Raw genomic sequence first — 72089 nt, 5'->3', positions numbered from 1 at the left:
CACTAGGGATCAAACCTTAGAAATTCCTACCTTCCCTTAACACCAACTCATGTCACCTCAACATCAGACCCACAACATTCTTACCTGAACTGTCCAAAACCCCCAAAGCCTCTAAGGTCAACACCAAACCGGATACAGTAGCAACCCTAACTCCAGCACAATGAATTAATCTATATGCCAGGAAATGCACTCCTAACCAACCTTGTTCTACTATGGTCAGAAATGACAGGCTCTGCTAGACTTAGCAATAACATTGCCCAACAGTCTAACCTGCAAGACAAACCTTACACTCCTAACTTGATACATTTCACAACCTCAAAGACACCCAAGAAAAATAGAGAGTCTCTAGAAAAAATTTAAAACAACCCCCCCGCCCATGACTATCCCCCAGCTAAAAGGAGGTCTAATCAATACCATGCCACAGGCATAGTCTATTTAATCACCACAGGTGACCTAGACTTCCTAGCTGTATCCAAGTCCTGGCTACTTGAAACAGCAGGCCCCTCCCTCGTGTTGGCCGTACCAGTCAACTTCACCATTGTGAGAGTCTCGTTGCAAAGGGGGTGGCATCGCCTTTATCACCAAATCTAGCCTACGGCTCAGAGCAACCCCCTCGCCCACTCTTAAGTCCTCTGAACTACTTACAGTTAAACTTCCCACGTCCAAGACTAGCACCCTTACGATTCACCTAATATACAGACCCACTGGCCCTATTGGTACTTTCGAAAAAGACGTCATGACATTACTTTCAGACAACATCAAGCCCTCATCCCGAATCTTGCTGCTAGGTGATTTCAATTTGGGTTCTTCATGACCCTAACCATACATGAACCAAGGCACTACACAACGTCTTAACTGAACTGGGCCTTACTCAAAGAGTCAATCAACCTACTCACGAGAAAGATAGAACTCTTGACTGGGTAGCGGACATCAATACATAGACCCCCATATCATCTATCCTACCCTTAACTTGGACAGATCACCTTCTCATCTCCTTCACCACTCAGACCAAACTAATAGTGCCTCCCCTCCCTACAAGGAGCAAACAAAATATAACTACCGACAGGCTCTTGCCTCTCCTACTACCAACCTTGAACACCGCTTCAGAATCAGCAGACCCAGCCGAACTAGTTGAAATGTACAACGCCACCATGACCTCTGCGCTAGACGCCATCGCGCCTCTCAAACTGCGTAAAGGCAAACCCAAAGCCCCTCTCAACACCTGGTTCACCCCACAGTTACAAATCATGCACGCAGAAAAAAGAAAACTCGAAGTTTATGGAGAAACCTCCCATGAAAAGAAAATAAACTCCATTTAACCGAATCAGCAAGTAAATACAAAGCTGAAATCCTTTCAGCTAAAAGAGAAACTTACAACAACCGGATCAGCAAAGCCAGTTCCAACGCCAAGGAAATCTTAACGATCCTAAGGGAACTGGAATCCCTCATAACCCCTGAAGATCCCTGTATCAAGGATAAAATATGGCGCAGAGACATACAAAATGCTCTGTAAAAAAAGACACCCTCCAAAAAAAGATTGTAGCCAAAAGTCTCAATTTTGCCAAACCTGACTCAGACCCAGAACCGGCAAAACCCCAAGTGAAATGCACTCCTGAATTCAAATTCTCACAAGTTACAATCATAGAGGTAGAAAAAACCATCACATCTCTCAAGCCTTCCAGATGCCAAGGTGACTTCTGCCCCCCCTCAAATAATTAAAGAAGCTGCCAGAGACCTTGCCCCATTTATCACAAAATCAATAGATGCTTCATTTCGTACCTGCAAATTCCCAACCAACCTGAAGGACGTCTGGGTCATACCCTTGCTAAAGAAAGCCTCCCTACATCCAACCATCCCCACAAATTACAAGCCAATTACCACGGTCCCATTCCTCATTAAAATTTTAGATAAGGCGGCCTACCTTCAGATCCAGCACTTTCTGAAAACAAATAACCTCCTAGGACTCAGACAATCAGGCTTCAGACCACTTCATGGTACTGAAACCGCCCTGATCAACCTAAAAATGCAAATTGACTTACTCAAGGACAAAAGGCAATATGCCCTGCTCCTCCTACTTGATGGCCGCCTTCGACTTGGTGGACCACACTATTGTCTGCAAGCACCTTTCCACTGTGGCTAACGTCTCGCACAAAGCCACTGATTGGATCCAACCCTTCCTTAACAGGTCGATGAGGATCTTCTCTCAGGCAGCTGCCGCTGACACCTCCCCGATCACATGCAGTGTGCCTCAGAGATCTTGTGTGTCCCCCATGTATAATATATTCACTAAACCGCTATTCGACAAACTGGACCGTCTACGGATCATCTACACCAACAATGCAGATGATACCCAGATACTACTCCCCCTATCAGGCGACTACGACCGAGATCTAGCCTTCCTAAACAACACCTACCAAGTCATGGATGGCGGTCCATGGATTATGCCTGAATGATGAAAAGACAGAAATCCTAATCCTAGGTGCTCCAGCCCAACTCAATAAACTCGATGCACAATACTCTGCATTTATTATTGATGGCATCACCATCAAAGTGGCTAAAGAGACTAAAACCCTAGGCTTCTACTTAGACTCCACACTGAACATGGGAAAACAAGTCAACGCCACTTCATCCACCACAGCGTACACTTGAAAGCCTATACATGCCTGCAAACCTTACTTATCCACTAAGAGCAGCAGCACCCTAGCGATAGCCCTAATTATGTCAAAACTCGACTACTGCAATGCCCTCAATGCCCGATATTCCTCTTCACATCTCGGGTCGGTTTCTCACCTGAGAAGGGTCTCAGGCAGATATAGGGTCCATGTTCTGCTGGTCTCATGATACCCTCATTCAACATATGCTTGAAAGCATTTGCCATGGAGGAAGAGTTCAGTATGGTGCCTCTATGCTCTGGTGTAGAACTGGTGCATGCTACACCCAGGTGAACTAGGGTTGCTTGTTGGTGCAGCTATGATGGCACCTACAGTGGTCACTGCAGGGTGAATGCATGCAGTGTTGGTCAAGGAAGGGCAGGGCAGGGCTTGAGCTAGGCATAGGTGGTGTGGATGGTAGGCTAGCCTTTAACACTGGCCAGATGTTTAATGCCCAAAGAGGACAGGACAATATTGAGTCACACCTGTGGATGGTAAGGGGCAATGTCTCAGCATCGACTTTCTTAGGGCCATGGCAGACCAGGATACTGGTCCTTGCTGGGCCAAGGTCTTTACCCAGGCACTTGACCTAGCCTCTGAGGGACTCTAGGGACACCGGCATTTTGAGCACCTGTTGTAGGGGTGTGCTCCATGCAACATCACCTATAATTTATTAATGGTCAGTCTTAAACCTCTCACGCTCAGCCCAGCTAGCTACTGGAACCCGATTTATGAAGATGGTGCCTGTCTATCTGCTGTGGTGGCAAATCACAATTATTACAAGAATATAATCAAATCCTTTTCCACAAATGTGCACACCTGGTGCCTTCCTGGTTGCCGCTCTTTTTCACCACTTAGCAAGCCCCGCCCACCTGGTGCCTTCCTGCTTGCCGCTCCCTTCCCTACTAAAGGAGCCCTCCAGCCTCTGTTCCTTTGCAGCTGGGGAGCAGGTGCAAGTGGATCTAGGTCACATGCCCTAAGCCCCGCCCACCTGGTGCCTTCCTGGTTGCCGCTCTTTTTCACCACTTAGCAAGCCCTGCCCACCTGGTGCCTTCCTGCTTGCCGCTCTTTTCCCTACTAAAGGAGCCCTCCAGCCTCTTTTCCTTTGCAGCTGGGGAGCAGGTGTAAGTGGATCTAGGTCACCTGCCCTAAGCCCCGCCCACTTGGTGCCTTCCTGGTTGCCGCTCTTTTTCACAACATAGCAAGCCCCGCCCACCTGGTGCCTTCCTGCTTGCTGCTCTTTTCCCTACTTAAGGAGCCCTCCAGCCTCTTTTCCTTTGCAGCTGGGGAGCAGGTGTAAGTGGATCTAGGTCACCTGGCCTAAGTCCCGCCCACCTGGTGTTCCTGGTTGCCACTCGTTTTCACCACTTAGCAAGCCCCGCCCACCTGGTGCCTTCCCGCTAGCCACTCTTTCACCACTTAGCAAGCCCCGCCCACCTGGTGCCTTCCTGCTTGCTGCTTTTTTCCCTACTTAAGGAGCCCTCCAGCCTCTTTTCCTTTGTAGCTGGGGAGCAGGTGTAAGTGAACCTAGGTCATCTGCCCTAAGCCCCGCCCACCTGGTGCCTTCCTGCTTGCTGCTTTTTTCCCTACTTAAGGAGCCCTCCAGCCTCTTTTCCTTTGCAGCTGGGGAGCAGGTGTAAGTGGATCTAGGTCACCTGGCCTAAGTCCCGCCCACCTGGTGCCTTCCTGGTTGCCGCTCTTTTTCACCACTTATCAAGCCCCGCCCACCTGGTGCCTTCCTGCTTGCCACTCTTTTCCCTACTTAAGGAGCCCTCCAGCCTCTTTTCCTTTGCAGCTGGGGAGCAGGTGTAAGTGGATGTAGGTCACCTGCCCTAAGCCCCGCCCACCTGGTGCCTTCCTGGTTGCCGCTCTTTTTCACCACTTAGCAAGCCCTGCCCACCTGGTGCCTTCCTGCTTGCCGCTCTTTTCCCTACTTAAGGAGCCCTCCAACCTCTTTTCCTTTGTAGCTGGGGAGCAGGTGTAAGTGAACCTAGGTCACCTGCCCTAAGCCCCGCCCACCTGGTGCCTTCCTGCTTGCTGCTTTTTTCCCTACTTAAGGAGCCCTCCAGCCTCTTTTCCTTTGCAGCTGGGGAGCAGGTGTAAGTGGATCTAGGTCACCTGGCCTAAGTCCCGCCCACCTGGTGCCTTTCTGGTTGCCACTCTTTTTCACCACTTATCAAGCCCCGCCCACCTGGTGCCTTCCTGCTTGCCACTCTTTTCCCTACTTAAGGAGCCCTCCAGCCTCTTTTCCTTTGCAGCTGGGGAGCAGGTGTAAGTGGATCTAGGTCACCTGCCCTAAGCCCCGCCCACCTGGTGCCTTACTGGTTGCCGCTCTTTTTCACCACTTAGCAAGCCTTGCCCACCTGGTGCCTTCCTGCTTGCCGCTCTTTTCCCTACTTAAGGAGCCCACCAGCCTCTTTTCCTTTGCAGTTGGGGAGCAGGTGTAAGTGGATCTAGGTCACCGGGCCTAAGACCCGCCCACCTGGTGCCTTCCTGGTTGCCGCTCTTTTTCACAATTTAGCAAGCCCCGCCCACCTGGTGCCTTCCTGCTTGCCGCTCTTTTCCCTACTTAAGGAGCCCTCCAGCCTCTTTGCCTTTGCAGCTGGGGAGCAGGTGTAAGTGGATCTAGGTCACCTGGCCTAAGCACCACCCAACTTTTAAGCCCTGCCTCTTCTTTCCTGCTCTTAACTCTTGGATCAAGGGCATCTCTCGCCCTGGCGTCCAAAGTGAAGGGCAGTCAAAGAAAAGGTCAGTTCCTGTTTGGACCTGTTCGGTCAAGGGGGATCCAGGGTCCGACCCCCTGCTAAGACAGCAGGTAAGCATGCACCAACATGTGTTTACACCCTCTGTCCCCATTTGCCATCCCCACCCTCTCTGGTCCCCCCGTGTTGTTCCCTTGTGCCCCCCCTTCCTGCACACAGAAGTCTGTCCTGATACATTCTAGTTTCACCATCACCGTCTTGTGGCCAATGCTGGATTTGACTTTTATGGCCTTCATTGATTCATGGTGTGTCACCCTTTCTCAGCTCTCATGCTGGACTTACTTTGCATCTTGTACTCATGGTGCCCCTGAATCATGCTGTTCCGTTCTTCATCTTGTATCCTGGCTTGCAACATTATGTGTTACTACTGACTTCTGCAATTGTATTCGCTCTCCCCTCTTGCTTCTCCACTCTTTTTGACTGCTTACTCTCTGTTCTCTCCTCCCCTCCCCTCTCCCTTTTCCTATCTCCTCCCCTCGTCCCCTTACTTTCTTCTATGCACTTACTCTATCAGAATTGTCCCTGGACCTAGTATGATAGCAAACTCGCCTATCGCTCTCCCATCCCCTTACTGTCCCACCCCCTCCAGCACTATCTGAAACGTTGTTAGGCCTAGTATGATAGTCGCTTGTTTTGTTCCTCCCCTCCCTTCTGCACCCCTCTCCCTCACCTTTTGTTTTCCTCCGACTCTACCAGAAATGCTGTCAGGCCTAGTACGGTAGTCGCCTGTCTGTTTCCCTTTCCTTCCCACTCCCCCCTCCCTTCCTTATTTATGTCTTAGCACTATCTGAAATGTTGTCAGGCCGAGTACGATAGTTAATTTCACATCCTTACTTTTCATGGCCTGCAAGAATGTCGTCGTATTTTCCCTTGTTCACTCCCTTGCCTTGAAGCGCTTTGAAACACATTGTGTATAGGCACTATATAAATAAACTATCATATCATATCAAAAGAAAAATTTAAACTTACACTAGAAATATGTACACTAACCCAGAGAAGAGAAAGAGTAGGTATGCCTAGGTTGGTAGGTAGGGTAGGATAGGTATAGGCACACGAGAGGTGAGCTCTGCAGTGCCTCCAAGAAATGTAAGGGGGGTGATCTTGCCGTGATCCACCCATGCATCCGCATAAGATTTGGTGGTGAAGGTCATGATGGCTAGCTTCCAAACCACATTTTCCCCCTTTTGTCTCCTGACAGGGGGAGCAAGGGACTGGATGATTAGGAGCACAAGATATTAACTACGGGCATCCTTGCCCTGAACGCACTAAATGCACCCTGCACCTTGGCCAAGTTATCTTTTGAATTTTGGGCCGTGGTCTCTGAAGCAACAACAAATCTCCTAAATGGAGTTGAGGGGCAGCTTCAACATGCCGGTAAATAAGGACAGTCGTGAATTTCATGTTAAATAAATGGGCACAGTGAAGTAGGTGAAATGTGGCAGACGTTTGGCAGAAATGTAAAGGATTCACCTCCAGCTATGAACTGGAGCTAAATCTGCTGACTTTCTACCCATTTTCAGTGAAATTACTGAGGCAGAATTACTGCTGCCAAAAATGCCCCATAGAGTCCAATGTGAAAAAATGGGAACATACTCCACCACCACCACGTGTAATCCAGCGGTAAATCTTCCAGACCAAGTGAAAGTAACCGAAAGTCCAGTGGATTTACAGACAGAATACCGCCCAACTCGTAATGACCCCCATTGTCAGGTGAGATTTTATTCGATTTCTGATTTGGTCATGTACTAAGCAGAGTTTGATGTAACGTTACCATTACATGAGTTCAAATTAACATAAAACATACTCAGGCCTATGAATACTTTCTTAAATTATAACAACATCTTCACAAAACCTCTCTTTTACTTCCTTGAAGCATTATATATCTGTAAGGCATGTAATGTCAAAGAGCCCACATGAAAACTTTAATATCATTATACATCTTCATTAAGGAGACTTCAACATCATCACAAACTATCCATGTGAGGACTTCAATATCATCACATATCAACCCTGTGGGGACCTCACCATCAGCACACACCATCCATGTGAGGACTTCAATATCATCACATATCATCCCTGTGGGGACCTCACCATCAGCACACACCATCCATGTGAGGACTTAAATATCATCACATATCAACCCTGTGGGGACGTCAACATCAGCACACGCCATCCAGTTGAGGACTTCAATATCATCACATATCAACCCTGTGGGGACCTCAACATCAGCACACACCATCCACGTGAGGACTTCAATATCATCACATATCATCCCTGTGGGGACCTCACCATCAGCACACACCATCCACGTGAGGACTTAAATATCATCACATATAAACCCTGTCGGGACCTCAACAACACACACCATCCATGTGAGGACTTAAATATCATCACAGATCATCCTTGTGGGGACCTCACCATCAGCACACACCATCCATGTGAGGACTTAAATATCATCACATATCAACCCTGTGGGGACCTCAACATTAGCACACACCATCCATTTGAGGACTTAAATATGATCACATATCAACACTGTGGGGACCTCAACATCAGCACACACCATCCAGTTGGAGGATTCAATATCATTGCATTCCATCTCTATGGGACCTTGAGCATATTTACACACTATTCTTATGGGGCCTAATATGCCATGACACACCATCCCTGTGAGGACCTCTTTGTCATCAAACAACATCCCAGTGGGGACCTGAACATGACCACGCACCATCCTTTTGGTGGACACAGTACCATCATATCAGCTCTATGGGGAGTTCAGCATCATTACATACTATTCGTATTCACATACCTTTGTATGGCCAATTGGGTGCATCTGTGGCTTCATTTGCATCACCTGAATGAATTTTCCTTCGCCTTTTGCGTATTTTTGGTTAAATCGGCCACTATTTTTGGCAGTGTTTCGTTCAGTATTTTAACCTGAAGATAGGATGGAATTAGCATTTTTATTTCCAGCTCTAATTTCACTGGAGGATTTAGCCCCGGGGGAATTATCACTGCTTTTCATTGCTTATTCCTCCAGTGCTAATTTCTTCAGGGTTAATTGCACCAGAGGAATTAGTGTCCATTTTCAATAACCCGTATATCAGCAGATTGATCAAAGTGGCGGCAATTCCACTACTGCCACTTTGACTCTTAGAGATGAACTTGTAATGAAACCAAATTAGTATCAATTAAACATTAACCCTGTGAATTGTTTGTATAATCAGATAAATTGTGATGCCAATATTCAATTAATTCACATATCAGACTATAGACAAGATGACATCAGTGCACATAATGCCTTGTCTTCACAGTGTGGAATTCAATATCATCACACACCACCCCTATGGGGACTTCAACAAAATCACAGAAAAATAAGGAAGTAAAGTAAGTCACATTGTGATTGGTTTGTTACAAAGTAGCCAATGCTTAAAATTAATCTGGAAGTGTGTTGTGCAATGAGGGAAGACTTATGTTGCGTATCAATTATATTCAATTCTGTAAACATACAAAATACACAAAAAATAGCTTAATTTCGTTATTTTACATTTAAACGCAGAGTTCAGGCCATTTGAAACATAATTGTATTTGTGTATAAATGGTTCCCATGAATCTGCTGTCTGCTGCCTAAGCATGTAGGGCATCTGATTTATCAAGTGTGTTTAAATTCCTGTCCGTATGTTGATGACTGCAATACCACACCCAGCCTGCGGGGGCAGAGCTGAGTAAAAAATCAACACACCAAAATAAACACAGGTCCCCACAAAGCCATTTTTTGAAAAGTTCTAAAAATTGGCACAGATGTCTTTTAAGTTGTTTTAAGTCATTTGGAAGGCATTACCATGTGGGGACTTGGGTTTAGGTCCCCACAGTGAAATCAAGTCCCCACAGCGTGTGCATGTTTACACACCCAAGTCCCCACAAGGATAGTAACACAAACTCACACACACACACACACACACACACACACACACACACACACACACACTCATATTCAAACCCATTCTCCCACCAGTCACTCAACCATACACCTTCACTCACATTCACTCACACTGCATTCTCCACATGTGAACCTACCCAACCTACCCATAACAATCACACATAATCACATGGATTCCCATTTCCCCAGTAGTCACTCACTCACTCACTCACTCACTCACTCACTCACTCACTCACTCACTCACTCACTCACTCACTCACTCACACACACACCTTCTCTCACATTCACTCACACTCACAGAGAGAACATTCACACTACATTCTCCACATGGGCACCCACCCAGAACATTCACAAACACAAACAAACACACAGACAAGACACACACACACATACACACACATTTGCACGTGCATCAACAGACTGTAGTAAATCAGACTCAGGAGGCGGACAAGAGGTATTTGTTAAACTCTATGGTTTTATTGAACTTAAGAAGAAGGTCTCTTTTTACCCCATTTCTAATGTGGACAAGGCACTATCTAAAAAGAAAGAACAATAAGTGGTGCTTGTCCATAAGTCCTACAAACATAATACAATCATCTGCCCCAAAAGCATAATCTATTCTAAGTGCTGACTCTACCACTGATACAAGAAGGATAACATAAGGCTGACCAGAATAGCTTTCTAATAGAGTTGTTTCCTCAATGCCTGATGTGGTAGTTGCTTTCTGACACCCACCTAATTGTCCCTCTATAGTCTCTATAGTCTTGCGCTTGGCTGGATACTTCATAGATTGGACAATAATGTATTTTGCGACTTTCTGTTTTTTGTGGATAAAGTCGGGCCTCGTCATGAGTTGGGCAGTTTCCCAGTTTGCATTGCGGTCGCTCTGTTAGTCCCCATTTGTTATGAGTCTGTAGGACTCTATGGGGTTTTTCAGTGCTATTAACGCCGGCGAAATGGGCGGAAAGCTGGGGATTTAGATTTACCTCCAGTGCAGAGCTGGAGGTAAATCTCCAGCTTTCTGCCCAAACTCGGAACTGAGCGGAGCGGTAATGCGGTGGAAATAGCACTAATGCCACTTTTCTGCCACTCCGCAGAACCCCTGATGGTGAGGACCTGACTCTATAGGATGGATTATTTCATTCAGGCTTGGATTCATGTTTCTATTACCCTGCCTTGGAGCCCATTGGCTTTCAATCTGCCTTGGCTTTTTGTCTTTCACCCCTTCTTGGGGTTGTCTAACATTTGCCCTTCCAAGGATTCTCACGTTTCTCACAATGCTGTGGGGCTTTGTGTCTCTTATCTCTTCTCGGGGTTGTCTGGCATTTGCCCTGCCAAGGCTTCTCAGGTTTCCACCCTTCAGTGGGGCTTTGTGTCTTTCACCCCTGCTTGGGGTCATCTGTCATTTACCCTGCCAACAGCTCTCAGGTTTTTCGGCCACCAAGGGGTATTGTGTTGCCCACCCCTTCTTCTTCTTGGAGTCAACTGGCATTTACTCTGCCAAGGGCTATCAGGTTTCTCACCCCACCACAGGGTATTGTGTCTCTCACCCCTTCTTCGGGTCGACTGGCAATTACCCTGCCAAGGGCTCTCAGGTTTCTCACCCAACCTGGGGGTATTGCCTGGACTTGCCGCCCTCCTCCCTGCTCCTAGGAACAGCTGTGTACCTTCTGCATTGTGGCAGTGTTCATTGGAGGAGGTGGTCGCTTCGGCAGTCTCAGGACTGTGGATCTATCTCTCTATATGTCCCCGTGTAAGTTCTCCACATCAGCCTCTTCTTCGGCCATTGGTTCGCCGCTTCTTGGTTGGGCAGTGCTTTACCATCCTCTCGGTCGAGCCTCACTGGCGCCAGACCAATCTGCACTCAGCAGTGTTCCAAAGGCTCATCTCCTGCTACATACCTGATGCCTTTCATGTAAGTCTGCTGCTTAGCTCCTTCCTCCAGATGGATGTTCCCTCTCACTGCACGCTCCAGGGGCCTTCTTCTGCCAGTTCCTCTCCCAGCTCCTCTGTTCCTTCGCTGCTTTTGTAACTCCAGCTGTAATGAGGTTGAATGTTCCCTTGATTCTGTGTTTCTCATAATGGGTGTTGAACATAAGGTTCAGAAACTTTGTGTCAGCCAATTTTAAAGGGTCACAAGTTCACAAGTATAATCATACTGCTCAATCCCCATATAGCCAAAAAAAACATGGGTACTTTCACAGGAGGAAGGATGACTAAAATCTCTTTCTGGGGGCTCCTTGTTCACCACCCCCAATTGCTTAGAGGGTGTTAAGCTTAGCAGGCTCAATTCCTAGTCCCAAAGCGGCTGGCTCCCCCTTGGGGAGAAGTGACAAATATCCAGGATTTGACAGAACACACAAACAAAATCCCACATATACCCATTCACCCACCAGTCACTCACCCATACACATTCTCTCACATTCACTCAGATGTGCACCCAGAATAGTTACACTCTGTTTCCCATGCATGCACCCAGCCAGAACATTAACAAATGCTGCATTCTCATTCACTTGACGACAAGACCTAAACATAAGTGCACACCAATCACATGCACGCGTGCATTTATACATACATAATCATTCAACACACACAATACATACATTACAAATACACATAAACGAAAAAAGCTTTCTTAACTGTTTAGGCCTCTCTCTCTCTCTCTCTCTCCTTCCCCCCACCCTACCCCCCTGTGTGCATTGCCACATTGTATTATGTGTGCTTAAGAGACAGTTTTCTTCATTTGGGATATGAGCCTGACCACTCTAAATTGATCATACTTGTTGTAACCTGGAGTGTCCCAAGTCAGGCCCCGCAGCCTTGCAATTGGTAAATGAAGAGGCTCAGATTCAATGGCTCGTCACAGCTTTTCCACCCATCCACAGGAACTCTTGTTCCTTTATTATTGCGGTGACGTGCCTCCCCACGTCACCTCACCACGTCACCGCCTGATGCGTGCATGATGGTGGTTCTCTGGTTCTTTCTTCCAAGCCCTATCACAACACTCTAGTGTACCTTGTTTCACTGACTACCCTTCTTATGCCAGTCTATGTACAAGGACTCAAGGACATGCCCATCGCAGAGACCGATGAAGTGACTCACAATAAATGCCAGCTGCTCCACTTTTTCACTGCATCACCTCACCACTTTGGGCAATGAGGTATAACACAATCAGTCCCTACTCTACACTGGTCTCATGGGGCAGCACAGTGGTAAAATACACTTATATAGAAATAAAGCTACATGTGAAAATTGCCTCGGGCATTCTATTCAGTCGTGAATACACTGAAAGTATTACAAATGCAGTGTACTCGGATTCAGATAAATGTATGCTCAGGAAAATACATATTCTATACACTTGTTTTGAACATTTATTACTTCTTTCGTTGATTCCCGTATACCTAAGAACCAATGCCTCTCTTTCCCTCGACAAACCTGTGCACAAATTACACTTAGTTATGTTCGTAAGAAACATGAGATTTCGATTTCTAGTTGATGGTTTTCCCCTCTTTCCAGTGATCTTCCCTCCACCCTATCAAGCCTCATTTTGCTTCACAGCCCCTTCACCTCTTGCTTTCTATTTCTCAAATGTGTACTAAATATATCTTCTCTGGTCATACTGTTGCAACACATTATCTTCCATTTTAGCATGTCTTCCATAATTGAACAACTAACTCTTTTTCCCCAACGTGATCTACAGAATGCTACTGAAAAGGCGAAGCACTCGGCTTTAGCGTGTGGTGTCATGCTGCCCTGTTGAAGTTAGGTTGCCATAGTGACACCACCTAATAGGCAGGTGTGCCAGATAAGAGCTTCAAGCATTTCCACTCTCTGAGCCAAGTTGTCAGCTATTAGAAACACGAAACTGAAAACTGCCTTCCAAAGCAACCGCCAAGATATTTTTAAAATGGTGCAAGTGCCACGTTTTGGGATGAAAACAAAGGATATATTATTTCTCCTAAAATAAGACAAATTATAATTTTTTGTATAATACCCATTGCGTAGGGGGGCGGGGGGTAAAATGAATACAGAAAAGCGAGCTTTGGTAAGTTTGTGAGAGCAAATCAAATGTGTGTGCCCATCTATGCATTACTTTTAGAATCATTGTGGAGAAGCCACATACAGCACCATTTTTAGTTTGGGCTCAAGCGACACCTAACATTCGAAACTATGGCATCATTGTAGTACAGAAAGGGGAGAATGACTTGTGAGAAGGGGGACACACTGCCTAAAGGTGTTGTTTGGTTATTTTCCCACCCATTGATTTTCCATGGCCATTCTAATCCATATGGCCCTTCCCACGAGTTCCTGCCTCTCCCCGTCCAAAACGCCTCCTCATGGGAACTCATTGAACTTGCTTTAATCAAGCCATTACCTGCCAGTGTTTTTTCGAAGCAGTGTTCTGAAAGTTAATGACTTAATGGGAGTTGTTAACCCCCTACTATTGTAACAAAATGTCTTAATAATGTCTGCCATCCGCCACTAGATTTATAAGCACTCTGTGTGTCCTTCTCTGAAGTCCTGTTAAAAACAAGCATTGGCAAAGGCAACATTTTTGGCTTGTGTTTACGTATTAGGCATTCCCAAGGCACTGCTATTACATGCCCATGTATTTGCACCATTTTACACCTCTCTCGTATCTCTCCAGGACTGAAATCACTACACTGCCTCCCAGTGGCTGCGAGGATTAAGTTCAAAACCCGCTGCATTGTCCACAAGGCCTTCTGGGGCCTTGGACCAAAATACCTTCAACTCTCTCTTCCTAAATATCTTCCTTCTCGAGCTCTACGCTCATCCACCTCCAACTCCCTCAGGGTCAGCCGCTTCTCCAAGCAACGAGTTGGGGGTATATCTCTCTCCGCAGCAGGGGCCTCCCTCTGGAACAGCCTTCCTGCCTCCCTGAAACTTGAGGAGAACCATCTCCGGTTCTGGAAGCACCTCAAAACCTTCCTCTTTGCCTCCGCTTTCTCTCCCTCTCTCCCCTGCTAAAATCACTGAGCCTGCACTGAATCTGCAACTGGGCCACTCACCGATCTCGGTCCTTGGCCCAGCCACTCTTCCCTGCACTGCTTCCCTGCACTACGGGACTGTCTCTGTATCCTACAGCCCCTCCTCCCGGCACTTACCTTGCACTTGCCACCAGCTGGCCCTATTATTTATCTTGTATTCTACTAACCCTGTACTGCACTTTCCCCTCTTCCTTTCCCCTTGCACTTTTCCCTTCCCCTCTACCCTTGCTATTGCGCGATCTGAATGACACCTGGCCTAGTATGATCGTTGTCTGTCTACCCTTGTTCTTCCCCGCCTCGTCATGCCTTGAAACACTTGTGTATAGGCGCTACAAATGTCATATCATATGCTACCATCAATGGCCAAATAAAACCACTACGGCTATGTCTGGCAAGTGGCTTTACGATGCCTACACAAAAGCCCAAACTGTTGGCATTGCCATTGCTTTTTTTAATAATTTGCTTTTCAGTGTCTTTCCAAAACATACTGAGTAACCTGAGTGAAACATTTGGGCATGCACTGAAACACTCGAATATTGTGCTTTTTTGACAAATCGACTTGTTCTGAACACATCTTTATTTTGTGCAAAATCTTTCGAAGTATAAGTAGAACCATTAATGGTTTGTTTTCTGAATCAGTGTTGTTAGTGAGAGGCAGGAGGTTGATACAAATTTTGAGAAAATAGGCTTTTGGTGAGGGAATGCTAGCAAATTAATATGACTGAGTAGAGGGAGAGTTTGAACATAAAAACAGGATTTAATTGAGGAATAAGTAGAACATTAAAATAGGATTTACTCGAGATACTGGTTGAACAATGAAATAGAATTTAGTTGAGGGACAGGTAGACAATTTCAATCCGATTTAGTTGAAGGATATGTAAGACATTGAAATCTAGATAGACTATATTTTGTCACTTCTACTGACTCTAATAAAGCTCAGAGATCACCTTGTATTATATAATCACCTGTGACATTTGTAGTCAATGCGAGAATAACAGCACAGAATTTTTTGAAAGTGTGCCAGAGATTTGATAACATTGAGTGGCTGGAAGTGACTGTGCCATCTTTAAGTGACCATTCAAAGTTGTAGTTGCAGCGAAAAAGCCTTAAATTGCTTTTAAGGCAGGAGGAAGTTATATTCAATTGAGGAGTGTGCTGTCTTTTAAAGCCCATAACAAATACTAGTTGCAGTGAAAAGGTCAAATAATTCTTGAAAATTAGGAAGATACTAAATTAATTTATTGCAAGTAAATGTGCCATTTTTAGTGGCCATACCAAATATCAGTTGCAGAGAAAAACTCTTATATTTCTTGGTAGGCAGGAACATATTTTAATCAACAGCTGTACGTCGCTGCACCATTTTTTGGTGACTCTACCAAATATAAGCTGCAGATATAAAGTTGTACATTTCTTCTTATAAAGGAGGAGCTAATAATGAGTGGCTGTAAGTGACTGCCCCATGTTTTAATGGCCATATATAATGTTAGGTGCTTGCAAAGTTGTGAATTAAAAATCTTATAAATCATTTGAGGCAAGACAGTTAGTTCCCTGCCTCTAACAAAGGGTGCCATCTTTCACTGTTTAAATAAAAAAACTAGTTGCAGAGAAAAAATGTAATATTTCTTGGTAGACAGGATGAGATTATATAAATTGTTGATATGTTACTGCACTATCTTTCAGTGCCCACATCAAAAACTAGGTGAAAATTGGCGCAAACCGTATTAGACTAAGCTAGCAGTTGGGGAGTTAAGAGTCAGTACCGCCTTGAATCGTGTCTCATGGAATTACCATAAATGATCGATGTTCCTTAACCCCATGTGGTTGGCTCTGCTTAGATACTTAGAGGATTGCAAAGAAATTTCTCTTGATCATTCCAAAATCTGTGCAACTAAGGCCATCATGGATTTTGCTGTTCTGATCCAGACGGTCATTGCTAAATTCCTCTCTAATAGGAACTCTATGACTCGTGTGACAACTGCTGGGTCTCTATCTTTGTTTGATACAAACTACCATCAGGAGAAAGGAACTTCATGTCCTCCTTAGAGATCTAGCATGTAAGGAGCTGGCCGCTACAGAACACGCCTCGTGGGTTAAGGACGCAAGCAATGCTTACCATAAATGGCTGGGGCACCGTAGATATGAACTGGAGTGCTTCGATTGGCTCTCATTGGCGAACTGTTCGATAAATAATGACCCTCATCAGTTCTGGAAGATCGTTGAGCGAGATTCTCACCTGATGCGTAACCAAGCTGGTGTATCGGAAACCGCATGGGTTGATTACTATGAAAGTACTTTGGGGAGAAGCGCCATTGTGGATACTTTGAGGAGTGTAGTAACAGTGGATACCCCCACAAACTCGTGTGTGAACAAGTGGACATATTCAAAGGGCCCGGCTGTTGTCCTTAGGTTAATAGGGAGAAGTAAATCCTCCAAAGCACCGGGCCCCTGTGGTGTTTGTCTTCCCTGATGAAACCTGATGCTAACCACTGGGCTAACGCCCTTCACTGGCTATTTTGCTGTATTGGGGAAGCGTAGCAGATCCTGCCATCCTGGTGGGACAGTATTATCATGCCTATCTGGAAGAAGGGTAATAGGACTGATCCCAGTAATTACTGGCTACTGGCCATGCTGGACACCCCCTAAAAAAATCTTCACTCTTCTATTACTGGACGACCTGCGGGAGTGGGCAGCCAACTCTAACCTTATACCCTTCAACCAATTTTCTTGCGCTGCTATGGGTGATTTAGCAAGCCTTGAACATTCTTCAGAGAGCAGTATATGTAGCATTTATTGACTACAGCGATGCCTTCGACTCGGTCAATAGGCAGAGGCTTTGGAATAAGCTTGTTAGTTGGAATATTCCAGCAGGCCTACTCTCAATGATAATCACCCTCCAAGAGGGGACTGGAGTTAAAATACACCTTGATAAAGCAGGAAGGACATCCCCCTGAATTTCAACCCACCAGGGTCTCAAACAGGGATGTTTACTTGTGCCCCTGCTTTACAACTTATACATGGCACAACAGGTTACAAAACCGGTCCTCTTTCCCACCTAAATTGGGGAATCTTCCGCTCCAATGGATGGGCTATTCGGACAATATTGTCCTGCTTGACCTTACTCCTCTAGGGTTGCAGGTTACTTTGTCTAAACTAAAGGAATATTCTGATATTAATTCCTTGACTATTAACTCAAACAAATCTAAGGTCATGATTTTTAGCCCGTTGCATGCCAAGACTCAGCGTTTTGAATGGCAGAGGGGAACAAACCTGAGGTAATTTCGCGAAGATAAATATCTTGGAGTCATGGTAGACAGGAGGCTAATTGGCTCTTGTCATCTCGAGATACTTGAGTGAAAATGCACCCAGGTATTGGGTATGTTCAGGATGGCCAGGAGTGGTGGAGGGTATTCTCTTGGGGTACTGACACATCTGTACATGGCAAAGATCTTACCCATAATTCTGTATTGCGCAGAGGTTTGGGCTTTTGATAATACTGAAACCCTAATTAGACTGGAGTGCAAGTTGTTGAAGAACTTCTTTCGCCTCCCGGCACATGGTCCAGTAGAGCCCATATACCATGAATTTGACTTGGCCTCATGGGACGTGAGATTCCAGTTGTCCTGTGCTAACATCCGCTGGAAACTGATTAACTCTCCTGGTGGCTCCGTAAACTGGTTTGTATCAGAAGCTGCCAGGACTAAGGTCCATTTATTGCCTAAACGTAATTTGGTGAATATACTGGCATTCCCTGACAATCGGATTGAGCGAGAGTGCAAAATGTTCATGAACAACTGAAAATCAAACTCTGTGGGAAGAGGTCTTGTGTTCAAATTTTTGAATACATTGTACAACGTGTCCTACCCCCTATTTACATCCACAACTTTGTGGGTAATTTTCTGGTGTGGGGCTATTTAAATATCAAAACAAATGTAGCCAAGTCCCTTGAAATAACTGGAGTTTGGACCCATTTAACACGGTCACTCCATTATTGTAAGCTTTGTGGGGACTCTAAAATGGAAACAGCTAAGCATCTCTTAGTGAGCTGTGAAGCTGTTGAGCCGTTAAGGATTGCTCATGTACAGTGGCGGGAATAGCTGAGTGTGATGACAATGCATTGTGGATGCTGTTTCTGAGTGGCAATAATGAAGCCTGTATTATTTATTTTACTATTCTGTGGAGGAGGTTATTGCTAATTTTAGATGTGTTGCAGGGTAGCTAATGATGAGTGGGATGAATGAGTGGGAGGAGTCAATTGTCAATGAGATTTCCTGGATTGCTAGGAAATGTGGGGGGTAAATGTTAATGTTGTTGTACCTGTATTGTGTGCTGAAAACTGTTGTTTGCATAGATACATAGCACGGTAATAAATAAATAAAAAAAGAAAACTAGGTGAAAAGAAAAAGTGTTATATTTCTTGGTAGTGTTGGGTACATTTACCAACCCGGCAGAATTCTCCTCCATCACCAAACCACAGTTCAGCAGTTACCAGCAGAATGGCTACAGTGGCGCTGTTGAGCACTATCGCCTCGCATCAAAACTGCGTTTTGCAGTCACCAAAATAATGGCTGCACTGTCTGACCAGCCACACATAGGACGAGATGAAACACCAAGTACCCTGAGAATTGCTGCCATTATTGTCTTCAGTGGCACCAAAGAAAAATGTATTTGCACCAAAAAGAAAAGAATTCAAAGGCAGCGCTGCTAGGCTGCCAGCCTAAAATTTCACTGAAAAAGAAATGATTCTGCCTTTTAACCCTTTAAGTGCCATTGGTTTTCCCCCAGTGCTAAGGCCTTTTTTGGTGAATTCGGTATGTCGCCATTCAATGCCTTGTAACTTTCTTGTTACATGAGATATCTCGGCCAAATTTGGCCCCTTTTTTTCTCACATGTAGGCGGTCGTAACGTGACCCAGGAATTCTAGGTTGCTGTAGGGGGGTGAGAGAAAATACCCAAAAAGCACAAACATTTTGTGTTTTTGCAAAAAATGGCAATAAAATGATATACAAAGAAGCCTGTGATTTTTCCTTATAAGAGCTAGGAATACATGGTTTGCTGTGCTGAATTCCCTAATTTCCTGGCTTTCAAGACAGTTGAGTGGAAACAAAAAAAACATATTTTGATGTGGTTATCAACAGTTTAGTGAGAGGTAGGCAATTTTGGCCATTTTTGACAATTGGACATGTGTGGACGGACTCGAAGAAAAGGGTAGGAAAGCTGAATTGAAGGACAGTAAGGCATACATTTCTGAAAAGTAGACAAAATTCCAAGTTTAGGAAGGCGTGATTTGCACAGGTCGGGCAACAACTAGGTAGGGGAAAATTCCATAGTTTGGGGGAAAAAGCGGGAAAATGACCGAAAAAAAAGGTATGTGGTGGACATAGTTGGCTTGGTACGGCAATGGCTTCTATGAATTTTGAGAAAAACAATGCTCCGCTGGGGGGCATGGCTAAATGGCTGCGTCAGAGGACATGTCCTTGAGGAGCTCCCGCAGATCCGACACTGATCCTCTGTAAAAGCGACGATTCACTGGAACCATGCATGCCTGCAGCATACCTATGGACCCATGAACAAGAGGGGCACAAAGTGAGCGTGGAGACGGCCCGATTGGCAGCGGGTAGTGAGAGTCATAGCCGCTGAAAGAAGTTGGGTGCCCGTGACTTGGAGAATGGCAAGATGGCTGACAACGGACAAAAGGCCATAAACTGACCGCAGCGCCACAGTTGAAAAGGCAGGCTGGCGCAGCGGAGACTAAGCCTGCCGCGGCTGTGCGGGACATGTAAAGCCCAGCCCGTGAGCTGACTGGATGACCTGAGTGGAGGGGGGTCCTGCCGGACCAGGATGCAGGTACCGTGGCCCGTAGCACATATGGGAAGGAGTTCTAACAGTATCCCCTGTGGGACGCTGCGCAGGGCTGGAGCAGATCGTCCCGAGGCATGCTGCAGCCACGGAGCGCTGTGCGGCGGAACAGCTGGCGCTGTGTGTCCGACGCTGTGCCACTGGGCCTTGGGGCTCCGAGTGGAACGAGGGCCCCTGTAATGCCTGGGCCTGAGGGGGCTGGATGTGATAGGAGGTGTCGGCCTCTTAAGTGATCCGGATCGCCGAGTGGGAGCATGTTATGCTCTGGATGGCCCTAGTTGTATTTACATTTGAAGCTGGAGACCGCATGTGGAGAAGGGGCGGCCGGCGCTAGGACCGCATCATAGGTGAATTGGGAGAGGCTGGACCTCGGGTCCCATGTGGGGCAGCACTCCATACATCCTGAGGATAAGGGAAGCGAACATTGGACGCTTGCACAGCGGCTGGCTGGAGCCGTGGACTGCCGCGCTGGTCCGCGGGGTGCCCGCCGCCAAGCACTACTGCTCAGAGGACATGCCTATTAGCGAATAGCCCAGCGGCTGTACAGAGAAGCACTCGGATGCGCTGCACCCCAGAGGGCACGGGAAGCTTATTCACAGGCGCTGAGACCGTCCAGTAGGTGAGAAACGGGCAGCGGGACCCCGCAGCCCGCTCTGGAGGGAGGCCTTGACATCCCATGGTGGGATGAGGCAGATGGATCACCCTGACTCACAGCGGTATGCTCGGGGTTGCGATCACGGTGGCCAGCTGAGGGGTGCCTGACTGAGGCACAGCGAACCCAGCACATGAGTAATAGTATGTGTAATGAAGCGGGAGGCTAGGCGTACTGCAGAGGCTGGATTTCGGCAGACTGAGGAGGAGAGTTTATACATTTGCAACTCTCTGGTGCCCCCCCCACCTGAAACAGTCCGTAGGACTTTTAAGAAAGGGTCCCTGACATCCCCCCACCCAGCGGGGGAAGCATGAGTAACATGGCCAGCAGATGGGCACAAAATAGTGGCAGGCTCCGTGGGAAGAAGTGAGCTGTGGGCAGTATAGACACAGCCTGATACACAGAGATAATTGCCCCAAAAAGCTGCTACCACCCAGCATGTGTGAGAGCTGGATCGGAGTGCAAACCTGCAGTTCTATGTGGGAAGACACTACCCACTCCTGTAGTTTATAAGTTGTTCCATGACACCCCTGGTGGGGCCTGTCTGAGCCCAAGCGTTAGTGGCAGTCTAGTTGCCTGCTGGCGGCGGGGCGCGCCCGCAAATCTGTAGCAAAGCGCCATGTCCAGCAAACCTCTGCGAACGAAAAGCAAGCAACCCATGCTAGAAGAATAAGCCACAACTCCTCCGTGCCCTGGAGGAGCCAAAAGTACAGACAAGATCCCCGCTGGAGGTGCAGTCACCTTGGGCACTAACCAGGAGATCCTTGCTGCGATTGCGGACCTGAAAGTGGCCTGGGAGACCCAACTGGGACTGGTTATGACAGAATTTAAAGCTGCATTGGAACTCAAAGTTGGTGTGGTGCAAGAGGAAGTGAACCTCCTCCGGCAAGATGTCAGGTCGCTGGCGGAACGCACAGAGAATTTGGAAAAAGAGGTTGTTCCGAACACAGCGGAATGTGCAACACATAAAGCAGATCTTCACACCCTAGTACAACATGTGGGCAACCTTGAATGCAGAGCGGAGGAGGCGGAGGGATGCGCCCAAAGAAACAATATCCGCATTGTTGGTTTGCCGGAGGGGGCGGAGGGATCCAATCCTACAGAGTTCATCAAATCTATGCTACTGCAGGAGATAACTGGAGGAGTGTTGTCCGAGGGGTTCGCGGTGGAAAGAGCGCACAGGGCCCTGACGAGGAAGTCACCCCTGGAACCGCCCCCTAGGCCGGTGATTGCTAAGTTCCTGATTTATCGAGATCAGGAAAGAATCCTTGAACACTTCCGGAAAGGCGGAACAATACAAAGGGGAACCGCAAATATAACTGCTTACCCAGATTATACCTTGTTGGTACAGTGCAGCTGCATGAACTTTGGTACTGTGAAGAGGAGATTGCGGGAAGCAGGCCACAAGTATATGTTGCTTTACCCGGCGAAGCTGAAAGTGTTCCACAAAAACAGAACCTTGTTTTTCGAATCCCTGGAAGAAGCTATGGGATGGCTCGACATGCAGAGCTGCCCCCAGGAATCGGGCATCCAGACTGGAGAAGGTGATGGAAGAGATAAGTAACCTGTGCATGAGGCACCAATGGGTGTCGCAGCCTTAGACTATGGGACTTGATTATAGTAAGAGATGTAGCATATGAGCAGGCATGATCAGGTTATTATTGGGAATGATCCGCAAGCACTGAAACTTTTCACATGGTAAGGGAGTCTTGCAGAGCTAGTCCTCATACCCCCATTTATAGTAGCTTAGTTAGGTCACCGGTAGTCTGGTGACACCCTGCCGGGCCTCTGCCCTCAGCATACTGAGGCAGAGCCAAACGCGGGGTCGCCTGAGATCCAGGGATGGAGCTGGGCATTTGTTGGGGTTGGGAAGGGTGGGGGGAGAGATGGGGCGGGAGTGTGGGGGATTGTTGTTGGGGAAAGGGTGGAAGGGGAGTTTGTTGGGAGTGAGGGAGTTACAAGCCAAAATGTGAATCTTATTAGGCGGGTAATCAGGAGAATTGTAGAGCGAAGAGGGAGGGTAGGTTACTGTATCTATGGCGTCGGGATGCCTTGGAGTGGTTACCTGTAACGTCCGGGGCCTCAACAGTTACTTGAAGCGTAATAAGGTGATGATGTACCTTAATAGAATGAAGATCGACATAGCATTACTGCAAGAGACCCACCTCACCAGGGAGAAATTGGAGGTGGTCAAGAGGAAGTGGAGGGGGAGTGTTGCGGGTGCCACATACTCGGCCTACACAAGAGGAGTTACCACTTGGGTAGCACCTCACGTACCATTTCAGTTGCTTAAGGCTACGGGAGACCCAGAAGGCAGAATGATAGTTATGAGGGGGATGCTGGAAAACCGGGAGCTGAGTATCGTAAACTTATACGCCCCCAACCAAGATACGGTGGCCTACTTTCAGATCCTGTATGGCAAAATTAGCCCCCTATAAGGAGGCGGGATCCTGTGGAGCGGAGACTTCAATTGTGTACTGAACCCTAAGGTAGACAGGTCAGATTGTAAGTTTGACAAACCCACCCCGGCCGCTAAGGTGTTATAGGCCCTCCTGAGAAATTTCGACCTAATTGATGTCTGGAGGCAGTTGCACCCAGCGGATAGGCAATACTTGCACTATGCGGTGCCACATGACCTACAAACGAGGCTAGACTATGTGTTTGCTGCTGCAGAACTAGCGAAAGAGGAGATGAGAAGCGCGGAATACAAGGCCAGGGTGTTCTCAGACCATTCTCGTCTGGTTCTGGAGTGGCGACACCAACCTCCTAGGGCGCGAATTCCGGCATGGAAGCTCAGAGCTGAGGCCCTGCAGGATTCGGGATTCCGGGAGGAATTAAGGGAGGCGATCACGGAGTACTTTGAGATCAACGCTGGCAGCGTTCGATCTATGGGAACTGTGTGGGAAGCATTTAAAGTGGTTCTGCGGGGGGTGACTATATCAAAATCTAGAGGGCTCCAGGGGGCATAGAGCGGGAGCTGCAAAGAGCGGAGGAAGAGTTGGAGGACATTATGAGCAGGGGAGGCACCTCTAGGCAAGACAGGGTTAGGATTAGACAGCTACAACAGGCTAGTGGCGAATACTGGGACAGGTTATGTAAAATAAGCTATAAGAAATATGTGGAAAGACAGCATTCTGGGGGTGACAAGCCGGGCAGGTTGCTGGCCTGGCTATATAAGAGCGAGGCACCATGGACGGTTATTAGGGAAATCAAAGGGGAGGGAGGCCAGATCCTGAACACCCAGGAGGGAGTAAATGAAGAGTTTGTGGGTTACTACAAACGTCTCTATGAGGATCCAGGTGGATCAAGAGACTAGGAAATTCAGGAAACACTGGAGGATATAGGCCTGCCCAGCATAGACGATTTAGAACGGGCAGATCTGGATGCCCCAATTACACTAGAAGAACTTGAACTAGTGATCCAACATCTGCTCACCTGTGAGGCTCCGGGGTCAGATGGGCTCCCGAGTGAATTCTATGAAACCTACAAGCAAGAGCTGCTCCCCCCGTTGTTCGCTATGCTTAATGAGGCGTATGAGTATGGCAGGTTGCCAGAGTCCCTACGAGAGGCGATGATCATTCCGCTTTTAAAGCCGGGGAAGCCTAGCACAGACTGTGGGTCTTATAGACCCCTATCGATGCTTAACCAGGATAGCAAAATCCTTACGGCTGTGCTGGCAAATAGGCTTAAGTGGGTTATTGGTACACTGATACATCCTGATCAAACAGCTTATTTTCCGGGTAGAAACATAACTGACAACCACAGAAGACTACATCACATTATGGATCATAAAAAGGAGGACCAGGGCGAACTGGTGATTGTTTCGCTAGATGCAGTCAAGGCTTTCGATTCAGTAAGATGGCCCTGGCTGTTCGCGACTTTGGGTAGCTACGGAATGGGGCCGGGGTATCTCAGATGGGTTAAAATGCTATACAGCGCCCCAATTGTGAGAGTTAAAACGGGAGCTACTATCTCAGACAAATGGCAACTTAGCAGGGGCACTCGACAGGGCTGCCCTTGGTCCCCCATGTTAAATATATTAGCGTTGGAACCATTGGCCGTCTGTCTTAGACAACAATACGGGGAAATAGGGATCCGCACTGCAAGTGGCCCGCATCTCATTTCATTATATGCTGACGATATACTCTTGTATCTGCGCTTCCCAGACGAGAACATACAACACATTCTGGAGGTGATGGAGCAATATGCTGCCCTCTCTGGCATAGCGGTAAACCCCAAGAAATCTAGCATGTTCCCCCTGGGGAGATATAGAGTTGATCTACCTAGGGGCTTGACGACATTGCCAATACCCTGGCGAACCAGATCGTTCCGATACCTCGGGATTGACATTTATCACACGACAGTAGAAGAACATAAACACAACACAGAAAAGGCTGTAGAAGGCATTAAAAACAGCATGGGATTTTGGTCCAGACTACCCCTGGCCATGATGGGGAGAGCGGCTCTTCTTAAAATGGTATTCTTGCCCAGACTGTTACACTTCTTTGTAAACATCCCGCACGTGATCCCTAGGTGCTTCTTCGCTAGTCTTCATAGTCTGTGCAGGGGCTTCATATGGCACAGCTCCAGGAATGGGGTGGCCCTTTGGAAACTACAGAATTTGTGCGTGAAGGGGGGAATAAACCTGCCAAATTTTGAGGTATATTATTTGGCGGGACAGCTGCAATATGTGGTGAAATGGCTGTCTGAAGAAGAAACGGCCAAAACCAGGCTGCTGTGCATGGAACCGGCTCCCTACTTCCTTAGAGAAGTGGTGTGGTTGTCCAAGCCAAAGGTACTGGAGATGGCAAGGCTATTGGTGCTTGGTTGGGAGATGTGGCATAGGGCATGCCAGTTGGTGGGATAACCAGCACCGTTTTCTATGCAGGTGCCGCTAGTGGCGCTATGCAGAGAGGACCCACAATTAATACAGGGGGTCCGTAGATATTGGGAACCGATGGGCCTGGCCACCCTGGGAGACATATGGCAGGAACGGGAGGCACTGGAATTCCAGAAATTAGTAGAGGACACCGGGGTGCATAACGGGCAGTACATAACCTACTCCAGAATTGTTAAACGGGTGTGAGAAAAGTGGCCGGTGGAGGTGCTTGCTGAACAACCAGATGCCACCATGGAGATGATAAATGACATCTCGGAGGGTGGGCATGAGATATCCCGCATATACGAGTTACTGGGATCCAAGGTGGGGAAGGAATTGCTCCAATTGAGGAAACTCTGGGAGGAAGAGGTGGGAGAGCCCATGTCTGATGGGCGATGGGATAGAGCCCAAAGATATCATAAGAAGGTGTCCCGGAACGCTAGGCTCCAGCAGATCCAATTATATGTCACACATAGAGCATACTTGACCCCTAGTAAAATCGCCAGGTTTGGTGGCCAGACTACCCAGAGGTGCCCCAGGTGTGGGGAGGAGGATGCTGGGATGTTACATATGTTCTGGGCCTGTCCGGAGGTGGGAAGATTTTGGTCAGAACTGAAGATACACTTGGCAGAAAAAGGTATCAAGCTGGAGGTGGAGTCGGCCTGGGCTTGCATGCTGGGGGGTTTCCCTAGGCCACGTAATCTGAGGGACATAAGCAAAATGAAAGACCTGGCATAAATCGTGGAAAAGGATAGCAATGTGTTGGAAGTCAGCCCATAGGCCAAAGATGGAGTTGTGGTGGGCTGACCTCATGAAATGGGCTGAGGCAGAAACGGCTGCCTGGTTTGAAGCGGTCTGCAGGGGAGGGGAGGGGGAGGTGGGACCCGTAATTGAATGGAGGCAGTTGGTGGCTGCCATGGTGGGACCCCCCCCAGCCCGATCGCAGTGATGAGGATACGGAAAATAGGATGACGATAGACCCGTCTGAAGAAGTACAAGCTGATGACACGGTAACAATGGCTCAAGTTAAGGGGGTGGGAGGGAATGGGACTGACAAACGTAATTTGTAATGTTTTATTGTTACACTTGGACATGGAAGTCCCAATTACTGTAATGTTTGAAGTGTTGTTGTTAAAAAATAAAAATTGTTTTTAAAAAAAAAACAATGCTTCGCTACATTCCCCCGACTCCTGCAGTTAGGAAATCACACATTTTTTGTAGTGTTTCATAAAACAAGCAATACCACAAGCCAAACACTGAGCGATGGTACACAGGAGTTTTATGCTTACGGCCTGAACAGACATACTTAGCATGTGTAAATTCGGAAAACCAACGTGGTGAGGAATGGAAAGCATACATTTTTTGAAAGAGCACAGGCAGACTTTTTAAAAGGTAGGTGAATTGTGCAGGTTACAAAAGTGTATGAGGCCTAAAGCAGCTACTAAATGTAGGGCACATTTGGGAAATGAAAGGGTTGTGTGACAAAGGGCCCCAGCAAATGGGTCAAAACGTTATTAAAACCACACAAACACAACAAATGTCATAGCTTCCCGTGTTCCCACACGGATCCAGATGAAAACAGTACCTCATATGTGTGGGTGAACCTAACTGGGAGCCAAGGGGAAAGCCTAAAACACCCCTAACGTCAAGTCTGTTCCGACAGCTGAATTTCACAGTCTTTTCAGAAGGGCTCACCATACAGAATTGGGCTTAGGGTGTCCAAGCCACCAAGGAAAACAGGGAACCCCATGCATTTCCGAAAAGAGGACCTCCGTGGGAATCCGCAGAGGTCTGACTTGAGCAAATCGACCCAGAATTTATTACACAGAAACCCTGACAAAGTCCAAAATGTGGCCAAAAACCCCAATTTCCACACATTTCACTCGGCTCACCCACCGAAACACACCGCCAACAACACATGGCCTACCTTCCCGCATTCCCACATGTTTCCCAATGAAAATGGTACCTCACATGTGTGGTTGCACCTACCTGGGCGCCAAGGGGAAAGCCTAAAACACCCCTAACCCCAAGTCTTTTCCGACAGCTGAATGTCTCAATTGTTTCAGACGGGCACACCATACAGATATGGGCCTAGGGTGTCCAAGCCACCAAGGAAAACAGGGAACCCCATGCATTTCCGAAAAGAGAACATCTGTGGGAATCCGCAGAGGTCTGACTTGTGCAGATCGGCCAAGAATTTATTACCCAGAAACCCAGTCAAATTCTGAAATGTGGCTAAAAAAACCAATTTCCGCACATTTCGTTTGGCTCACCCACCGAAACACGCAGCCAACAACACATGGCCTACCTTCCCACATTCCCACATGTGTTCCGATGAAAAGGTAACTCACATGTGTGGGTGAACATACCTGGACGCCAAGGGGAAAGCCTAAAACACCCCTAACACCAAGACATTTCCGACAGCTGAATTTCACGATTTTTTTCAGACGGGCACACCATACAGATATGGGCCTAGGGTGTCCAAGCCACCAAGGAAAACAGGGAACCCCATGCATTTTTAAAAAGAGGACATCCGTGGGAATCGGCAGAGGTCTGACTTGCGCAAATCGGCCCAGAATCACGTCAAAGTCTGAAATGTGGTGAAAAAACCCAATTTCCGCACATTTCACTTGGCTCACCCACCGAAACACGCTGCCAACAACACATGGCCTACCTTCCCACATTCCCACACATGTCCCAATAAAAATGGTACCTCACATGTGTGGGTGCAGCTACCTGGGCACCAAGGGAAAAGCCTAAAACACCCCTAACCCCAAGTCTTTTCCGACAGCTGAATTTCACGATTTTTTCAGATGGGCACACCATACAGATATGGGCTTAGGGTGTCCAGCCCACCAAGTAAAACAGGGAACCCCATGCATTTCCGAAAAGAGGACATCTGTGGGAATCGGCAGAGGTCTGACTTGCACAAATTGGCCCAGAATGTATTACCCAGAAACCCTGGCAAATTCCGGAATGTGGCGAAAAAAAACCAATTTCTGCACATTTCACTCGGCTAACCCAACGAAACACGTGGCCAAGAACACATGGTCTACCTTCCCACGTTCCCACACGTGTCCCAAAGAAAATGGTATCTCACATGTGTGGGTGTACTTACCTGGGCACCAAGGGGAAAGCCTAAAACAACCTTAACCCCAAGTCTTTTCCGACAGCTGAATTTCACGATTTTTTCAGATGGGCACACCATACAGATATGGGCTTAGTGTGTCCAAGCCACCAAGGAAACAGGGAACCTGATGCATTTACGAAAAGAGCACATCCATGGGAATCCGCAGAGGTCTGACTTGCGCAAATCGGCTCAGAATTTATTACCCAGAAACCCCGGCAAAATCCGAAATGTGGCAAAAAAAAACAATTTCCCCACATTTCACTCGGCTCACCCACAGAAACACGCCGCCAACAACACATGGCCTTCCTTCCCGCGTTCCCACACGTGTCCCAATGAAAACGGTACTTCACATGTGTGGGTGTACCTACCTGGGCGCCAAGGGGAAAGCCTAAAACACCCCTAACCTCAAGTCTTTTCGGACTGCTGAATTTCACAATTTTTTCAGACGGAGGCCTAAGGTGTCCAAGCCACCAAGGAAAACAGGGAACTCCATGCATTTCCAAAAAGAGGACACCCGTGGGAATCCGTAGAGGTCTGACTTGCAGAATTTGGGCCAGAATGTATTACCCAGAAACCCCGACAAAATGCACATTGTGTTTTTTTTCTACACCAAATATCACACTTTGTCAGGGATTGTGGGTAATAAATTCTGGGCCGCTTCACGCAAGTCAGACCTCTGTACATTCCCACGGGTGTCCTCTTTTCAGAAATGCATGGTGTTCCCAGTTTTCCTTGGTGGCTTGGACACCCTAGGCCCAAATCTGTATGTTGTGCACATGATTCAAAATCCTGCAATCCTGCTGTGCGAAAAGAGTTGGGTTTACTTGTGTTTTTAGCTTCGCCCTTTGCTCTCCGGCAGGTGCACCCACACATGTGAGGTACCGTTTTCATCAGGACATCTGTGAGAATGAAGGACGGTAGGCCATGTGTTGTTGGCGGCGTGTTTCGGTGGGTGACCAGAGTAAAATGTGCGGAAATTGTGTTTTTTCCGCCCAAATTTGGACTTTACCAGGGGTTCTGGGTAATACATTTTGGGCCGATTTGCGCATGTCAGACCTCGGTGGATTCCCACGTGTGTTCTCATTTAAAAAATGCATGGGGTTCCCAGTTTTCCTTGGGAAGATAGGCCATGTGTTGTTGGCAGTGTGTTTCGGTGGGTGGCCAGAATGAAATGTCTAAGACTTTTCTTTATTTCCAGGCAATTTCAGATATATTTCCCTCTGTCCACTCACCGAAATACGTCGCCAACAACAGATGTCATACCTTCCTGCATTCCCACAGGTGTCCCGACAAAAACGGTACCTCACATGCGTGGGTGCACCTACCGGTGCACAAAAGGAAAAGGGTAACCCACTGGTAACCCCAAGCCTTTCGGCACTGCACATTTTGTTTATGTGGACATCCTACACATTTGGTCCTAGGGTGTCAAAACCAGCAGGGGAAACAGGGAACCCCATGCATTTCCCAAAAGAGGACACCCGTGGGAATGTACAGAGGTCTGACTCGCGCGAAGCGGCCCAGAATTTATTACCCAGAACCCCAGACAAAGTGAACATTGTGTTTTTTCCCCACCAAATATCACACTTTGTTGGGTTTTGTGGCTAATAAAAACTGGGGCAATTTGCTCAAGGCAGACCTCTGTGGATTCCCACGGGTGTCTTCTTTTCAGAAATGCATGGGGTTCCCTGTTTTCCTTGCTGGCTTCAACACCCTAGGCCCAAATCTGTAGGTTGCCCATATGAACAAAATGTGCTGTGCCGAAACGCTTGAGGTTACCAGTGGGTCACCCTTTTCCTTTTGCGCCCCGATAGGTGCACCCACACATGTGAGGTACCGTTTTCTTCGGGACACGTGTGGGGACGCGGTAAGGTAGGCCATGTGTTGTTGGCAGTGTGTTTCGGTGGGTGGCCAGAGCGAAATGTCTGAGAAAGTCTTTATTTCCAGCCAATTTCAGAGACATTTACCTCTGTCCACTCACCGAAACATGTCGCCAACAACAGATGTCATACCTTCCCGCGTTCCCACAGGTGTCCTGACAAAAATGGTACCTCACATGTGTGGGTGCACCTACCGGGCGCAAAGGGAAAAGATTAATCCACTGGTAACCCCAAGCCTTTCGGCACAGCGCATTTTGTTCATGTGGGCAACCTACAGATTTGGGCCTAGTGTGTCAAAGCCAGCTAGGAAAACAAGGAACCCCATGCATTTCCCAAAAGAGGACAACCAACGAAATGCACAGAGGTCTGACTTGTGCAAATCGGCCCAGAATTTATTTCCCAGAATCCCCGGCAAAGACCGACATGGGAGAAGGGTGCCCAATCCAGGGATATTACCGCCGACTTTGCTGGAGATCTGGCTGCTCTCCGTTACAGCTTCTCCCCACCTGGGAGTCCCAGCAGTGTGCCAATACCTCCCCAAAGGGAAAAGCTGTAATGCAGCCAACCGCAACTCCAGGACAGTTGGAGGTGATGTCCCTGGCCTTGGACATCCATGTACCATGTGGGTTTACCGTCCCCTAAGCACAGCAGCAGCTCCAGGGAGCCCCGCAAGGATCCCCATTCCTCCCCGGAGGTGACATCTGTAACATAGCACAGCCAGAGGTGGAGCCTGGGCTTGCAGACGGACAACCCACATGGGAGGCATCCGCTCCCAGGGAAACACCAATGTTCTGCTGGCATGAGGGGGCAATTTGTGGCCTGCCTCTGCAATTGCGTCCCAGCCCACCAAAATATCTGCCCAGATGGCCAATTCCTACCCACACCACCAACAATCCAGCCCCAGTCTCACCCACCCCACTGACAGTGGGCCCTAACCATAGAATAATAGAAAACAGTGCTCACATAACATTCCAGCTGCTCGCGTAGAAAAAGCTGTAAACAAAACAAAAAACATGTGTTAACTACGGTCACACCAACATAAACAAGTCAATACTTTTCAAGCATGTCCCCTCCCCCTTGCAAGCCATCCCTGGTGGTCTACTGAACCTCACCCCCCCCCAATGAAAACCCATTTGCCCCTTCCTCCGGGCAGATATCTGCCCCCAGGGAGGGCTGCATGAGGTGTCCCCCACACTCCATTTGGGGTGGGGGGAGAAGCCCACCCCAAAATGTCGGACAGGCCCCCCAATGGATGGGGAATAGGGTTTGGGCACCCTGGGGGCAGATTGGCACACCAATGTGCCCATCTGCGCCAAGGGAAGTTTGGTAAACAAAGTAACAAATTGAAAATGGCAGGCTGCACTTTAGGGGGGGGCTGATGGGCACCCTAAACTGCCAGAAAATGTTGAAATGTAATGGGGGGTGCACCTCCCCAACCCCACCCCAAATGGAGGGGTGGCGCATCTCATGTAGCCCTCCTTGGAGGCAGATAAGGGGGGAGCTGTCCTACACTCCTACCTGGGATCAGGTGTCCCTTCCTAGGAGCAGATATCTGCCCCCAGGGAGTGCTGCATGACATGGCCCCCACTCCATTGTGGGTGGGGAGTGGGGGGAAAATTCCCCGTTGGTTTGGGGTGCCCCACAGCCCCCCCCCCCTAAAATGCACTCTACCATTTTCACTTTTTTCCTTTGGTAACCCAACTCCCCTTGGCGCAGATGGGCCCAATAGTGTGCCAATCTCGTCCCAGGGTGCCAAAACCTTACTGCCCCACCCACTGAGGGGCCTGTCCCACAATTGTTGGTGGCCCATTCCCCCCTCACCCCAAATTGGTGGCGGGGGCACCTCATGCAGGCCTCCCTTGGTCTCCTACAAATGGCTGCGTGAGGTACACCCCCCCTCCATTTGGGGTGGGGGAAGAGAGGGGCACCAGAAATTGTGGGACAGGCCCCCCAGTGGGTGGGGTAGTAAGGTTTGGGCAACTTGGGGCCAGATTGACACATAAATGTACCCCTCTGCGCCAAGGCAAGTTTGGTAAAAAAAGAAAAAAATTGAAAATGGCAGGCTGCAATTTAGGGGGGGAGGGGGCTGAGGGGCACCCTACACCACCAGGGAATTTTGTGATGTGAAGGGGGTGCATCTCTCCACCCCCATCCCAATTGGAGAGGCGGCACATCTCATGTAGCCCTCCCTGGGGCAGGTAAGGGGGCGCTGTCCTGCACTCCTCCCTGGGGTCAGGTGTCCCTTCCTAGGAGCAGATATCTGCCCCCAGGGAGTGCTGAATGACATGGCCCCCACTCCATTGTGGGTGAGGGGTCACCACCCCTTCCCATTAGAAAATTCCCCGTTGGTTTGGGGAGCCCCACAGTCCCCCCTAAAATGCGGTCTACCATTTTCACTTTTTTCCTTTGGTAACCCAACTCCCCTTGGCACAGATGGGCCCAATAGTCTGCCAATCTGGCCCCAGGGTGTCTAAATTTTACTGCCCCACCCACCGAGGGGCCTGTCCCACAATTTTTGGTGGCCCTCTCACCCCTCACCCCAAATGGTTTGGGCAACCTGGGGCCAGATTGACACATAAATGTACCCCTCTGCGCCAAGGCAAGTTTGGTAAAAAAAGAAAAAAATTGAAAATGGCAGGCTGCACTTTAGGGGGGGGGGGCTTAGGGGCACCCTACAATGCCAGAGAATGTTGTAATGTGAAGGGTGGTGCACCTCTCCACCCCCACCCCAATTAGAGGGGCAGCACATCTCATGTAGCCCTCCCTGGGGGCAGATAAGGGGGGCTATCATGCACTCCTCCCTGGGGTCAGGTGTCCCTTTCTAGGAGCAGATATCTGCCCCCAGGGAGGGCTGCATGACATAACCCCCACTCCATTGTGGGTGGGGTGGAGGGGGACACCACCCCTTCCCATTAGACAATTCCCCATCAGTTTGGGGTGCCCCACAGCCCCTCTAAAATGCTGTCTACCATTTTCTCTTTTTTCCTTTGGTAACCCAACTCCCCTTGGCACAGAGGGGCCCAATAGTGTGCCAGTCTGGCCCCAGGGTGCCCACATCTTACTGCTCACCCACTGAGGGGCCTGTCTGACATTTTGTGGTGGCCCTCTCCCCCCTAACCCCAAATGGGTGGCGGGGGCACCTCATGCAGGCCTCCCCGGGCCTCCTACAAACGGCTGCGTGAGGTACACCCCCCTTCCATTTGGGGTGGGGGAGAAGAGGGCCACCAACAAATGTTGGACAGGTCCTCCAGTGGGTGGGGCAGTAAGGTGTGGGCACCCTGGGGGCAGAATGGCACACCAATGTGCCCATCTGCGCCAAGGGAAGTTTGTTAAACAAAGACACAAATTTAAAATGGTGCACTACACTTTAGGGCCGGCTGAGGGGAACCCTAAACCTCCGGGGAATTTTCCAATGTAAAAGGGGGTGGCCCTCTCCCCCACACCAAATGACAGGGGGGCCATCCCAATCAGCCCTCCCTGGGGACGGATAAGAGGGAGCATCTCATGCAGCCCTCCCTGGGATCAGATGCCCCTTCCAAGGAGCAGATATCTCCCCCGAGGGAGGGCTACAAGGGGTACCCCCATTTCCCCTTCAGTTGAGGGGGAGAGGGCCACCCCCTCTTCAGTAAAATAAATCCCTGGTGGCTAGTGGCCCCCCACTCCCACCCAAATCTCCCTTTTGTTTTTGTTTTATTTCTTTTTCATTTTGCTCCCTTCCCTGGGGGCAGATGATCAGCTATCTGCCCCCAAGGGGGCCCTAACCTGCAGGCCCCTTCCTTTGGGGGGCCTGCACACTTATTCCTGTTGGTCATCCCCGCCCCTCCAATTGGATGGGGGGGCCACCTCATGTACTCCTGCCTGGGGGCAGAAATCTGAACCCAGGGAGGGCTAGAAGGGGTAGCCCCCTTTTCCACTTGATGTGGGAGGGGGAGGGCCACCACCTTTTCATGTGTACAAAAATCCCTTGTGCCTAGTGGTCCCACCCACCCCCATCCCGTTGCATTTTTTTTGTTTACGTTTTCTTTATTCAATTTGCCCCCCTCCTTGGGGGGCAGATGATCAACCATCTGCCCCCAGGGTTATCCATATGTGCCCCCATGATTTGGGCGACAGGGGGGAGAGGGCTGCTTACTGTAAGCGGCTCCCACCTCCCCCCGCTTCTCAGACAGATCCCTGGTGTTTAGTGTGCATTGCTGGGCACGGACTGAGCGCTCTGCGCCCGACCGCGCCCAGCAATGCTTTCACAAAATGTGTCATTGGAAAGGGGAGAATCTCCCCTTTCCAACGACACCTCCCTCGATCTCCAGCTTGAAATACAGCCAGAGATCAAGGGAGAGAAAGGTGGAGACTCACCTTTCATTTTAATTACTTTCACTTTCATGCTGGCGCGCCAACGTGAAATTGAAGATAATCCAGCCCCCTGCAGTGAGGGGGTCCTCCCCCCTCACATAGCCCGGGGGTTGGATTACTGTTTTGCAGGGATCGCTCAAAACAAGGTGCCAAAAAGGACAAGCTATCTTATCCATGGCACTACGTAGGTAATGTCAAGGACGAGATATCTCGTCCTTGGCACTTAAGGGGTTAAAATGACTGCACTGTGATGCCATTTTTCATCTGTTCAACAGTACACAGTTAGTTCCAGTGAGACCCAGCTACGCCCAGCCATCAGCTTGTGCTGCAGCGAAAGAAAGCATCTCTCACTGAATGACAGACTGTGTCAGGCAAGATCTGTGAAATCACAAATAACTTTTACTCCCAGCCGTATGGAAAATTGCTTTACTTTGCAACAAAATATCGGAACTAAATTCTTTATAAAAAAGCTCTCTCTTTCTCCTAGCTCATGTCAGTTTCAAGGGATCTTGATAGCCGAGCAAAAGGCTCAGACCTTTGACTACTTTCAAGAGGTAGGCTGAGAAGGAGAAACTAATGAGGTTGAAGAAAGAGTATGTCAGGCTAAATCCAAACTTGAGGGACCATGAACAAGTAGGGGGGAACAGGGCAACCCCTGATCACAGTGTGATGCCTTCTGTACTAAGGGACTCAAAACCATCTAATGCTTTGTGCACTGCTGATTTCATTTCCGCCGGTTCACATGAACTGGGTGTCATGGGGCAGCCAGACTTAAATAGACCTAGCATGTTTGAACCGGTAGGCCACCGCCCATTCGAGTTGATGGATGGGCGTCCATGTATAGATACAAAAATATTAGGGCTGATGTGACCAGGAAGCCTCCTATGAGGAGCAAGTCAAGGAGTAAGATCTGCAGAAGCACTAGCTCCAAAGGGACCATTTGATTCGATCTGCAGAAAAACAGCATGCAATGAGGCCCAAAAAGAGCATAGTGAAGACCTCCACCCAATAAGGGCAGTGGGGGGGATCCTCCGTCAACCCTGGAAGCAGGGAGGAGTCAGGAGACTACTCTCCTGTGTGCCACAAGGGAGAAGAAACATGGCCCCACCATTCTTCAAGCACCTCACAAGCTCACAGAATCAGGGAGCGCATAGAAGATCATGAGGGAACCTCAAACAGTAGTGCCTCTGAGTCTGAGTGCGAGTGGACTCAGGTAAAGCGGCAAAAGAAGGCAAATAAACAGAGGAGAGTTCTGGTGAAAGACCCCATTAGGCAGATCAAGGCTATTAGGAATTTCATAACATTGTAACACAAAAATGCAAAATATTCTGTCTGGGAGCATCTGGAACTCTATGAACAAATGATGGACACTATTCACATCAAAGATAGCCAGAACTGCATAGATTATGCAAAATGGACATTCTCTCTGGAGTATTCCAGCTTCTTTGCTGGACTGGAAGATCAAAACCATTCAAGATGGTCCACCTATAGGGCGGCCATCTTGAAACACTTTTCCGCCCACAGAAACCCCCAGTAGGCTCGCAAGGCGGCCTGCAATGCGGGGAAGATCAGGCCCCAAGAGAATTTGTGCAGGAGCTAAAATGCGCCTTTGCACAAACTACCAGGAGGGTCCGCATGGAAAGTAGAGAGTTTATAACTACCTATTTTCATGCGATCCCAAAATACATAATGACCCAGTTGGTGGGGGATTTTCATGACCAAAGATCCCTGTACTGGGTAATAGAGCAGGCTACCCAGATCTATGAGTTCCAAAAACCTGCAGAAAATAAAAACCAGATAAAAAAAAACAAACAAACCACCTGCTGCTGCTAAGGTGGCAAAGGTGAAGGTTGCCACCTACCTACCCAAAACCAGCAAAATCAGAGGCAAAGTAGGCTTTCTAATCAATGCAACAGATAGCAGTCAGGGAGGTATCCCCACCAATGGGACCCCTAACTCCCCTGAATACATAAGTCCCTTATACAAGGACTACTGGCCTATTTTGGTGTATGTATGGACTGCCCCTGCCCAAGGGGGGGTCCAACCATGTAAGTACTGCCCCAGGAAACTTCCCTCCTAACTTCCCTCAGGAGGGCAGAAATCCCCCAAATCCACGGTTAAGTTTCTTTCCACGGTACCTACCAAACCCCAACCTGCAGGACAACCCTCCCTGCTTTCCCTGCTTTCCGGAGTCCAGACCACCCAATACGGGGTAGGGGAGGCCAAGGGTGGAGGGTTAACAAAATCCCCAATACCCAGTGTACTCTGGGAGAAGGGAGAGTTACCCTTCCTGTGAACCACCTAGGTATGAACAGAGACCCCTGTACCAGCTGCAACGGGTGTCCCAATTGGAGCACGAAGTCCAGAACCTTATGCAGGATCTGAGCCGCATGTTGAGAGCTCAGCAGAATGCTCAGAGGAACATGGCGGCTCAGAACCCCCCAAACTAAGGGTCTGGCACAACAGAACAATGACAGGAAGAAAAGCCCGACAGCTCACCGGTTTCAGAGGAGGAGGCACGGGAGAGAGGGGGGTGGTAAAGCTCTAGAGGAAGCTTCCTTTCTCACCCATGTAAAGCCCCTGGATACCCCAGAACCAGAACTAAGATCACCTGCCCCCGAAAATCTGCAATCCAAGGAACAGGGGGTGGGTAGGAGAATTAAAGACATCAAGAAGGCCCATTTTGTGGAGGAAGTTAGCGTCCTCCAGTTTGAAGGGGAAGAATCCTTGGAGGACACTGGGAAGAGAATCTTCTCCTTCAGGGATGAGGGAATTCCTCCCAAAGAAAAATGGGTCCGAAGAGACTTGAATGAAGACTGGGTGGGTGTGGGGACTGATTCAGAGTAACCCACCCCTGAACCCCAGATTTGTCATCCTGAGAAAAAAATATTAATGGAGGGATCTTCCCCACAATCTGGTTCTAATGACTGCCACCAGGTAAGAGGGGGCAGCACAGAGCTAAGGGAAAAAGGGGATTCCAAAATCGCATCTATTTCAGGATGTCACATTTTTATTACAGATCCCCAGACTCCGGCGCAGAGAATTGTCCAAAACTCCACCCAAAATGCCCATTACCTTTGCCCGCTTAAGTAGAAGGAGGGTAGATTTTATGCCCGCCGTCCAAGTGCAAGGGCAATGTACAGTTTCAGCACTGGTCGACACGGATCCCAAGCCACTCTTCTGGAAAAAAGGGCCTTTGAGCAGCTAAATTAAGAAAGGCGGAGAGACACCAGATCCCTCTCACCCCTCTTCCTGGACAACTCCAGAACTTCGACGGGAATGAAATTCTTGCGAGGGGACTGCAGATCTGGAAATAAAAATTGGGCGACATAAGGTGAAACACCCGGTTATAGTCGTGACTCCAGAGGGAACCCCCTGTCTATTAGGGAATGACATCCTTTGCAGGTTGTCTCCCCTAATAGACTGTGTAAACAAGGTCCTCTGGACTCAGACTAACCGGCCAATAAAATCAAAAATGAGTGTCAACCATGTGAGTTTAAATGGCGCATGCCATATGGTTGAACAAAAATCTGATCATATTGAGTTTAATAAATAATAAATTAGCATTTATACAGTGCTACGAACCCTCGGACATCTGAGTGCTGCTTATTATTACCCACGGTGTGTGGTGCTCATTTATCAACATCGGAAGAATGAAAGGCTGTGTTTGGCCATGCCAGGATTCGAACCTGCATTAGCAGGCTCTGCAAAGATGTCAAAGCGAGCACTCTACTCGCTGTGCTATCAAACCGGCTGGAAATGGCTTTGCATTTTCAAAATGATCAAATACCTGACCTTACAGAAATTGCTTTAGGACAACAAACTGGTTATGGGAACTCCTCTCCATTCCTGAAAATCAACCTTCCTTCCAGTTTTAAGTGGCATTCCAATTTTATAATTTTTATACTGATTCACAATCTGAAAATCCCAATACTATAGTCGAAAGTGATGAGAAAGTTTAGCTGACATTCAGAAAATTAGAGAGCAGTTGTTCCTCCCTAGTCAGTTAAATGAGGGGAAGGAGTCTGTTCTCGCCCGGGTATGCTTGAACAACGGAAAGAGCTTCATCAGCGAAGCCATGTTCAGAAAGCTCCCAAAAGATCCAAACATTTCCCACATTTAAATTGCTTGATAAGTGCGAAATGGGCCTGGAAACTCCCAATTACAAACATCTCCTGCTTAGCAGGTGTATGCTCAAAATTTCTATAGGTGACAAAGGCATGGAACAGGCGAGATGTCCCTGATGCATTCTATTTAGGCAGTGACATTCTCAATCGGTTTGCAATTAATGTGGACCTTATAAATTACAAGGCCTGGTCTCGACTAGGGGGCAATCCCATGGGCTTTGATGATTCTGAAAAAGCATTTTGGTCAGCCCAATTGCTGCCGGATGCGGTTGAAATTCCAATTGGAGAGGAGGTCACATTCCCAGGACGGACCCTACAATTCACACTTCAATTAAAAATTAAAAGAGGATAGAAACTGCTAAATTCTGACGCCTATGTCCATCTCAATGCCCATCTCCAACAGCATTCCAGTATTGATGGATAACAGCGACCCTAGGAGTATCACTCCGGGCGCAGGCACCATTATTGGAATGGCGGTTGATGACCAACATTTTTCCATGGATCTAGGAAATTAACTGATAGGACCAATTCCCCAGGACTGCTTTGACAATGACAGTGACAATGACATACCACCGGACAGGATCTTCGCCCGGCAAGGGGGATCTTCCTGGTGTACTCTTCCTGCCCTTACGGGGAGGAAGAGGTGACCAGTGACATCAGGCAGGATGAGGTGATCTTCCAGGTCCACAATGACTGCCTCTCCTACCGAAAACCCTCTGTCCAGGTCAATACTCTAACCAGAGACCTATCCACCCAGCTGGAGAAGGCCGCTGAGATAGCAAAACCCGAAGTCTTTCCAGGCTTAAGGCAAATGGTTGAAGAGTGGGTCAACCTCGCTGATGCCTGTGAGACTGAGGAGCAAAAGCAAAAGTTGAAACAGGTGTTCTTAGATTTTCAAGATATCTTTGATGTGGACTTGTTCGACTGTGCTTGCTCAGAGATACATACTACCACAATTCCTATGGACCGTGGAATGATTCCTGTATTTGGGAAGCAATATCGCTTGCCTCTCGCATCTATGGAGTCTATAGAGTCCCTGATGGAAATCATCAAAAACCTTGAGTCCCGTGGGATCATTCTTCCAGTCCACTGCACCTTTAATAATCCGGTGCTGGGGATTTTAAAACCAAATGGCCAATGGAGACTTTACGCAGACATTAGGGAACTAAATAAATGGGTCCACATGTCCCGATGGCCTCTTCCCCACATTGACCAAGGGCTGGCCCAGATCCAGGGGTCCAAGGTATACACTGCTATTGACCTGACAAATGGATACTGGACCGTGCCCATCAGTAGAACAAGCTGGCATTTACCTTCGGGGGCAGCAGTACATATGGACCCGGACTCCCTTCGGATACATAAACTCCGGCAACAAATTCAACATCTTCTTACATAAGGCCATGCCCGACTTGGGTGAAAGGGGTAACCTAGCCTATGTGGATGATGTCTTGATAAAAAGCTCAACTGTGGAGGAACATATAGCGTTATTCCGTTATGTTCTGACCCAGTTGAGAGTTGCCGGAGCAAAACTGTCCTTCCAGAAGGCACAGTGGTGCAGGACCTATGTCAACTTCTTGGGACATGAAATAACGCCTGAGGGTCTCTGTCCCTGGAAGCACCGCTAAAACTAAAAGACCCCACAACTCTGCATGAGCTAAGAAGCCTCCTTGGACTGACTAATTACAGTAGGAAGTGAATTGATCAGGTCACAAGACTCCTGATCCACCTGTTGATGTGGGGGGTTAAGTGGGAGTGTGGTCCAGAACAAGCCGAGGCAGTAAAGCAACTCATAATACGTCTCTCGCAAGCACCTTGTCTAGCTTACCCTGTCAAAAAAAAGGAGTCCTTCTTGAAGACAGGGTTCTCGAATACATGCTTGACAGCAGTATTATGTCAAAAGCATGTCAAAAGCATGACAAGTTCAATAAAGCCATCTCTTATGCAAGCAAGACTTTATCATCTGTGAAGGAAAATTCAATGATTGTGAGAAGGCACTCCTGGCAACGATGTGGGCATTGACAGTGGCCGCCCGTTCATCCAGGGGGAACACATCATAGTGGAGACTCCACACCAGCCTTTGCAATACCTCCAAAGTAACAGAATCGGGCAGGAAATGCGAGTAATTCCAGAATTACTTCCTGGATTCTGTCAATGCAAGGCTTTGCTGTGGATGTCAGAGATGGCCAAAACAAGAAGAGTCCCCTCACACAAAGGTCTGGCTGACTTGCATGATTGTGTCAGAGAAAACTGTCTAAGACTCAAAACCCAGGACAACATGGAGGCATACCTGAATTACCCACACAAAGTCTATGAAGAAGACAGGTGTGAGGGGATGCCCGCAGTTTATGTGGATGGGTGCTCCTACCATGTTCATAACAACAGAGAAAAGGAACTGGTGGCCGGCGTTGAGAATGCCTGGGTGAATGATGCCTCGGAACGCTCCGCTGGGTACAAAATTGGTCACCGCAGTAGTCAGGTGGCGGAGTTGATGGCAGTTCATCTGGCCATCCTCACTGCCGTCCAACACCAACTCCACAAACTGGTCATAATCACTGATACAGATTATGTCCGGAACGGGTTCATGGAGCACCTGCTTAAGTGGAAAACCAGAGGCATGCTGTGTGCTAATAGCACACCACTTAGACATGGCCAGCTAATACAAAATATTGATAATCTGGTCACCTCTAATGGGACGACCATCTATTGGAAAAAGAATAAAGGTCATTACACGATAGAGGGGCCAGACAAAACTGGAAATGACCTAGCTTTTCCAAGGGGATCTCCTTGAGATCGAGTCCCTGTTGGGGGAAATCCAGGTCACTGCTGTCACTAGGTCTCAGACAAATGCTCACAATGAGCTTTCAACTGTCCAGTGAAGTAAGGAGACCCTGTGTAATGCTCACCTGGTATCCACGGGGACGTCACTCAGCCTGTTCTGACCTCTTACGACCTCAAACCCTTCCCTGGAGTCTACTCGACTGGAGACTGGGCCTGAAACACAGGATTGGTAGAGTTAAACTCCCTATTGTCTCTGTGTGCTTGAACCCCTTCTTCCCCGGGGTCCAACCCTTCCCTTTGATCCACAGGTCACCTTGTTTTCTTGGATAGTGTGCTCTCCGTCCTTCTTTCAGTGCAGGGGCGCGTTGATTGATGCAGGCTCGTTGCTGCCTAGTTACTTCACTGGCAAGAGTCCGACAGGTAAGTAAAATGAGTCTTTTGGACAGTTCTATAACTTCATTCCTTTCCTTCCTTAGATGTTGGCCGGCGTCCGGGGATGGCGACGTGCTGCTGAGATGAGTAGCACTGAAGGTAAGTGAGAGCGCTATGCGCGATGCGACCCTTTCGTATTTGTATTGAACTGAGTCTTTTTCTGTGTCTTTTAGGTGCCGCGACGTTTTCACTGTAGATGCCGGTTATGAAGAAGAAATGCGGTGAGTAAGCGCGGTATGTGGTGCCTCTAGATGTTTCCACGCTAACCTGGGGTGTCTTTTCCCTCTTGCAGATGGATGAGAAGTTCCAGAGACGGAGTTCCCCCAGAGCGGCTGGGATTCAGGTAAGCGTTTGAAGCTCGTACAGTCTTTAAAAAATAAGCGAAGATTTGCTGAATGCTTACTAATGCCTTTTTTCTGTTCTTTTCCCTTTTCCTTAGGAAGCAGTGTGTCGGGATGGGAATGACACCGCTGAAGATGCCTGCATAACAGAAGGAGCGATGAATGATGGGCAGAAGCACCGCAAGGTAAGGCTGTTCCTAACAGTGTTCTTGTTCTTGCAGGAGCTGGGCACAGAAGAAAGATGCAGGCCTACTGGAGACCGATCCGAACACGGTGAGTGTCACGCTGCAGGTGCAGAAAACACAAAGCATGTTTCTCAGCCTGGGCATGGCTTAAATAGTCTCTGGGTATCCCAGGTGTCTCTGGGATGAACCACACCCAAAAGACTAGACTGCACATGCAGTTCTGGGAACCGAAATATGTGGGGGCATCCATCTTGTCCATATCAATGCACTACAAGTCCAAACTCCAATGTTATCCTAAGGGAGTGAGTGAGTCTGGTGCCACAAGCACCAAGTCTGACTCCAAGTGGGTCTTTGGAGGGATGGAGAGGCCCTTGAGAGCCATATAGGTGATTGTGGCCTGCCTCCAGCCTGACATCTTGCAGGGATGGGGACATGAGGGCAAGAATCATGACACCCCGATTGCTGATTTAATCACAGCACAAAAAGGAGATCCGATTATTGGGAAATTTTATAATAATAATAATAATTTCGCATTTATATAGCGCTACGAACCCTCAGGTATCTGAGCGTTGCTTATTATTACCCATGGTGTGTGGTGCTCATTTATCGACCTCGGAAGGATGAAAGGCTGAGTTTGGCCCTGCCGGGATTTGAACTTGCGTTAGCAGGCTCTGCACAGATGTCAAAGCGAGCACTCTACTCGCTGTGCCACTTGACCGGCTATCGGTTATCAACACATTGAGGACCCTGAGAACTTTCCTCTGACGGATACCAGTTACATTGGAAAAGAGGACCTCAGAGTGTCCCAAAATTTTCCAAATCCAAGACGGTTTGTTGGTAAGGAGATCCATCTCTAGATGTGACCAGTGGGTGGTACCTACCTCATTCCGAAGCCTGATGCTAAGTCACACCCATGACGCATCCACAGCCGGTCATCGCTGGTGTCCTACTACTCTAGAAATCTTGCAAGAGGTTGCATACTGGCCACACATGGGGCAGGACTTCAGACAATGGTCCTCATTACGACCCGGGCGGTAAGGGATTACCGGTACCGGTAAAGGCACTGGTACCGGTAATCCCTTACTGCCCAATTCCGAGGTCTCTTTGTGGGTCCTCCCTTAACGGCTGGTTTTACCAGCCATTAAGTGCGGGACTCGCAAAGGGACTTTGGAGGTAATAATGTTACTGCAATTTGCGGTACCGTAATTACCGCCTTCCCCATTCCCATTGAGCCCTCAAATGGGAATGGGGAAGGGCCATGGTGAATGGGGAATTACCGCCCCCGCAAACCTTGGAATGGGGTGGTAATTCTGTCATTCACCATGGCGGAATCGGTAGTTTACCGGTGGCAACCATGGCGCAAATAGCGCCATGGTTACCGCCTGGGTCGTAATGAGGCCGAATATCTGAAGGAGTGTCTTGTGTGTGCACAATTTCAGCCAAGTTCACTCACACACCGAGCTCCCCTCAAGAAGAGTGGGATGACACTGCCTTTGTCAGATTTACAAGTAGATTTCATCGGGCCCATGATTCGCTCCTCTAGGGGGAGCAAGTACATGTTAACAGTAACATGCTTGTTTACCAAATGGGTGGAATGTCTCCCGGCCCCAAATTGCAAGGCAGAAACAGCAGCTGCCCTGATGATCAACCACATCTTCTCGCGTTTTGGCCTACCCCAAAGGATTGAGTCAGACCGAGGAAGTCACTTCACCAGCGAAGTGATGACAAAGATGTGGGAGATACTTGGGGTGAAAAGGAAACTTCATATTGCATACCACCTGTCCTCTAGTGGGGGAGCTGAGATGAACAATGAAACTATTGTTAGCATTCTAAAAAAGTTTGTGGCAGATTCTGGGCCAAGTTGGGACATCCGATTACCGCTTGTCCTGATGACCATCAGTTCTACACCATCTTCTGTGACCAAAATGTCTCCATTTGAGCTAATCTATGGGCGAAGGATGGTGCTATCTCAGCATCTGCTCTACAGAACTCAAGAGCAGACACTGATAAACGCATCCACAACACATGCATATGTTGAGAATCTAAGAAAAAACCTTCAACATGCTTTTGCGTGCGCTCAGCGGAAACTGGAAAAATCAGCAGAGGGAGATGAAGACTCAATATGATTTAAAAACAATCAAAAAGGTATACCAAGTAGGAGTCAGGGGTTACTTGTCCAATTTTTAAAGGAACCAGAATAAGGAGGGAAAAGTTCTCCCTAACTGGTGCGGTCCTTTTGAAATTGTAGTTAAAATTTCACCTTTCACCTACAGAATCTGCATCCCAAAAGGAGAGTTGGCAGAAGAGAAATGGGTCCACATTAATCGTCACCCCAGACTCATTTTGCAGCTGATTGAGGAGCCAAGGGAGAGTCAAATAGAGGAGGCATCTGGAGAATGAGAACCAGAAAAGAAGAACCATAAGGGAACAGGTAGGCCCATAGATATATCTATCTAACAGGGAGTATTTTTCTTCATTGTCAGTGAAAAAAGGCATCACAGAAACTCTAGTAAAAATATCAATAGTTATCTGTGTCTTGTAAGGAATTATTTGCTGTTATTGTTCAAGCACTTTAATGAATAAATGCAGGTGTGTCCCACTGCTATCAACCTTCCGGGAAGAGAGTCAGTGGGAAAATGTTGTAACCTGTTTTTATTTATTCACTAGATTAGTACTGATTCCGATCCTTCATAGACCAAGGAGGACTTCCCCAGGCACCTAGAAATGAAAGACCGAAGGAAAATCTGGGGTGTCGCTCCACACTACAAGGAAAGACCAAAGGAAAATCTGGGGGTGTCGTTCCACACTCCAATGAAAGACAACGGGAGAATTGTGGCTTCCCGCTCCCTGATGGAAGAAGAACACCTGATGAACCCCACTTTGCTCTACTCTCCCTCAACAAGAAGTCTTGCGAGAGTCGGGGGGGGGAATTTGTGGGGTACATTTACCAACCCAGCAGAATTCTCCTCCATCGCCAAACCACATTTCAGCAGTATCAGCAGAATGACTGTGCTGGCACTGTTGAGCACTATCGCCTTGCATCAAAACTGCGTTTTGCAGTCACCAAAATATTGGCTGCACTGTCTGACCAGCCACACATGGGGAGAGATGTAACATCAAGTGCCCCGAGAATTGCTGCCAGTATTGTCTTCAGTGGCACCATAGAAAAATTCATTTGCACCAAAAAGAAAAGATTTCAAATGCAGCGCTGCTAGGCTGCCAGCCCAAAATTTCACTGAAAAAGAAATTATTCTGCCTTTTAATATGACTGAGCCCTGATACCCTTTTTCATATGTTCGTAGCACACAGTTGGTTCCAGTGAGACCCAGCTACGCCCAGCCATATTCAGGTTGTGCTCCAGCAAAAGAAAGCATTTCTCACTGAATGACAGGTTGTGTCAGGAAAGATCTGTGAAATCACAAAGAACTTTTACTCCCAGCCATACAGAAAAATGCTTGACTTTGCAACAAAATATCCCAACTAAATTATTTATAAAAAGCCCCCTCTCTCTCCTACCTCATGTCATTTTCAAGGGATCTTTATTTGGGCAGATGCCTGTGCATTAGAAACATGACAGGGGCTTTGGAAAGATTCAGGAAATAAATGTAAGAAGGCCGCATTTGAAAGTGACATCCCAGCAGAATTAACACACGTGTAAAATGTGCTTTTAACAAACATAGAAAATGCTGTTTAAAAGTGAAGTGTTGAGTTAAGGCCCTGTCTTTGCACAGAATGTGATGGGGGTTTTGTTTGAAAACACATATGGGATATTTAATTCAAACAGATTTGCTTTCTGGCTCAGAAAAAAAATATAAAGAATGAAATAAGTTCATTTACTGTGCTGAAGCCACAGAACAGGTTTTTCCTGGCCTGGCTTCAAATGACATTTGCTTTCTGGGAACAGGATTTGCCGCCCCAAGGGGACCAGCATCTGGAAACTGTGAATGGGCCAAGGGGGAGAATGTAACATGCTCATCAGACTCTGTGGCAGTGCTCCTGCCAGATAAAATAGATTCTGGGACACATAGGTGTGACTTTGTTAGCAACAGCTCCCGTCAACTTAAACTGGGGGGCTTTAAAGGCCACTAAAGAGCAACATTTGGAAGCATGTCCTTATATGAGAGACAATAGCTAGCCCATCTGGGGCAAAAGACTGTTCAGAATTAAATTAATAAAATTAAAGACTTTCATCTCTGCAACCGGAAGATGCAGAAATGTGACAGTTCAACAGTTTAAATATAATTTTGGTGGCATTAAAACAAGACATTGTTGATTCCCCTAGCAGGTGGGGGGTGCAAATGGAAGAAAAAGGTTAATCATGGGAACAGTATCTATGGTGCAACTTTGGAAATCAATGCAAACATGCTTTATTATAATATGTACACATGTATACAATTGCAGAATTGTAAGTGGAATATTTCCCACCATTGTGAAAGATTATTAGAAGGACAAAACAATGTCGTACAGACCTGGGAGTTGGACTGCCATGCTCTGTATGAAATATGTCATGTGTCTATGTGATTTGTAAAAGTGCCTCAACTGTAAAAATGTGCAATTTAGGTCATAACTGATTGTTGGCAAAATTAACTGTGGGAGGACTTGGGCACAAAGACCCACACCATAAAACTGATGTCATGCATCTAAAGTCCAACCGGCTGCAAGGAAGGCGGTAAGATTAAACGCTGACCAAGCCAGTTGTTAGATGCATGTGAAGCCCAAGGCCTGCCCCATGGTAAATCCTGTGATGCCACCCACATTATAAAAGGTAGAGGCTCACAGAGACAAAGGACACACTCTTCTGAATTTTCCAGCTCCTACGTATCCAGACATCCCATATTCATCCTGCCAGATTCCAGATCCCACTGCCAGGCCAGAGCATAGCTGACCCTACCCAGGCATCACCACTGATCCAAAAAGAAACCCCACTGAAAATTCCACTAACTCAAGAAGAAAGAAGGAAAAGCTGTGGTACCCTTTTTGGGAGTATCCTGTGACCAGACCGGCTTCTTGCCCCACTACCTGCATGCCAGCTGTACCCGACAGGCCCAGCTGTTTTCTTCTAGGAGAGCCCCACCGCGGTGACCAGTGACCAGATATTGCCTTGGTGTCCAGAAACCCAGTTGGATGTCTCATATCCCAAACTCAAGTGCTGATGTGAATATCACCCCATCCCATAGCAAAACATAGCATACCCCATCTTGATACCTTGTCTTTGTTCCACCCTCGAAGTAATCCTGTCAATACCCTGATAACTTGTTTGAAACTGTCAGAATTCTCTGTGCATCCTGTCCTTGATTTCCTAGTGTTAGGGCCATTCTTCCACTCATTTCTGTCATTTGTAAGTCCTTGGTACTATTTTGATTAAATAAATTAGTTCTCCCTAAAAAGAGGCACACTGCATGAAGGGTTACAACTGCAGCGTAACTTTTCTATTCACGGGTGACGTTTCTCTTTTTTAGCCACTAAAATCTAGTTTAAGTGAAACTTGTCCTTTTCTTTCCAAACCGATATTCTCTGTCAACTGCTTTTATTTTTAAAACCAAATTTACTTTCCTCATGAGAATCTCATCCCGTCATTAATTTATAGTCACTCTTTGACTTTTGTGTATTGTCCCTGTGATTTGCATCTGTCAGCCAGCCTAAAAAACGCATTCCGATTCTGTTTATTTCACCCGTGTTTCAAACCGTTTTGACATTTAAACCTGAGAAAGTAAGAAAATGTAAATTCTATGTGTGTGATTTGGCTGCAATGTGTTGTCACTTCAAAGTGGATTTTCTGAACTGTATGCCCATTGTTAGTACCTTGCCTTGTGGTTTGCTAGTATTCTTACATCCCTGATACTGATATAACTCATATTTACCTAATTTATTCAACTGCACATGTAAATTAATTATTTACCAATTCTGAGTGTCATTTGTTCATTTGCAAGGGCTTTTAAATCCATTTCGTGGGGGAAGGTTGGATTTTAATTCTGTATACCTGACTCCATGCTGCTCCTTTCTATCCACTCAAAATTCGATTAATAGGGGTTTGAGGGAGCATTGCAGGGGGAAATCTTAACTCGGGTGCTATCTACCCGAACAGTAAAATTGCTCCCATTCAATTGTGCTTTGGATAGTTTATAGTAGAAGGTCAAATCACATGTATTCTATCATTGTACAGTGTAATTATCACCCCTTTGGTGATTGCTGCCCAATATTAATTTTGTGTGATTTTATTGGAACTTTAATATAAATAAATATTGTATGTCCACCCACCGGCCTGGTTCATGGTCCGTTGTGACCCAAGGTATTTGTAAAAGGGTGTGTGTGATTGGTTGGTTGCCAGCTCAATCCACATTCCTGGGAAATAAAGAAAAAGTATTTTAATTAAGCGCTACATCCGAGGCTAAGTGCAAAAGTCCTTGTCTGATGTTGACGCCCGATTAGAATCCTTAACAGTAGGCAAGGGGGAAGTATACTCACTGACAGTGTGACAAAAGTTGTTCTGCACCCGCCAGAGTACAAGGATGAATAGTGGCTAAACCGCATACTCAGCCTTCACCCATCCACAAAGCAAGGGTGATCCCAATTATAAAGGTGAAACAGACGTGCTTAAGAAATATACCTCCTTTGCCTTTTGTGGTAATGTGGGCTGAGGGCAGGCTATAGTCTCAAGAGTAGTGCAATTTTGAAACAGTAGCAACGCAACAGAAATACTAATCCGTCCAGAATAAAGAAATATCCAATCAAAGATCTATACAAATATATATATACATACTTTAATTAAACACACAAAAATGGAACAAATGCTGTACTAGAAAAACTAACAAAAGTCCACCCCTGTTAATGAACACAGAAACATCCAGACTGGAAAGATCCATCCACTCAAGATACGTAGCCAGGAGGATAAAGGCAATATATCACCGCAATGTTCACAAGGATATGCTTCTTTTTTAAAAAGGTGCAAAAAGAGGGGGGGATTTAACAGTGGGTCCACAGTCAATAAACAAAATCTATTAGGCTGATGGGCAATGTTGCCACAGTCATTGCTCTCTGTTTGGGATGGAATGATGGAGTGTCAGTAAAACGGTCATTCATTTCCCTTAGAAACTGAACAACATGGTTGACAAAGGAAGTGGAACCCAGCTTATAACATTGATATTGCTTTCCAGTGTCCTCCCGAGTTTCTCCAACAGCAGCCTCCTCTTCCTCACTGACAGTCCCTAAAGTTTGGGGTTGAAAAGTGTCAAACCATTCCCACAGTGACAGTACTACATGTCGATCATGAGGATTGTAGCACCCAGTGAATAGGTGAAAGCGATTGTGCCCCTACTGAAGCCTCCTGGCACAAGGCGCCCTTCACAGTTTTCAACCTCTGATGATGAAAATCTCTCTCATTGAAATAATCACAGGCCCATGAGAATGGTAGAGGGCAAGAGGTTGTAGGTCAATATACAGCACCAGAGAGGCCAGCAAATAAGAGGGACCTTGAAGAAGACATGTACCAAATGAGTGCCAGTTAGCTGCCCCCACTTCACTGAACCAGCAACACATGTATGTTACTGATGGGTATCATATATCTGGCCCCTCTTCAGTGAAATCTTCAATTGTCTGCATTAAACTCCAACAGCACGAACAGTGGCAGCATTTACAAGTTGGGTTTAATTATTATCTGATCCAAATCTAAATTATTTCTTATTAGCATGTGCCGTATTGGAAAGATAATTGCCCCTAGTCTAGGGTATTTCCCTGGACAGGTGAATGGTGCAAAACCTATCGATAAAAGGATAGGGGACTATAAATTATGCCAGTGAGTGTGATATGACCTTACTATCAGGAAAAGCTCCTGGTTACTGTAATAGGACAATTACGCTTCACACTTCTAACATTACCTAAATATGTATAATTCAACAACCAAAACATTACATGAAAGTAAGATGAACAGAGTTTAACTTTAGACCCAGCTCTCTGTCATGACTTATAAGAATACATAGTAGAGGGGACCTGGTGTCTATCAGCGGCTCTCTGATTCAGACCAAATTCATCCTGGTGAAAAATTTTGTTACTGTGACAATCATTTTGTAGAAGGAAAAGTAACCTCCCACTCCCCCAATCCCTCTGCATCCTACCTGGAACCCTCCCTTCCCCTTGCTACCCCTCCGCCTACCCTTGGCATCCAGTTTCTCATCTCCCTCCCAACCCCCTCCTTGACTCTGTCCGACATTTCCATTGGTTCTTCTCATTTCTTAAGTGTGCTGCAACCATCTTCCCCACACCTTCTCACTTCTGTGAGCAACCTCTACTCTACTATACACGTTTCTCCAACCCCTTAGGTCAAGCCACCCAGTCCTCCCAAGATTGTATGGCAGAACCCTCCTCCCATCCCCACACCATTGCAATGCCCCTTCTGGCCTGTTGTTAAGGATTTCAATTGGCGTCACACACTGGACCAGAACACTTGGTCTAAGCCTGGGATGTGGTGATCAATAGGGATGCTTTTTCTTTAATTTCAACTAATTCAAATTGAGCCGGTACCCGACCCATCTCACACCCCCTTTTACAAATACCCCGGGTCACAATGGACCATGAACCAGGCCAGTTGGTGAAAATACAATATTTATTTGTTTTTAAAGTTCATAAAAATCACATACATTTTAATATTGGGCAACAATCACCAATGGGGTGATAATGACAATGGAAATGAAAGCAATGCACTTGGTTATCCTTCTAGTAGAACATATCCAAAGCACAAATAAATAGGAGCACTTTTTGAATTCGGATAGATAGCACCCAAGTTAAGGTTTCCCCCCTCAACCCCAATTCTGTGGATAGAAAGAAGCAGTAGGTAGTCAGGGATAAGAAGCAGCAAACAGAATCAAAATCCGACCTTCCCTCACAAAATAAGAGGCAAAAACCCTTTACAAAGGCCTAAAATGACACTTAGATTTTTTACCAATAATTAATTAAATGTGTGTTTAAATAAGGATATACATGTTTTATCACAGTATTAGGGATGTCCTATCACTATCAACCATAAGGTAAGGTATCCCAAAAGCATACAGTTCACAAAACAGATTGAAATTGAAAACTCAGTGCAGCCGAATTCACACATGGAAAAGTGGCATTTTTTCTAGTTTGCAGTTTTAAATGGCAAAAAGTTTTTTTCAAAATGGGTGATAAACACTGAATCGGAATGCGGGTTTTGGGCAGGGTGATAGATGCACTGCACAGGCACAATACAGAAGTGAAAGGAGGGCTATAGCTGGTGAATTGAGAGAGATTTGGAAGGTAGAATGAGGTTTGTTTTGAGGAAAATAAAGCAGTTCAAAAGAGAAAATCGGTTTTAAAAGTTAAGGCAGATTTTACTTAAAGTAAATTATTGAGTCTATATTGTCAACCTTTTCCCACCGTGTTATGATCTATGTGGGAATTAATTTAAATTACTCCAAATATCACTAATGAGTTACAAGGTGAGGTGAATAAAAGAGTTGCGCTAACACTAGGAAACAAGAACAGGGTGCACACAAAATTAGAACAGTCTATACAAGTTATCAGGGTATGGATAGGGTTGCTTAGAGAGAGGAACAAAGACAAAAGTCAAGATGGGTAGATTATGTGTTATGGGGTGGGGAATATGCACAGTCCACTCTTAAATTTGGTATTAGGAACAGTCAACCGGGTTCTGGACTCCAGGGCTCAGGTCACCAGTTAGCAGTGGACTCTCCTAGCAGAACAACAGCTGGACCTGTCTGGTCACCAGATAATCCAGTCAGCAGGATGGCAGGGTTGCAGTGGGCATGCAGTTAGTGGGAAAAAAGCCAGTCTGGTTTCAGGATGCTTCCCAAAAGAACACCACAGCTTTTCCCTTTGGTTATTGGGATTTTTTTGTTTGTGGGATCGCTGGTTTGAGGCCTTGCTGGGATGGTCAGCAATGCTTTGGCCTTGCAGTGGAGTCTGGAATCAGCTATGCTTTGGCTTTGCAGTGGGATCTGGAATCAGCTATGCTTTGGCTTGGCAGTGGGATCTGGAATCTGGCAAGATGAATGTAGAAGATCAGGAGTACAAGCGCTGTAATTCAGGAAAGAGTCTGTCTAGAGTTTTCTCAGCCACCCTTTGTTATAGAGGATGGTGACATCATAGAATTATACAGCAGGGCAGGCTTAGCTAAGCACTCATCTAAATAACCCGACTGGTCAGGGGAGATAGTTACTACCTTCCTCCCAGCTGGTTAGATTTCAAGGGCATGATGTCAGATTAATGGTGTGATCCAGAACTTCCCACAGTTACTTTAGCTACAATTCAGATTTGCCATAATTGGCATATTTGTACAGTTGGGGCATCTTAACAAAATACATAAATAGGTTACATATTTTCTGCAGAGAATACCAGTCCAACTCTACAGGTTGTAAGACATTGTTTCGCCTTTCTACCAATTTTTAATCATTTTAAGTGTGAAATATTCGGCCTAAAATTCTATAACTTTACACGTGTGTATGGATTATTATCAGGCCTATCAGTATTGATTTTTACATTGGCATCATGTACACATTCCGTGGAATACCCAATTCTCTGCCAATTCTGTTCCCAAGGTAGTAGTGAACGCTACAACATCTTAAATTAAAACCCAAAAAATGACATTAAAACTGCTAACTTTTTACATTCCTGTGAATTTCAGTTGCAAAAATAAACATCTTCAAAGTTTCTTAATAAAATAGCCTTTTGATACAAATGGGCTGGCCTTTGTCCTTCACTGGCACATTTTTTTCCTCAGCCACCAGCAACTGTCACTTCAGCCCTGTGTGGGTAGGGGGTTTCCCATTTTGATTGAAGGTTTTATGGCCACTTCCACTTCACAGGCTGGTGTCCCAGAACTTCCATTGTAAGAGGCCTCACTCCAGACCAATGTTTTCCAAGGTAGCAATTAGCACGTGTGTGTTCTAGCATCTACTGTGAGGGGCCTTCTGTTGCTGGCAACCCACCAAGCAGAAACATGTTTGGGCTGATTTCCCCCATGCATCAAATGCTATTTAATTCCTCATTTTATTTATTTTTGTTATAAACCAGAATAAAGCCGGTTGAATAAGATCTCCCATTTATGTGTCACAACACAAAACCCTGTCACATTGCTAGATAAGGGCATGGCCTTATCCAACATACACTTTTAGACAAGTATTTTTCTGATTTGCAAAAGTAGATTTTAAACATGTGGTGACTGCTGTCATTTTTCTTTCAAATTCGGTTTGTCTCTTCCCCTTGAATTCCCATATTGTTCTGCAGTCATAGTTAGTTTCTTGTAGGCAGCAATTTGTTTAAACACAGATCTACTGAAATTGACATAGGCCCAGAAAGCCAGGGTCTTTTTGACGCATTGATCCTTGACATTTTGCAGCCAAAAAGTAAAGCGTTTCCCGTTTAGCTGAAGTACGGCTTCTTTTGATTTCTTCAGATCTGAACAACAGCCTTTCATTCAGGAATACTGCTCTTGCCTGCTGGAGCACAATGTGAAGGTGGATAAGCAGAGCAAGGACTCATTAATAAAAGTATTGTGATGAGGAAAAGAGGAAAAAGAGCATCAGAGCGGCATCATTTTTAAAGGTAAATATTTCCCCTTTTCAATGGGAACTTTGGGCTTGTAGCAAAGCAGTGCTGCTTTTTCACTCCCCTTCTTTTGTACATGTAAGAACACACTGGCAGGCTTTTCTCAGTGTGCCCCCTTATTCTATCCTGCCCAATATGTGTTAGGCAAGATGGTGCAGCCATCTTTTTGTAGCTGAAAATGCAGTTTTGGTGTGAGGCAATGGTGCCCACGGGAGACAGCGCAGCCATTTTCCTGCTTCTGCTGAAGTGCTGCTTGGTTATGCAAGGGAGTACAGTTGAGTGGGTAAACATATCCCACACTGTACTGTAGCCCAACAGACACATTTCATGTACCGAAAGAGCAGAGTCCCCCCATATTTCCAGTATACACAGTGCCAGCTCCAAGCTCAGAACTGTTGGTAACCCCCAGGGAACTCCTCCAATCCCCATCCTCTGGGGGACCCACATTTGCCTCCCACCTTGCCTTCAACCATGTCAGGGGTTTAGTCATAGTGCTGGTCAGCCGTGTAGATTGGCTTGTTGTCCAACTTCTCCATAGCATCCAGTCTCAGTAAAGGGGAGTCCTTAGGAAGCTCCAGGCCAGACCCTAAATCACAGACTGATAGCATGACAGAGTTGAATGTAGTGGAATAGCATGGAAATAGTCGTATGGCCCCCACCTTCATCAAATTCCCCACTGTCCATACCCCTTCATCAGTCGAGCCCTGTTACCCCTGAGTGCCTTAAGCTCGGGAAGTAGCCTCTTTCCCCATAAAGGCTGATCGAGCACCAGTTTATCCCCCTCCCTGGTTTTCTTCATCAGGATATGCTAGGCCTTCATCACTAACCTCCCAGTTCTGGAGGAATGCACCAGAGAAACTCTTTCAATGGAGGACTTGGTCTGGGCTAAGCGACCCCATACCCACTTTCTCAAGGCTAGTGGTAGGATCACCCTCCAATAAGAATTCAGTTCCAAATGAGTTGCCCAAAAATACTTCCTGCGGTATGGCATATTAATTCCACACTCCCAAGCAGAGGGTTCATTAATGTATCAACAGCTTTCCGTGGGGCGGCTGAACCTCAGAGCAGTTTTCTGAGACCTCTGTCCAATTTGTCAAAGTCCATCTGCAGAATCTCAAACAGTGTGGCTTGCAAAGAAAACCGTCCACCATAGGGTCCCAGTTAAGCCAGAGAAATGCTGTCATGTTTCCTATGATTTTGACCCCTAGGTATTCGAAAGGCTCTTTTGTAAGGACCAACCCTTCCATTGAGCATGGTCCTCTCTTTTTCCCATGAGTACATAATACACATTCCTTGATCATATCCCCTGTTCGGTTACTGATGACACCCAAGAGACACCCATTTACCCACCCAAGCAAATCCAGACTGAAGACCGTCTTTGTCAAAACTTCCCACAGATACGTCCACTCAATTGAATCAAAGGATTTGTAAAAATCAAGGGACAGTATTCAATTGTTTCTCCCTGGTAACCCATTCGCCTATGTAATCACCGCAAACAGCTGATGTAGGTTGAGGCGCATTAATTGTCCTGGCATAAAACAATTCAGAGTCCTGTGGACCTGATGGGGCAGGACCACGACCTATAGGTCAACGCCTTAGCCACAACCCTGACTACCCCATTGAGACGGGAAATTGGGTCCCTGCGACTCACAGGATACATGTCCTTCACCTTCTTGAGAATTACTGTAATAACTGATCTTCAAAGGTCCAGTGGGAGCCAACCCTCCTCCCCACTACCCTAAAACAAAGCCAGTATGTACCTTTTCATCTTTTCCCCTAGAGGTTTCCAGAGTTCCGGAGCGAGGTCATTAGGGCTTGGATGTTTCCCCATTTGCAATTTTGTGTACTCCTATTGATCTCTGCTAAAGTGAGGTCCATCCCTTTGTTCTTCTGACAGCCTCTTCATGGGAAGTGCTTCAAAATATGCCCTTACCTGTGTCACACCACTTCCTGGGGCCGGGCCATATAAATTCAAGCAAAAGTCTATGAAAGTATTTGCACTATCTTGAACCACAACCCTGACGGTCCCCATCACGTCACGCATATCTGAGGTCTATCTATCACCCACCTCCTGCCTAGCCATCCAGGCCAACAGCCTCCCATTCTTCTACACCCTCCCATTAGTCAGTCAAATTGAGTGTTTTGCTTCATCAAGTGATAACATCCTAAGTTTATCCTGGGCCGCCCAAAAGTTCCCATGCCTTTGATATGAGTTGTCCTCTATACAATCTTCTTCTTGCACCCTCCCCCTATCCTCTGCCTCAGTTGTGCTCTAGCACCTTGAAGCATCTCATTATTATTATTCTTATTTTTTTTTAAATTATTATTATCTAATTTTTGTAGCATGCCACATGCCCATGGGCCTTAGGGCACACAGGAAACATAAAAATACAAACATAACACAGCAGGGTTAAAAAAACCAGGGGTGGGGGGATACTACAAAAGCTGCCCATCTAACCCGGGTTAACATTAAAGAGATGGTGTTTGACCAGTTTTTTTAAGAAATCCGTTGTACCAGCCGATCTAATGTGTCCTGGTAGAATGTTCCATGGCAGTCAAGCCTGGACATCAAAGAGTATGCCACGAAACCTGACTACCTTGTATCTGGGTTGAAAAAGAATAGGGTTGTCCGAGGATCACAATTGGCATCCTGGTTTATGGGCCTTCAACCGATCCTTAAGGCATTTAGGGCTTGCATCAGTCTGACATTTATAGGCCGGGGTGAGAATGTTGTCTGTGATCTGGTGTGCAATAGGGAGCCAATGTAGTTTACTCCTGGCATTGCTGATGTGACTCCACCTTGAGAGACCATAAATGGCCCGAACTGCACCATTTTACACAACCTGGAGTGAGTGGGGAGATTAGCCTCTGAGGTACCTGCCAGCAACCTGTTTCAATAGTCTAACCTAGAGCTGACGAGTGCTGAGGCTAGTAGAGAGAAGTTGCTGGCTGAAATGAACAGGCAAATATGATTCAGTAGCTTGGTGGTGAAGCCACAGGAGGAGCGAATGTGTGAGACATGAGTCTGCATGAATAGTTTGGCGTCTAGAAATACGCCCAATGTTTTCACACTCTTTCACATAGATAACTATTTTTTTCCCTCCTGGAAAGGGCCTGGAGGGTCCCTGATCGCGAACCGAAAAAGTGTGTGCGTCACCGGGGGATCCACAACCTGGAATGGTGACGCACGCACTATTTCGGATCGCGATCAGGGACCCTCCAGGCCCTTCCCAAGCCCCCGGTATCCTGACACAAATTTATACATCAGGAACCCACGGCTCATTCATAGTGCATTTCTGAACTCACAATTCAGCAACAATCCAAGGATTGGCTACATACAGCATCACCACTGCTATCACAGCAGCAAATATTACGGACAGCACCACTACTGGTGTCAATCCTGATGAAGGCTAACATCCAGCCAGGCTACAATCCAGCTTTCCATAGCCGAAACACACTTGTGTCGATCGCCGTGACACAACTACAAAAACCATTCTTTGTGTATGTCTTGTAGATATTGATGTGTACACCCTGTGTTAACTACGCCCGGACCACTTTCTGTCCTGGGTGCACTTTGTTGAAGTATAAGTCTTCCAGACTGTCATATGTGTCCGTGCCCTTAGGTGGAGCTTTTTACCTCAACATCCAAGAGGTTGATACTTACCTTGTTTTCCCACTGTATACCATCACACCTGTCCGTTGTCATTCGCTTTCGTGCTTATCGAAATTGTGTAAACTAACTAAGAAGAAAACGTGTTCTTGAAATAAATTGATTTGTTCAGAACCACACATTTTGTTTTTAGGATCTCTCATCCTGATTCTTGTGATATTTATATAGGTCTGAGCAATGTGCCAGAGTACTTAGTCTGGAGACCAGGAGAGAGTGATCCACTAGGTCAAAGGCCGCTGAAAGGTCTAGCAATATCAGCAAGAAAGGATGTCCCCGGTCCACTATGCCAGCTAAGGTGGATTCCAGCATAGCAGTCTCCATCCCATTCTGAGCTCTAAAACCTGACTGGTGTGCCCCCAGGACGCTCTGTATTTCAATATGGCCCTGTAGCTGCAAATATACTATCTTGTCCAAGATCTTAAGTAGGAAAGGTACATTTGTAATGGTACCATAGTTTTTTGCCACTGCAGGGTCGGAGTTGCCTTTTTTAAGAAGTGGCATGATCCAAGCCTCTTTAAGGGTGGAGAGTACCAATGCCTCACTGAAGGACAAGTTAACCAATATCTCAAGATAGACTTTTATGATGTCAACAGGGCAACTACCACCCAAACAGGATGTTGGTTTCATTGCAAGGATAGTTTTGTGAATTTCCTCCTGGGAACACTGAGTGAGGTTAAAGATACTGATATTCGTCTGGGGTAGAGCACCACCCTGACTGATCAACTGAGGTGTTCTTTGTCCAGCGGAGCATTTCCTGATGGTCTCTTATGGTCTGTCTATGGCCAAGAATTTTGGCAAAAGATTCATTGTGAATGGCCTGACACCAGGCGGAATCTTTATGGACATCTTGCTTGGCCACTGGTGTGTCTTGAAAATCGGACAAGATGTTGCACAGTTCACTAGAGCCGGAGCAAGCTCTTGTGATTCTGGTGTTAAGGTGGAGAGATTTAGCTTCAAAGATAACTATTTTAAATTCTTTCACGGCCTGCCTATAGTAAAAGAGGGAATGAGGACCGGGGTTCTTCCCCCAAACTCTTTTGAGAGACCTTTTGGTACGTCCAAGTGTAATGATACTATCACTGTGCCAAGTGTTCTTGTGGGTCTCAGGTTTTATTGTTTCTTCCTCGAGGGAGCTAGATTTTCAATAGCAGCTTTGATACTGGCCGTAAGATGAATCACCAGAAGATGTCAGTTGTGCTGAAAATATCATGTGCTAGATGGAATTACCAATACTAATCCCAGACCCAAATAACAAGAGAGACTCAAATAAAATGGCAAAATGCTACTTTTTTATCAGCATAAAAATAAAGTAGGGCAATCTGGTGAATAAAAGGCAGTAATTCACGCACTCACACCCAAATGTGATTATACAAAGGTTTTATATCTCGATATGCAGCATCTATGACATCATGCTACATGGTAAACAAAACCCTATTGAAGGGAGGGATTGGTTAAGGGAACATATGTACCTATAGTATATATCAGTGTTAATGACTTCATTGGCAGCCCTTTATTTTGCGGGTACACCTTGAACCACCTCCTAATACGTATAATACTGATTATAGCGTGAAAAATGGCAGTGGGTTGGTCTTTGTAACATTGTGTAGCATGTTGCTACATAGAATCTCTGATTGGTTGGCATGCTTTCCCAACCTTGAACTTTCGGCTCATTAGCAGCACGTAAGCCAAACGAATTCAGGTGCTGCAAGCAACGTCAGACTACTCCCCACTTTCCCAATTAGTCCATTGTCTCCCATCGGTCAGGCCCCAAGCCAAGCCTTCTCCTTTGTAGTTGGCCTCAAAGCCTGTGTGCCATACCACTGACTGGGGGGTGGACACATCTTCATTGTAATTTCTGTCACTTACGCAAATTGCTTCAAATATTACCATATTTATGGTAAAAGGATAAGTTTTATATTTAGGTTACTTTGTGTTATTTTGTTTAGAGGTGATACATTTTTAGATTTGCATGCGTGCAGAAACATAACGATGAAACATTGTCACACGGAGGGCCACTTTCCTCTCAGGTGAAGCAGGGAATCAATATGTGCGCGTGGAGTTTTAGTTGTATGAATGGCAGTCATGAGAGGAGACCATAATAGGTATAAATTGCACACATATTGGTTTACATATATGGGAAGTATTTTTCGAATTTAGTGAAAGATATGAAATATATGAGGTGTGGTTCCTCTGTGTATCATGGGTCTTCGAATTGTGGATTCATTAGAAGGGTGTTTTCACAATTGTGGCAAAGGCTTGCACAGGGTCGTCAGCAGTCAGGGAACAGGTTTTGTAAACTGGTCAACGGGGTGGCTGCAATCAGTTTGCAGATGGCTCAAGTGCTGAAGGGTGAAGGGAAGGAATGATCTCTGGTAAATAGGAGAGCTCATTGCTGGGCTTCTCCCATGACACTTGCAGAGATCCGTAGTAATACATTTCAGGAGAGCGATTGTGTTGTCAGAGAGTGGGCGGAACTCATGTGAATAGGAAAGGTCCGTAGTCATAAAAATTGGACACTGGACAGGGTTTGGCGATGGGATTAGCAAACACAAATAGGTCAAAAGGGAATGTATGTGTCTTTCTTTCATCTTCATGTGCTTAGGTATTTTTAGGGCAGGTCATTGTGGGTCATTAATAGGAATTCTGTTGTTGAGTAACTAAGAGGCAAGGCTGTCACTAAATATGGAGAGGTTTTTGAGAAAGGGTGTGTTGAAAATGTAACCCTTGTAATTATACGGTTTTAGGAGATTGTGTTACAATGTCTGTGTCCAAATTACACGTGGGCTTTAGATTTCTTTGTACAGGGCAAACAATCATGTTTGGAGGATGACTTTGTAACAGTATATACAAAGGTACGGGGTTGTGTAATAACTGTTGTAAACTCTATATAATATGTGTTCTTTGTGTGGTTCAGGGAGATCAGGGTTAGTTTGACAGTTGGATGTCATCTAAGCCCCCTCCCGGCAGTCTGTACAATAAACTTGCTTTATGGACAAAAGGCACACTTACTAATTCTAGAGGTGTGCCTAATTTGGGTAAAGCGGAGGAGCTAAACCTCCAAGGATACACGTGTTCCCTATTCTGGGACATTCAAGGGAGTGTAGACCAACCTCAGCCTTTCATCCTTCCGAGGACGCTAAATGAGCACCACACACCGTGGGTAATAATAAGTAGCGCTCAGATACCCGAGGGTTCTTAGCGCTATATAAATTCTATATTATTATTATTATTATTATTATTATTATTATTATTATTATTATTATTAATATTATTATTATTATCTTTGTTTGGCCTTAATGAATAGCCCTTGCTTTCAACTTCTGAATCACATGTGAGGAGACCACAAATGTGTCCATCTCGACCTTATATTTACTGCTATTTGAAGACTTGCTCACTCTGTCTTACATGTGTTTTCCACATCTTTAATTGTCTAACACTTGGCTCTTGCAGATGTTTTCTCCTTCACTTTATCCATTTTACTCCCCTTGTGCCTTGAAATTATTCCTTGAAGTAGCATCCTTGATCCAAGGCCAATTAACTCCTCTTTGTTCCTCACACATCTCCTTACCCTGCAGCCCTGGTCTGTCTCAGAGGTAGATTGATTGGTTTTAATACAAGTCTGATGTCCATCTTCCCATCATGGCTGCTCTAGCCATGTTATGTTTTCATCTGCTGAAAGCTTCTATTTCTCTCATCTACCTTGTGCTTCTTCATATATACATTTATTAGTCAGCAGGTTACTTTATGTTCTTTGCATATACAATCTCTTCATATTTGATTACATGTTTCTCTTGTCACTTCAGTTAAATATTTATTCTTTGAGTATTTTCAAATAATTTAAGTAAGTCTCGGCATCTTTCCTCTATGATATTACTCTCTTCTTGTCAGATTTCACTTAGCTCTATGAGGTCCAATGATGTGTGCAGAGATCGTTCCACCCTCTCAGTGTGAGTGTACATTTGATACGGTTGTCTGAGTACATATCATCTCTCATACACTTGATGTGGTATTGGGATGATGCCTGGTGTCGCACATAGGTCTCTTCTCCTACTATTCCAGTATAATGGAGGTGAGGGGGTGGGATCTAGGGATGACATGTCCACCTGCTTCCCTACACAGACATGTAATGGAGCCATTCCCTTACACACTTTTTCACCTCTGTCACTGCCACTCTCAGAACAGTCTTGTATGCTTTCAACAAGGTCACTACACTGGCCACCATGCCTTCGTTCTCTTGCAAGTACAGGTCTGTAGAATCCTTCACTGAGTACTCCATCTGTGTCAATAGCAGGTGGTAGGCGTGTTTAACTGTGACATCCCTTGTGATTTGTTCCCCCCAAACCTCACTTCATCAGGAATGATGAGGGTTGGAGATGCCCCTCTGTAAATATTCCACCTTCTGAACTCTATGAAGGTTATCATGTGATGTGAAAATATCATCCATTCTAGACAGCGATCTGTCCGCCCCAGAATTAAACCAGAAATAGCTTCTTGAAAGATGCCTCGCCCTCCAGATGTCAATCAGACCCCAAGCCGCCTCTCACTCATGAAGTTTGGTTGGGCGCATGCCTCTAGACATGGCCCTGGTTCTCCTATATCTGTCTGCTTGCATTGAGTCATTGAAGTCCCTCCACTAATCACAACCATCTCAGATTCATGTTCAAGTATCACCCCCCTCAGTTTCCTTATTAGATCGTCCTTGACGGGGGAAGCATACACAATCACTAAGGAGACCATTGCCTACCCCATCCTAGCTACTGCCATCCTTCCTATAACACATGTATATCGTCCCCCCAGAATCCATCTTGAGGTGTGCGGTAACAAACGGCACTGCATTTCTAATATGTACAGCCACTCATCTGTCACCCATCACATACTCAGCATGAAACACAGAGGGATATACATTCCTACCGACAAATTGACAGTTGGTGCCCCAGAGGTAGATCTCCTGAAGCATTACAACATCAGGGCTATGGTGGCATAAGAGGTTCTGTACCACCCCTTTTTGATTTTGTCATCCAGCCCATTTACATTCCAGGACAGTAACTTCTAGCTTGTATACCCCATAAAATCTAGATGCATGTATATCTTCCCATAGATGCTGATCTGGAGACAAGATGTATGTCCAACGCCCATCCCTCCTCCCATACCAGAATGGCCAACCACCCACCATCCATGTGGTCCCTTTCCCTTGGCGGAAAGCATTATGCCCCCCTTGTAAATTCCCTGCACCATGCTTCCAACCTTTGTAAGCATCTGTCGCTCTTCGAAACCACTTATTATACCCTGCACGTCTACCCCCACCCCCTTCACTCCTACTTGAACTAGCACCCTTGTGTAAAAACCTGCCAACTGGGCTGTGTTAGGTATCCAAACACCTAAACCTCTGTTAAAGAACAGCTTCTTGCTTATTGCCCTTTGAGCTGGAATTGGGAATAGGACCCTCAGTCCGTAACCAATGCCCCAAGTTAGGACTGCTCCCCTTTTATAAATCACTTGCCCTCTCTTGTTTTGCACTCTTCACCTTGAGTCTGGGTCCCTTGCCGCTCTTCCCTTGAAAACCAACCTCCCTCCCTCCCCCAGGATCATTTGTAGTTCAAGTACTTGGTAGGTTTACAACACCCCTTGTATAATTGTCCATCTCTTGCCTGTCCCCCCACGAGCCACGTGGTCCCCTTGATCCTCAAAAGTGCCTCGATTGGAAGTGTGCTGGAAGTGTGCTGTTGGCTGGACACTATACTCGTGCCATCTCCAATGCTAGAACGCTGGACTTCTATCTTTGCAGCTGGACTGGATTCTTATTTCAAAGAACATAGAAATCATAAGCCCCAACAACTTTTGCCTCCAATCCATGCTTAAAGAGGTGCACGCGCGCTATTCTGCTGTTGGCTGCTTGCGGCACAGCTGCCTCTGTCGAGCACGCTGCACCCCACACTTCTCCTTTTCCTTTGCAATATTTATAAATGCATCGCTGAGGTCAATCTGTTAGCCTGGTTGTTTGGAGCATACTGATATATCTATTGATTTGTTCCACACGTGACCAACACCGTTCTGATCTCCATTTGGTATGTTGTCATAACCTGTGCATTTGTCCATTTGCATCAATAAACATTATACTTGCTCATTCTTCAGTTCCTTCCCTCTCCACTTAGTAAGGTGCAGAATGAGACTTGTCTTTGTTTGACATAAAAAAGGCAGCATAATTATTTTCACAACATCATAAAAAACACTGCACACATTTGTGAAAATAGTTCTGAAGGTGCGGTGCCTGCTCTGTGTCCAACAACCTGCTTCCCCCTTTCTTGCACAAAGTCCAAAGTAGGCCCAACTCTTCCAACCCTTCGTGTCTGAGCCCCAAACAGGAGTTCGTGGGCGGGGAGAGTGCCGTTTCTTCGGGAAAAACTGAGCCCTTATTATTACCACCAGACGCCCCGGCCGCCTAGGCTCCCAAGAGGCGCTGGTCCGAGAAGAGCAAAGACCCTTCCGTTTTTCTAATGGGTCATTCGGAGTCTGTCTCTTGTGATTGGTCGTCCAAACACCGTCACGCCACAGGTGGGTTACTGTCCGCCGTAGCTCCCCCCTTTCCTTATTTACAATTCCAAGAGCTTTGTGCACACATTCCGATAAAAGGGATCCATCCCCATCACTGACAATTAGATAATATTCTGGGGACTTCAAGTTGATCAAGCCATGTCTGATCTGAGGGAAACCTCTGCCCTTGCAGAATTTCGACATAGCACAATTCAATTTCCTCCTAGAGGTTTCCACAGCAGTGTGGTTCTCCGTGCCCCTCCATTCCTGTCTTGGAATTATTTCCGACCACATGATCTCGGTCTCGCCCAGTTGTGCCGACAACTCCTGCAATGAAAACATCATCTCCCTCATCAAAGCACCTCTCCCGATGCTTGTCGAGTCATTACCGCCTAGATGAATGACCAAGATCTCCGTTTTTTGCTGCTTACCCAGCAACTTACGAATATGACCCTGCAGCTGGGTTCATCTCATTCCAGGCATCCCGTGCCACCATATCCGGTATTCGCCGGCCGTCAACTCCTCCTGCTTTGCCGTCCACCTTGCCCCAGCCCTTTACACAAAGGAATGCCCTACCACCCAGACGGACTGCCTCCCCCTCTGTGCTGCTGCTAGTGGGAAGGAGATGAGAAGGCAGTAGGTTAACTCTACATTTTTTCAGGTCTGACATGTCTTTTAAAACACCCTGACCTCCACCTCCTTATTTGCTTGATTTCTTCAGACCCCACGCCCCCAGCTGCCGCAGAGGTGGCCGCCCCTATCCTAAAGGAATGTGTCTCGAACACCCCCTCTGTCAACCCCATTCTTTCCAAAGCCATATCCATGACCCTTTTAAACTGAAAGCGGCTCAAAGCGGACCCATCCCTGTGCAGTAGTAGTGGAAACCCTTTGTTGGAAGGTGGCCTTTGTTGGAGATAGCTTGCCAAGGCGGGCACTGGGCAGACTATACTCCCCTGGATGGCCTGGAGTGTCACCATCATCCCCTTCCCTTTCTGGTCGGTTTTTGACCTTCTTAGGCAAATGTTTACCCAAGCCTCCATAACCTGGACATCTCCTAAGTGCAGGAACCCGGACCCCTTGCCCTCCTTGTTCTCTGGAACTAGCTCGCTCACCCTGAAAGCCCCAAAGAAAGCTACTGTGAAGGCTGTTGTGAGCAAAACCCTCTCTGCATCACTATGGCACAGCACCTTCAAGCATTTAATCAAGCCATGCAGTTTCACAATGTCAATGGGCCGCCTTTCATCAGGTTTCTTCTCTACTTGCTTTGCCATACTTTTCATAGCCATTACAATGTAATGCTCCTTGGTGGGGTCAACTTCACCACATAGCTTTGAATAATGAGCTATTGCTGCGAAGTGGTATGCCATCCAAGCTCTGGTTCTCCCAGACCGCCAAAACCATCCCACAAAGGCCCGCGTAGGTGAGTCCTTCTGCCCTTCTGACAGAATTTCGTTTTGAAATGAAGAACCGCTCCCAGCAGGCCTTGTATCTTCTTGCCATGCCCAGTGCAGTGCTTGTGCTGTGTGTATCAGAGAACGCAGATCACCCCAATCATGCCCCACCAGTATATCTTTGAATGGAGTCATCACCTTGATTGCTTCTGGATAGTTCCCCCAGAACTTTTTCCACTGTAAACGAGAGAGTCAGCAGCTACGTTTTTGAACCCAGGAATATGTCGAGCCCTGACTTTGATGTTTTATGTAAGCAAGCTCTTGATGAGTTCTCTAAGCTGTTTTAACACCCTTGAATTGCTGGAAGACCCGTGATTGATGATCTGGACCACCGCTAGATTGTCTGACCATAGCGACACCATTTTGTTCTTCAACTGTTACCCCCACATTTTAAATGCTACCAGAATGGGAAACAGCGCGAGCAGCGTGATGTCCTTGGTGATCCCTTTCTGATGCCACTCTGTTGGCCAGGCCTTACCACATCAATTGCTGTCCAAAATTGCCCCAAACTGTGGGCCCCGAAGAATCTGTGAATAGCTTGAGCCTATTTCTGCTGGCCCACTCTCCCCTCCATAGCAATACACCATTGAAATCATCCAAAAAATGTCCCACATCCTGAGATCAGCCCTTACATGCTGCAATCCCACAGTTTTAAGCTCGATACCTCAGCAAAATTGAGATTAGCTGGCAGTGACTGAAGCTACCTCAAGGTTGCCTTGTTTTTACCCTTCATTACTTTGATCGTCTCTTTCAACTTCTGCAACTTGTTAAAGGAAGCCTGCATTCACCCTTGACTGAGTCAATTTCAATCCCCAAAAATGTCAAGGTTGTGACCGGACCCACTGTCTTACCCTCTGCTAGTGGGACCCCCATAACATCCATCAATCGTGAAATGTGCTCATGAGTGGCCTGCACTCCCGGTTCCTTCTTTGCCAATGAACAAGAAGTCATCAAGATAGTGCAAGACCTCACCCTTTTTCACCTTTTGCCTCAATGCAAACTCCAAGAAGGAGCTGAATGCTTCAAAGTATGAACATGAAATAGCACAACCCATTGGCAAACATTTATAATAGAAATACTCGTCCTGTACCTTGAAACCCAGCAATGATGACTATCCTTGTGGATAGGTAACAACCGGGAGGCAGACTCGATGTCGGCCTTCCCCATTAGGGCACCCTTTCCTGCTGATCTTACCATCTCTATAGCATCGCCCAAAGATGCATAATCTACCCAGTACAGCCCTTTCGCTATGCTATCATTCACGGATTCCCCTATTCCGGGAAAGAGAGGTGGTGGATCAAGCGATACTGCCCCTCCTCCTTCTCGGGAACCAACCCCAATGGTGACACCACAATATTCTCCATAGGTGGGCATGAGAAAGGCCCAGCAACTCTTCCCAATTTGATCTATTTTCCCACGTTCTGTGCCACCATCTACGGCATCCCCAATGCTGACCGCAAGTTGCTTGCCTCCCTACCACCCTTCATCCGTGAGAAGGGGATCCTGAGACCCCACCTGAAACCTTCCCATAGCAGTTTAGCACCTTCACTGTTGTTGTACACATTCAAAAAAGGAACCAATGCCTGGAGTTTAACTGGCATGGGTAAACATGTTTTAATTGCACTCTTACTTTTCTTATGCTTGGCCAACCCTGGCCTATGTGGTTGGTCATCATTCCCGCTTTGCTTTCTCTTTGGGTTTGGTGCTACTCTTATGTTTCCCTTCACTTGAAGAAGAGCCGCAGGCCCCTGCGCTTCCACCCTTTGCATGCCTAAATTGACACACCTTGCCAAAGGGGCAGCCCCCATCAGCAAACCTCCAGCAATCTGCTTGCTCCCCCTGGTAGCTGGACTGGCTGTTCCAGGAGGAGTACCTGCAAAAGGACCCCCTCCCCCATTGAGATTAACCCCTCTACCTCTCCAGACATGGGGTTTCTCCCTCTGGGGCTTGTCCCCTGACTCTCTGGCGGGTACCATCTTATCAATGTACCCTCTGACGTCCACCTCATCCCAGCACATAGCGGGCCAAACTTGCATTTTTAGCCTAAAACCCTGGTCATATTCCAACCATCCCTCACCCCCATATTTCAGGTATAGGTTGTGGATATATTGCTCATACGCGATCATTACCAATGCATCCTGTGGGAATTTTTCTAGCATAATGTAAATATACATTCTAAATGCCTTGAGCCAGATGTGGATGGTGGGTTCCACCTTGGCTCTCTCTCTTTCCCTCTTTACCTTCTCTGACATATCATTTAAGCCTTCCCCTAAGGGTACCATCTCCACCAGGTCCAACATTTCAATAAACTCTTTTATCCAAAACTTTTCCTTAGTAGCCCGTGGGATGTGCCATACCAAGGAGTTCACTGCCACCCAGACAGGAGCAAAGCCTGGCTGGCATTGGCCTCCCATACTGGTTTACATTGCCCCAAACTCCACCCTGCCCCATATTGAATGGAGTTGCTGCAGATGACTGTGCCCCTTGAGTCTCCCCACTAAATGTGGAGACCCCGGGACCTGCCAACCCTTGTCCCCACCAGTCTGGCCCTTGCCCTCCTGCTGGAGATGCCCCTACCTGAGGCAACTGGCTAACCCCTCCTAAGGGGACTGCGCTGGGCAAAGCTACGTCCTGATACCCCTTTTCTGGAATTGCCCCCACCTGAGGCAAAAGGCTAACCCCTCCTACAGGACCAGTACAGGACCTGTGCTGGGTAAGGCAAAAGCATGGTACACCCCCATCCCTGGACCCCCTGGACCTTGATTCATCACCGGACGGTTTACAATTCCCGCATTATTTGCCACTTGATTAACAATATTGTCATTCCCACATAATATTTGACCAGGTCCGCTTTTCCCTCAAGCTTGCATACACTGCATGAACATACCTTTAACCATCTCTAGGGATGTGCGTCCCTCCGCAGCTACTACCACCGGTCTGGTTACAGGAGTGCTGGGCGTACCACCACAGTTCCCTGGAGCCTCAGCAGGTGCCAATGCCGGTAAGGCTGCATCCTCCTGCGCCCTCCCTTTTCCTCTGGGCTTCTTGCTGGTCTTTGCTTGCTGCTTGCGCACTTGCTTTGGCCCTCTATGTCATAGTTCTCTTTCTTTTTGATGTTTGCAATTAGTCCTCCTCACATGATCCTCTGCTTCATCTTCCCTTTCTTCGCACACTTGTGTCTCCCATAAGGCTTCTTGATTGGAGCTGTCCTGAAACATTAGCAGAGAGACTACCCTCTGGCTGGGACCAGCTGCTACCTGCCCCTGCTGGAGGATCATTGCATTCATCCAATTCGGCCCTTGTGTAACTGTTGGCAACCTGGCCATGGCCAAAAATGCCTCCAGATCCATCCCCCCAGTCGTGATGATCAAAGCACCTTCTTAACGTGTACTGCAGTTTCCCCTTGGTAGCCCGACATCGTTATAGTTTGTAACAAGGGTTGCAGTTATTTCACCCAGGCAGCCTGAAATAAAAGTATTGACAGAGCTTGCCTTTGCAAGGCAGATGCACCCCCAGCCGCCTGCTGCCGAAGTGCATCTAACACCTTGCCCCTGAGTCTCAACTAGGTGGCCCAGTGCAATACAAATTAAAATTGTGCTGCTCCTCAAATATTTCACCCCTTGCCGGCCCGGATCTACTTTAAACTAATGCCTGATGCAGTTCAACGCTTAATAATATCCGGTTTCACCCCTTTGCGGGCCGGTTTTAAGCCGAGGCAGGCATTCGCAGCTTCAGATATCCTGTTTTCTTGCCTTACCCAGGAACCGCACCTTCACCGACCCGCTCCGGAGTCCTCGCAGCCACCGACTACTCCGCTCAGCTGATAGGGCTCCTTCTGGGTCAGCCCTCAGTCGCGCGTAGTCTCTGTTCTGCTCTGCTGCTCCTGCTGCCCACTGGTTGCTCGCTCTCTACTGCTGCTTCTCCGTGTCCCACACTCCTCATGGCGACTCCTCTGTTGATTGAGCCGCTCCTGCTTCCGGACCTCCTTGATGCAGCGACGGCTGCTCGCCCTCCTGCGCGGCGGCCCCAGGCACCAGCACCGCGGCTCCTCAATCGTTTGCTTGGTGAGGCGGCTGCTCCCTCGCTCTTCTGCTTCTTTGCTTGTCCGGCAGCACTTTGTGAGCAAAATGAAAATAAAACTAAAATTCCTCCTTTCTCCGTGGCGAGCATCCTTCTGTAAGGACTGGATGCTTCCTGCACAGGACGCTCGCCGGTTTATAAGAGGCTTCCCTCGCCCCTTTCTTTTGTTTGCCCTTTGCAGGCTTTTGGGTGTTTTTGCCACACTTTGGACGGCGCCCTCCGACTTACCGAGGGGGGAGGGAGGAGGAGCACCCTGCCCGGGTCATCAGGGTGCCTCCTCCATTTTCTGATTTCTCTGTCGTCACCTGCACTCTTCATTCATTATTTCATGTATATGCTCACTTATTCAATGAGACGTTAATGCTGCTCAATCTCACTGATTTACAGCCATGGAATTTGTAGTTATTGTTGAACGGGCTATAGAAGTCTTGGTCGTATGATTCCTATATGCTCTTTTCAAGCGGTTATGCCTGAGTGCAAAGAGTTTACAGGTTTGCAGCAGGTTTAAGATTCTCCACTCCTGGTGCAAGTAGCGGTCTGGGTAAGCAGCATTGTCAGAACGTCAGCAATCGCGTATTGTGAAATCCTTGTTTTTTTCTTCTTTTTTTCTTTTTACAAATCTTGTGAAAAAGGGTGTGTGGTCGCAGTGTGGTCCTATTGTACCACGATCACAGCCTACCTCTACCTGCTGTTTCTTCATGTTCACGTGTTGCGCTGAGTAAATCAGCTGTGCCTACTTCTCTGCTCTTGTTTGTGCTTCACTTTGAAGCAGTGCTCGACAGTTGTGTGAATAATTTCAAATACTTTTCTTGTTCACAATTTGTGACAGCTTATAGTTTTCTTCAGTACAGATTTTCACCCACTGATTGTATGCCTATCTATCGTTATGATTGCCATCTGACTTTGAAGTGTTTGTCTCTCTAATTATGCGCTAAATTGAACTCACTCTTTGTGGAATGCTGTAGCAGTGTGTGTTTTATTTTTCAGAACTATATTCAAGCACCTTGTCAGCTATATATGTTGACTGCTGATTTGTAGATGTTTTTATACTGGTAATATATTAATTTAGAGTATAATTTGAACCTAGAAAGTCACGTTCCTTTTGGGACTTTGACCCCGAAAACCTTTGCCTATGGCCTCCTCCCAAACCTATTAAAAAAAACTTGTGTGCGAGGAGACAATATCTATGCCGTTAAGAGGCTGTGTTTGATTTGCTCACATTGATGGTTGTTGGTCTCAGAAGTGGTAGGTGCCTCACTGAGACAGCTGCCTTTAGTACTGCAAATATGGACAAACTACCCAAAGCATCAAGAGTAGTTATATGTGGCACAAAATCTTGTGTCGAAAAGAAAACTTTGACATTGCCTAATAATTCTCTGATATCCAATAGATGTGTGTCTACTGCTGTTCCACATTCAGCATGTCCAATTAAAACACGCAAAGATGTTCTTGCACAGATTCATCATTCTTCATAGTTTAAAGCTGGTCCACTTTCCTACTCACTGTACGAGTTATATGACTTGGATGCAATAAAGAATAAGTCGGTTTGTAATGAAACTGTCAAATCAAGTGATGTGGTTGAGGATGATCTGCCTCACAATGGTATTAATGACATAATTTCTGATGTTTCCATGCTGGCACCTGCTATCATGGCAGAGTTAGGGAAATGGGTTAGACTATCATTAGGTCCTCTAACACCGTGAGCTTTGTTACTTCGCTCAGTAGATGAAATTTGTATTTTTAATAACACAAACCCTTTGTCCTCAGTCATGGCTGATCTTGCACATTCCGATCTGGCTCATAATCAT

Source organism: Ambystoma mexicanum, chromosome 7q (assembly GCF_040938575.1).
Source record: "Ambystoma mexicanum isolate Mex_15411 chromosome 7q, UKY_AmexF1_1, whole genome shotgun sequence".
Taxonomy (NCBI): domain Eukaryota; kingdom Metazoa; phylum Chordata; class Amphibia; order Caudata; family Ambystomatidae; genus Ambystoma; species Ambystoma mexicanum.
Note: the sequence above shows the minus strand (reverse complement) of the source record.